Genomic DNA, 56672 nt, shown 5'->3' on the forward strand with positions numbered 1-56672 from the left:
TTAAATGCCACGGCCCGTTGTTTCTTACCATGTCCATCCCTTTATGACCACCATGTACCCATCCTCTGATGGCTACTTCCAGCAGGATAATGTACCATGTCACAAAGGTCGAATCATTTCAAATTGGTTTCTTGAACATGACAATGAGTTCACTGTACTAAACTGGCCCCCACAGTCACCAGATCTCAACCCAATAGAGCATCTTTGGGATGTGGTGTGTAGCGTTATGTTGGGTGTATTTGGATAAGAGTATTTGGGCTCTGAGCTGAAGCACGGATCTAAAGAAGACCTCTCCCCCCCAAAGTTATCAGATTTCCTTAGCTCATCAGCTTGGAACTGGTTTGCATCAAAGTGACAGTTTTGGGGAGGATGGCACCGAGAATAGGCCAAATAGTTTGTTATTCTGCTATGAGATGTCTGGAGAAAGGGGCCTGTGGGTGATAAAAACTCTTTGAAGTGGATGAGAGCCGAAATCCCGACATAGAGCTACGAACCCAGGCCAACCGGCATTTCCAAAAGATGGCATGGATTGACATCAGTCATAAATCCAAAGTCACAAAAGATTAAGTCTGTTTTAGTTACTTGTGATAAATTGTTGATATCCTAAGCGTTGGCATTAGAGTCATTAGGTGATTAATCGAGTACTGTTCTGTTGGGTTGTTACTGAATAGCCAAAACAATGATTACCCAAATGTCCCCATGTGAAGCATTGATTGTTAAGGTACCAGGAACAGAGATTCCTGAATTCCTTGGACGCCTAGGCAGTTTGGACTTTGAAGTAGAGTCGCGTCGAACTCAGTTGGTAAACGACACTACGACGCAACTCGAAAAAGAGTCGATAGAGGTGATGAAAGTTATGGCTAGCTTAGCACTTGCGAGCTCAAGGGTAGTGAACTGGATCATAAGCAAGTTTGAAAAACTGAAAAAGCTAGGAGAAAAGTATGCTAAAGCGAAAGAAGAAAGAGCCAAACGGCATGGAATGGTTTTAGAATTTGAAGGAAAGCTAGATACTTGTGGAAAACAAGTCATTGTGTTGAATGCTGAAAAAGAGGACTTAATTGAACAGAGAGAGCAATTAGGAAATGATTTAAGACAATGTCAAGTTGAATTGGAAACAACTCTGATCCAAGTAAAAGGTCTGCAAAATGACAGATGTAAAGCGGTTGAAAATGAAAGGATAGTTTTGAAGGACCGGGATGTTTTGGAAATGCGTCTTTGCAAAACAGTCAGGAAGAAAGATTTGGGCACTGTAAAAATGGAGATACTCGAAGGCGAGGTCATACATTTAAAAAGGGACAGTGAAGAAATGAGGAGAGTAAATCAGGTGCTTAGGGGAGAACTCAAATCAACTGAAGTTGAAAATGAGCGTCTCAAGCAACAAATAGGGGCCCTGAAAGCTGCCTCTTGGTGGGCTGCAAAGCTGACACCTGACAGCATAAAGGAACAGCCGGAACCGGCCAATGCACGGAGTCGCACACCGTCTCCACATTTAGGCCCCGGGTTGCCTCGTCCTGATCGTACCCCTCCCTGTAGTCTTTCTCCACCCAGGGTAAGAAGCTCGTCGCACAGACGAACTTCCTCTCCCGAGAGTCCAGACCGAAAGGTTAACATGCGCCAGTTGAGAGAACTGGCTAAAGATTGTGAAACCTTTAACCCAGCAGACAAGGAAGGAAATGTGGAAGCGTATATTAAGGACATTAAGTATGCTTTGAGTTTCTATCCTGAGGCTACGGAGAAGGAAAAGGTTCTCCTAATCCGCAAAACTACCTCTCGCCAAGTCCATTCTTGGATGGAGAGGCAAGGGTCCATGGTCTGCGATAGGTTTCAACGCTTGTGCAGAGCATTAGTTAGGGACTATTCCAGGTTCATTGATCCAGTGGCAGCAGTGACTGCCGCACACCAGATCAAACAGGGTAAGCATGAGTCCCCCCGTGATTACTATGAAAAGCTTAGGAAAACCTATTTTGCGGGTCAAGATCGACCCGGGGCCGAGGAAGAGGTGAGCTTTAAAGGGTTGTTTGTTGCTAATTTGTTCCCAACGATTAAGGAAATGATCATATTACATGCAGACGCAACGTATATGAACATAGCTGAAATTCAAAAAAATGGCACAGAAAGCTTGGGAAAGCAAGTACAATAGCACTTCTGATCGTAAAGATTCAAGCACCCAAGTACTGGCAAGGCGCTCTGAGAGCCCTATTTCTCCACTGGAGTTAGAGGGGACAGAGATTCAAAGAAGGAAAGAACCTCCCAAGGATGGAATCCAAGACACCCAGGCTTACAATAAAAAAAAGAAATCTGCTCCTAGCCTAGGTGGGTTAACTCAGTCTCTGAGCAATGTTGCAGTTTCTGAGCTACTGCTACGCTTAGCTCTGCTCCCTTTGCCCCCTCTTCCCAAACTGGAAGTTAGTAGCCAGGGTAAAGGGCCGGACTCGCCACCTAAGGAATGACTAGCTCTGGAACCACCCCCTGTCCCCGCCTCTGTGTTTTTGATTGGATGTGAGGAACAGCAGGGGGGTTTCTCTGACACATCAGCCCACTGGGACCTCCCAGTGGGGGAAGTTGCCTGCAGGCAAGCTGAACCTTTGGTGATGTTACTGGGTGATCTGACACAGAGAGGCAGAGCCAAGCAAGTTTACATAGAAGTGACCATTGAGAATGTGTGGGAGTGAGGAGCCTTGTTGGACACTGGGGCTGAAATTTGTTTAATGTCTGCCACCACAATGGGCAACCTGAAACAAATTATGGAAACCTCAGACCAACAACTGAAAGTGGAAGCTTGTAGTGTGAACATTACAAGTTACACAGAGACTAAGGCACAGCTCACTCAAAAGGCATTGTTAGAGTTCACCTTTGGGAAGATTAAGTTGGTTCATCCAGTTTATATTTCCAAATTTGAAACAGAGAAGTTGATCATTGGTCAGGACCTATTGAACAGGTTGTGGGCTCAAGTTGAATCACCAAAGCCTGTGGAATTGAATGACAGATATGATACAGCCACCAAGGTACAACTTCCCAATGAGACCATTTTTTGTGCATGTCCCTAAAGGGGGCACCGGCTTACCATGTAAGCCAACCATTCGAACCCAGGTCCCTACCAACTATTATAGACATAGTGAAGGTCAGGTGCCTGAATAACACCTGAATTCCCAGTCACCTCCCTCTGTTAATCAACTTCCACCTATTGGTTACCGTCAGTAACCATACTCAATACTGAGTAATACCAATTGTTTTTTTGTTTTAATGTACTTGTGTTATAATATGTAACCTGTATATGTGCTAGTATAGGATTGTCAATTTGATTGGAATACATTCTGCTTAAATAATGAACTATTAGTTTGTTTTCTTTGATTTCTCGGGGTCATGAATGGTGAAGTCCACTGTTGAATTCTGTTACATAACTTTGAGATAAATGCTTAACGTCTTATTTTGTCTTGAAGGGGATAACGCCCTAGTCGACCTCAGTCCCATTCAAGAAAGGGGGTATGTAGCGTTATGTTGGGTGTATTTGGATAAGAGTATTTGGGCTCTGAGCTGAAGCACGGATCTAAAGAAGACCTCTCCCCCCCAAAGTTATCAGATTTCCTTAGCTCATCAGCTTGGAACTGGTTTGCATCAAAGTGACAGTTTTGGGGAGGATGGCACCGAGAAGAGTCCAAATAGTTTGTTATTCTGCTATGAGATGTCTGGAGAAAGGGGCCTGTAGGTGATAAAAACTCTTTGAAGTGGATGAGAGCCGAAATCCCGACATAGAGCTACGAACCCAGGCCAACCGGCATTTCCAAAAGATGGCATGGATTGACATCAGTCATAAATCAAGCCCCCCTCCAATAGGACACTGGGGGCTGAAACCGAAATCCAATCTCAAGAACTCAGGAACCAATCACCTATTGATCTGATAGACTATAAAGGACAAACACGGCCTTTCTTTCTCTCTCTCTCTCACCTGAACCAGTAACTCGCTGCCACAGCTCAACCTGTAGCTCTGTTGCCCGAACCGGAACCAGAAACCAACCAAGTCTTTGCCGGCAACAGAAGAGTTAAACTGGGAGAAGGAGATTGAGCCGTACAAAGAATTCTTTTAAAGGACTTTATTAAATAAAGAACTTTACAGACTGCGCTGCCCGCCTGTGCCCACCTGATCAGTGGAGTTTTACAGCTGGACAAATGACTAAGTCGACTGAATACGAAAGTGTCAGTCATTTAAATAGCTATTTGAGTTTTAAGAAACTTGACCCTTGGAACAAACAGGGCCCTGCTTTCCTCAAAGACTTTGTCTTCAAGTAACTACGGGGGAAACCTGCTTACAAAGAAGATTTTGTGCACAACCTTGGAGCCTTCAAACCAGTGGAAAATCTGTTTGGAAACGACTCTACTTTCGCGAAACCCCAACTTCCAGGTGCATCGACTGAGTGGAAGTTCTTGGACAAAGCCGAACTGGACTGCCTTTGTTCCAAACCACACGGACCTTGTGCCGTGTGCTGTTATCTGAGCCCGAAGCCAGAGAGGCCTCTCTGCGACGAAGTTCAGATAAGTTTAACAGTTTGGAGTTCATGATTCATGACATTTGAGAAATCAATTAGAAATGTTAATCTGTGATTCATAACTCTAGAATGTGTAATATCATTTAGTTTTCTTAAATATAAATGTGTGTTGCATTAAACTGTTTTGTTGATAATTTTAGAAATAAAATCTGTCAACGCCGAGAAATATCTTCTCATTCCTGTTTAACTGTTTAGTCTGAAATTGACACAAGTTAATAGACACCAGATTATAGGTGGCCCTGCCTATCCTTAATCATTGAATAATAATCAGTTAAGGGAAATTGTGGTAACAAGTAATGATAGGGTCTTTCTCTCCACCTAAACGTTAATGAGACTGATATATATATAACGAGAAGTTACCTGACATAAATACTAACCTGCGTAGTTATTTAATGTCTGACTAATAATACTAACAAGAGACTCACCTTCATCTTACTAACTGGTATTGTAGTCAATGTGTTTATAACCTCTTTTGTTTAACGATTTGTGTTATCATATGCGATCCCATGGTCTTTGATTTGGTCACGGAAGTGATTTGTCTTTGATTTGTTGATATAGAGTTGAATTTTAATTAGTTTTTCCCTTTTGTATAATTAGTGTAGTGCTACATTTAGTCTTTGTTTTGAATAAATTTGACAATTTATATCTTTGGAATTGGTGTCTGTGTCCAATTATTACAGAAATTGAGTTCTACAAGATTCCAGGATTCGTGATAAGGTGATACTATAAATTCACTTCTTTAATTGAAATTTATAAGTGTACCTTACGCTACAGGTGGAACGGGAGCTTCGTGCCCTGGATGTGCATCCCACAAATCTCCATCAACTGCAAGATGCTATCCTATCAATATGGGCCAACATTTCTAAAGAATGCTTTCAGCACCTTGTTGAATCAATGCCACGTAGAATTAAGGCAGTTCTGAAGGCGAAAGGGGGTCAAACACAGTATTAGTATGGTGTTCCTAATAATCCTTTAGGTGAGTGTATATGGAAAAGGAACAATATGTGTACATCTCTGCATATGGTGCCCTAACAGATGTGCAAGTTACATGACAGACAGACACTCACACACACTTTCAAAGACAGACAGACAGACAGACACTCACACACACTTTCACACACTCACTTTCACAGACAGACAGACACAGACACAGACACACTCACTTTCACACAGAGACAGGCACATTTTCACACAGAGACAGACACACAAACACACACAAACAGACACAGACACATACTTTGACAGACAGACAGACAGACAGACACATGCATATTATGGGTCTTTGTTGGGTAGTGAAATGGGTAGCATCAGTCGCAGTGTGGGTAATGTCAGGGAGCCAATCATAGTTATTTGCATATCGTGGCGCAAAGCATTCTGGGAAAAGCAACTAAACACGTTTAGTCATGTATTTGTCCATAGTTTACACATGAGATGAACGAGACAGTATGACGTATTGAGCACCTAGGATTCCTCATGTGTATGTGAGGGGCAGAGGAACCGGATCCCAAGTGTGCGTCCCAGGTGCTATAGGTTTCAAAGCATGCAGGGGAATAGGCACCCCACCCTGACACGTATATAAGATTGGATAGGGAGATATAAATAGCAATGGGGAGACTCTTGTACTAGGTGTGGCTCTATCCATATAGTGGGGCCAGCAGCCACTTAGCAGGTGCAGCAATAGAAGCTCAGCCTGGGGAGACTGGATTTAGCATTTCCTCTCCATTTTGATAACTATCCAAAATCATTTCTGCAAAATACTTCTATGATACCTATGTATGTTTTTTACTTGTACTATATTATACTATCAAGTATCAGTGTATACATACAATGTGACCTGTTACATTAATACAGAGGCCACGGAAGGCCAGATCAGTAATAGCCACTGTCCCCTGATATTACACTTTTTTACAATCACTTTGGCACTCATTTCAGAACCTTGATGTCATTTTTCAAAACTCTAGACACTAAACTCACACCCGATGATCAAAATGCACATTTTTCAAAACTCTAACACTTTTTTACAATTGCTTGGATACAATACACATCAACCTCAGATCATTTGTTCATTGAACTAAAATGACACAACTTAACATCAAAGTATTACCATTTCAAAATGCAATTCACACATTACATCTGAGATCACTGTCTATTCATTTCATTACAAAGATCTAACTATCAATTGATACAGCTGCTCAAAATGATAAGTGACTGTTGCATTACTCTTAATGCATAGTTTTATGGAAACTGACAAACAGTATTCCATGTTTCGATCATGAAAGTTTCAGGATAATGAGATCCATTGACACCAATAACCGAGGAGCATGGTTTCTTAGGGTTACCATAGACTTGACTGTGTCTTCTTGTTTGTGAAGGAACAGGACTGTGTTTTCCTGTCTGGGTTCCCGCAGGCTTAAGTGGGTTTGACCTACTATTAGAAAAAAAAAAAAAAAGGAGCGCTAATTAATTGTTCAATATCTGATACGCCGGTGATAATATAAAATAACGTGTTTATAGTTTATAGAAGTTTATAGTGTTTATGGTAAATGAAGAAAAGTCATTAAGTTATATACAAGTTCTATAAATGCAAACATTGAAAAGCATGTTTGTTGTTATTCCTATATAGGATTTAGTATTATTTGTGTTTTCTTGTTTTTTGCTATGTTTTCTCCCCTGTCGTTTATTGTTATTTTGCGGGCTTGCACGCCTTGGTTGTTGTGTACAAAACGATACATAGAAAATGGGAAAACGTGTTACTGTGTGGGAACAGCTCTAGTAAGACGGGCGACCCGCCACTTAAAGGTACACATGTAAGGTACATGTATGATAACTATGGAGTGAAGCGGTGCGTTTGACTGGACAATAGGTGACAGAAAATTAAGGTTTCCAGAAGATGGGACTTTTGATTCAGATAGACTTGAGCACCTAAAAACGGTTTTGCAAAATAGGAATACAAAGCATTAAGAAATGAGAAACCAAAGCTAGCTATCTTAAAACATTTGTTAGAGAAAAGAAAGAAAAGACAACAGGCATAATTCAATCTGAATGCCCCGAAGACAAATTAAAAATATATATATATGTTTTTCAGTATAAATGACAGTCCTCAAGATACTGAAGGAAAATTACTAGATAAGTAATAAATAAGGGTAGTTTGAGACACTGCAGGTCAATATAACATGCCAACCAAAACCATGGTATCTGAATTTACTATGGATATAAATTAATATGTGTCTCTTTGTATGTTTGTACGTTTTCAGTTTGCGCAAGGTAAATGTCCATATTTTGACTTTTTCATGTACTGTATAGTCCAGAATATGACTAAGAGAGTCATAAGTCACAAATAGTTACAGAATGATAGCTAAAAAACGCCAGTTAAATATGTTGTAATAACAGACCTACAAGAAAGTCAGCATTTAACTGTACACAGAATGCTATTGCAAACAGAAATAATAATACAAAATTAAGTTATTTAAATAGGTCTTACGAATACAGAAGTTAAAAGTAACATGTTAGAAATGGAATTAGAGCCAAATTTAGAAATAGGAATCCGAGGCAACCACAAACATTCGGTGAAGGTTTCTTACATATTGATAAATAGATAACCAGATACTCCAGGAAATTAACGATGTGCTCATTTGGAAGCTATGAGTTCCACAATGAAGAGTTTTTAAATCCCTAGTAATAGATCCCTAAATACAATGTGTAGGTAAGAAATTAACTATTGATCAGTTCAATCTGGATTCGGGAACAGTTCTTCTGAACCTGTACTGGTGTAGATTGGACTTCAATAGGAGGAAGTGACACAATAAAGACATGAGCCACGCAGGAGGACAGTCTTAGTGCCCACGCAGGTTCTTAGTTGGGGAAATCATTGACTGGACACATTTTTTGAAAATGTGCTTTCCTGAAGTACCTGGACATCATTATTCAGATCAATGAAAAGGCTTATTTTCCAAAGATTAAATACATTCATTAACTACAATAATGTAGTGAAATGTATATAAATAGTAATAATACAAATCGATCAAATATAACTTGCATTTTCTTGTAAGAAATTACGAATAGGAGAAAGAACAGCTGTTGGGATGCAGTGCGATGTTATCCAAAATTGAAAGCGGTTGAGAAAGGAGAGTTTGTTCTGTGTGAGACAAATGTACTGCCACGAGAGACTCTGATGGTGATTGACTGGAATATGAGGGAAAATAATGAAGTTACTACAGGTATAACTAAAGGTGTAACATAACTAATTTAATGAAACATAGTCATGGCAAGTTATAAAACTGTTTGGAAATAGTCCTTTCACAAACAGAAATACCCTATCAATTAGGAAGAGGGGGGCAGGGGGCAAGGGCCGTATGTGCTCCTCTGCTCCCCCTGTTCGCCTGAGCAGACAAGCAGCCTGAGATGAGAGAGAGAGAGAGAGAGAGAGAGAGAGAGAGAGAGAGAGAGAAGTCAGAGACAAGGCAGAGACTGTAAGTACGTGTAAGGGTTCATAACTTATTACAAACAGAGCAAGAGTGTAATGAATGGTAATTTACACTGCTTGTATTAATAATGATAATAATATTGATGTTGATACAGACGAATACGTCACATACTAGATGACAACCGCATAAAACTAATAATAATGAAAATAGGAATAATAGGAGTATGGAAATAATTTCAAATTATGGTTTATTGGTAAAAAATGAATTGAGAAACAAAGATTAATAACTGCCATCATTTACCCAACTACTATTAACTATGGTGTTGAAGGAGCTGCTGTAATAGTTATTGTAATGGTCTCAGGTATTTAAGTTAGATAAAAGGACAAAGATAAGCACATTGTTTTGAAACTTTGACAACTCCACACAAAAAGAGTATCTACACTAGGAAGTAAAGCTGATTCAATAAACACAGGAGATATGATGCTGCTGACGACAGCTGAGTGCTGTACTGAAATAATTTGATAAATGAGATAAATTGGAATCAAGATTATTATTATTTTGAATTGTCCCTTTACTAGAAACCTTATAGATTGTGCGAATGTCAACTAATGTGATAGAGATGCCTTTTATAAGGACGATCTCTGATGTTGTGTGAACCACACATTGTGTCTTCAGACTGATTTATTCCACATGGCAGATATGCATATTATGAATCGTGTCCTGAAGGAACCGATGTCTGACCCATATGGAGAAGATGCTGGTGTTCTTGTTGAGACACAGTAGGCCAAGGGCGCGGCTTTAAAGACAGCCTCACAGCAACTTGAACAGACCAATGCTGAGGTCCACTACGCTGAAGTGATGCTTGACTCAGTGGAGAAATAAGTTAAAATACTATAATTAAAGGTTTTCCAGATTATAGGAATCTACAATATATTGTGAAACTGCTCAGATGACGTCCGCAGTAGCACATATTCTTCTATTGATAGTTTAATTTATAATGTACTATTAGTGGAGATGTCACATTATTCAAATGAATAGAATGACAGCCATGAAGTCAGAATCAATCCATTGCCCTTCACTTAAGATTTGTACAATGTATAATGTTTATAAATCAAAACGCAACAAATATATGTACAATACAGTTTACAAACTGAATTTGTAAAAAAGAATGTTTTGCTGACTTTTGTATTCTCTTTGAAGCAACAAAATGTATGTGTTATGTATGTCGTAACTAGGGTTTGACTTTTATGACCTGGGGCTGGATGAAATTTAATTTGAGATGCACTGTAAAAGCTCCAGGAAATTGCAACTGGCCACTGCACCTTCCATAAGAGAGCTCAAACATTTGCTAATGCATTGGTTGCCTCACAGGCACTCTTTCCCTGGTTTGCCCATGTGGCGCATGGTGTTGGCCACACGGGCAAAGGGGGGATGTGTGCATCAGTCTTTTAAATTGGTTTGCCCCAGGTTTTATAGTAACAGCTTAGCAATATTGTAGAACTTGCCACATTTGTCAAGCTCATAATCCTGCAATATGCAAATAGATTGTGTTCAAGAGCTTAAATGTTGTGGATATGAATATATACTTGTAATAATATATAGGTGTTCTAAATGGGTTGAAGCCTATCCCGTAGGAAGGCTGAAGTAGTAAAAGTAGCAAAAATACAGTTAAGGGATGTTATATGTAGATTTCGCATTCCAGGGAAATTTCCAGTGATAGGAACACTCACTTCACTGGGACAATAGTGCAGGAACTATGCAAAGCCCTGCGAGGTAAACAACATTTTCACTGCCCCATCAGGCTCAGTCAGCTGGAGCAGTGGAGAAACAAAATGGGATATTAAAGAATAAGCTGTCTAATATATGCAAACAAACAGGACTCAAACGTCCAGATCCCCTTCCTATAGTCCTAATGACAATGAAATCGTCAGCAAATTGAGAAAAACAGGTCTTTCTCCGTGTGAGATTATTATGGGATGACTTATGAGACTCTCCATCACTCCTCCATTGTCTGTAAGGGAAATGGACATCCACTTGATGGATGATGCTATGTTGTCTTTTTGTATGGGACTAACACGTGCTTTCGAAGCTGTCCATTCACAGATGAAAGCCGCCCAGACTGAACCATCCCAGCAGGTTTACCACCCCTTCCAGCAAGATGACTGTGTATATCAAAGCACACAAGAGAAAGTCCTCCCAACAGCCCAGGTGGACAGGGCCCTACCAGGTGCTCCTGACCACCCACACAGCTGTGAAGTGCCTAGGAACGACGACATGGATCCACTCCTCACACTGCAAACTTGCCAATCGAGGCGATCAGCACAACCCTGGTGGAGAACAGAGGGATAAAGGAATTGTTCTTCCACATCAGATTTGACATTACTGCATGTATGCAGGCCCTTGTAATTGCTTTTCCAATACTGCCAACTGGTTATTGATGATTGATTTCACATTGTGGTACGAGTATCGAGTGAAATGCGTGCTATCCACCTCAACAACACAGCGATAACATGGAGCCGGCAGGTGATCCAGGTCACAATAGAGGTCAAGCAGTGGGAGGAGGAAGACGTGGTGGTCAAAGGTGTAGCGTAAGGTACACTTATAAAATTCAATTAAAGAAGTGAATTTATAGTATCACCTTATCACGAATCCTGGAATCTTGTAGAACTCATTTTCTGTAATAATTGGATGCAGACACCAATTCCAAAGATATAAATTGTCAAATTTATTCAAAAACAAAGACTAAATGTAGCACTACACTAATTATACAAAAGGGAAAAACTAATTAAAATTCAACTCTAGATCAACAAATCAAAGACAAATCACTTCCGTGACCAAATCAAAGACCATGGGATCGCATATGATAACACACAAATCATTAAACAAAAAAGGTTATAAACACATTGACTACAATACCGGTTAGTAAGACGAAGGTGAGTCTCTCGTTAGTATTATTAGTCAGACATTAAATAACTACGCAGGTTAGTATTTATGTCAGGTAACTTCTCGTTATATATATATCAGTCTCATTTACGTTTAGGTGCCGAGAAAGATCCTATTTGTTACCACAATTTCCCTTAACTGATTATTATTCAATGATTAAGGATAGGCAGGGCCACCAATAATCTAATGTCTATTAACTTGTGTCAATTTCAGACTAAACAGTTAAACAGGAATGAGAAGATATTTCTCGGCGTTGACAGATTTTATTTCTAAAATTATCAACAAAACAGTTTAATGCAACTCACATTTATATTTAAGAAAACTAAATGATATTACACATTCTAGAGTTATGAATCACAGATTAACATTTCTAATTGATTTCTCAAATGTCATGAATCACAAACTCCAAACTGTTAAACTTATGTGAACTTCGTCGCAGAGAGGCCTCTCTGGCTTCGGGCTCAGATAACAGCACACGGCACGAGGTCCGTGTGGTTTGGAACAAAGGCAGTCCGGTTCGGCTTTGTCCAAGAACTTCCACTCAGTCGATGCACCTGGAAGTTGGGGTTTCGCGAATGTAGAGTCTTTTCCAAACAGATTTTCCATTGGTTTGAAGGCTCAAAGGTTGTGCACAAAATCTTCTTTGTAAGCATTGTTCCACCGTAGTTACTTGAAGACGAAGTCTTTGAGGAAAGCAGGGCCCTGTTTGTTCCAAGGGTCAAGTTTCTTAAGACTCAAATAGCTATTTAAGTGACTGACACTTTCGTATTCAGTCGACTTAGTCAATTGTCCAGCTGTAAAACTCCACTGATCAGGTGGGTCTGTGAAGTTATTTATTTAATAAAGTCCTTTAAAATAATTCTTCGCTCAATCTCCTTCTCCCAGTTTAACTCTTCTGTTGCCGGCAAAGACTTGGTTGGTTTCTGATTCCGGTTCTGGCAACAGAGCTACAGGTTGAGCTGTGGCAGCGAGTTTCTGGTTCAGGTGAGAGAGAGAGAGAGAGAAAGACTGTCCGCTGTTCCTTATAGTCTGTCAGATCAGTAGGTGATTGGTCCCTGAGTTCTTGAGATTGGATTTCGGTTTCAGCCCCCAGTGTCCTATTGGAGGGAGGCTTTATTTATGACTGATGTCAATCCATGCCATCTTTTGGAAATGCCGGTTGGCCTGGGTTCGTAGCTCTATGTCGGGATTTCGGCTCTCATCCACTTCAAAGAGTTTTTATCACCTACAGGCCCCTTTCTCCAGACATCTCATAGCAGAATTCCAAACTATTTGGCCTCTTCTCGGTGCCATCCTCCCCAAAACTGTCACTTTGATGCAAACCAGTTCCAAGCTGATGAGCTAAGGAAATCTGATAACTTTGGGGGGGGAGAGGTCTTCTTTAGATCAGTGCTTCAGCTCAGAGCCCAAATGCTCTTATCCAAATACACCCAACATAACGCTACATATGTATGTATGTATGTATATATGTGTAGAAGGAAAATTAGAAATTATTTTCTTACACCTGTTTTTCTCTCTTGTATACTTAAGAAAGATACGGTCAAGCTAGAAGGTCAGCCCAGACGATAGTTTGATTTCTGTTTGTTATTTACGATGAGAACCTTGGAGACATTGTCAAACGGTATGACCTACGTGCCTGTTCCCTAAAACCATGTGTTGACCTATGAACTCTGTTCTATAATGATATATGTTCTGCTTAGTTAGCCTTTAAGATAACATTGTAATGACTTTCTAGCATGTATGGATGTATGTATGTATGTATATATATATATATATATATATATATATATATATATATATATATATATATATATGTATGTATGTATGTCCAATTGCTTTGACAATACAAATGAATTGAATTGAGAGGAAGAGAGAGAGAGAGAGAGAGAGAAAGAGAGAGAGAGAGAGACAGACAGACAGACAGACAGACAGACAGCTCAGTGATGACATCACGAGCCTCTCTCAGCTGACTGCTATGACATCACAGAGCACGTACATTCCATTGCTTGTCGTCTGTCAACCACTCAGTCACTGCTAGCCAGACTGTCCCTAAGACAAAGTGTACAATACTTCAATTATATCTCCTCCAGACAGATAAAGAGTATTAAGAGCTACGATGAAGTTACCCAGGAGACGTAAAAAGCTTGCATCACCTGGTATTTCCTGGAGGTCACCCATCCAAGTACTAACCAGGCCCTGGCCCGTTTAGTTTCCAAGGTCTGACGAGATCGGGCACGTTCAGGACGGTGTGGCCGCAAGCCGAGATGCCTGGCTGCATGATGTCTCTTAAAGGCTGGCGGGTATTGACGGAATTTCCAGCAAAAAATAAAAAATAAAAAAATAAAAAAATGGAGGGAAAAATAACAGTGCAGGAAAGGGTGTTGAAAGTAGCCGGGAACGTGTACAATTCTTCAATTATATCTCCTCCAGACAGAAAGAGAGTATTAAGAGCTACGATGAAGTTACCCAGGAGACGTAAAAAGCTTGCAGCACCTGGTATTTCTAGGAGATCTCCCATCCAAGTACTGACCAGGCCAAGCCCCGTTTAGCTTCCGAGATCTGACGAGACGGGGTGGGTCCAGGACGGTGTAGCCGCAAGCCGAGAGGCCTGGCTGCATGATGTCTCTTAAAGGCTGACGGGTGTTGACGGAACTTCCAGCAAATAAAAAAAGAAAAATGGAGGGAAAAATATCAGTTCAGCAAAGGGTGTTGAAAGTAGCCGGGTACGTGTACATTTCTTCAATTATATCTCCTCCAGACAGAAAGAGAGTATTAAGATCTACGATGATGTTACCCAGGAGACGTATAAAGCTTGCAGTACCTGGTATTTCCAGGAGGTCACCCATCCAAGTACTGACCAGGCCCTGCCCTGTTTAGCTTCCGAGATCTGATGAGATCGGTCGTGTTCAGGACGGCATGGCCGCAAGCCGAGAGGCCTGGCAGCATGATGTCTCTTAAAGGCGGGCGGGTTTTGACGGACCTTCCAGCAAAAAAAAAAAGAAAAAAGAAAAATGGAGGGAAAAATATCAGTGCAGCAAAGGGTGTTGAAAGTTGCCGGGTACGTGTACATTTCTTCAATTGTATCTTCTCCTGACAGAAAGAGAGTATTAAGAGCTACGATGAAGTTACCCAGGAGACGTAAAAAGCTTGCAGTACCTAGTTTTTCCAGGAGGTCACCAATCCAAATACAGACCAGGTCCTGCCATGTTTTGCTTCCTAGATCTGACAAGATCGGGCGCGTTCAGGACGGTGTGGCCGCAAGCCAAAAAGCCTGGCTGCATGATGTCTCTTAAAGGCTGGAGGGTATTGACGGAACTTCCGGCAAAAAAAAAAGAAAAAAGAAAAATGGAGGGAAAAATATCAGTGCAGCAAAGGGTGTTGAAAGTAGCCGGGTACGGGTACAATTCTTCAATTATATCTCCTCCAGACTGAAAGAGAGTATTACGAGCTACGATGAAGTTACCCAAGAGACGTAAAAAGCTTGCAGAACCAGGTATTTCCAGGAGGTCCCACATTCAAGTAATGACCAGGCCCTGGCCCGTTTAGTTTCCAAGGTCTGACGAGATCGGGCGCGTTCAGGACGGTGTGGCCGCAAGCCAAGAGGCCTGGCTGCATGATGTCTCTAAATGGCTGGAGGGTATTGACAGAACTTCCAGCAAAAAAAAATGAAAAAAGAAAAATGTAGGGAAAAATATCAGTGCAGCAAAGGGTGTTAAAAGTAGCCGGGTACGTGTACAATACTTCAATTATATCTCCTCCAGACAGAAAGAGAGTATAAAGAGCTACGATGAAGTTACCCAGGAGACGTAAAAGCTTGCAGCACCAGGTTTTTCTAGGAGGTCTCACATTCAAGTACTGACCAGGTCCTGCCCCGTTTAGCTTCCGAGATCTGATGAGTTCGGGCGCGTTCAGGACAATGTGTCCGCATGCCAAGAGGCCTGGCTGCATGATGTCTCTTAAAGGCTGGAGGGTATTGACGGAACTTCCAGCAAAATAAAAAAGAAAAAAGAAAAATGGAGGGAAAAATACCACTGCAGCAAAGGGTGTTGAAAGTAGTCGGGTACGTGTACAATTCTTCAATTATATCTCCTCCAGACAGAAAAAGAGAATGAAGAGCTATGATAAAGTTACCCAGGAGACGTAAAAAGCTTGCAGCACCAGGTATTTCCACGAGTTCTCACATTCAAGTACTGACCAGGCCCTGCCCCGTTTAGCTTCCGAGATCTGATGAGATCGGGCACATTCAGGACAATGTGTCCGCATGCCAAGAGGCCTGGCTGCATGATGTCTCTTAAAGGCTGGAGGATATTGACGGAACTTCCAGCTAAATAATGAAGAAAAAAGAAAAATGGAGGGAAAAATATCAGTGCAGCAAAGGGTGTTGAAAGTAACCGGGTACGTGTACAATACTTCAATTATATCTCCTCCAGACTGAAAGAGAGTATCAAGAGCTACGATAAAGTTACCCAGCAGACGTAAAAAGCTGGCAGCACCTGGTATTTCCAGGAGTTCTCCCATCCAAGTACTGACCAGGTCCTGCCCCGTTTCGTTTCCGAGATCTGACGAGATCAAGCGCGTTCAGGTCTGTGTGTCCGCAAGCCGAGATGCCTGGTTGCATGATGTCTCTTAAAGGCTGGCGGATATTGATGGAACTTCCAGAAAAAATAAAAAATAAAAATAAAAATGGAGGGAGAAATATCAGTGCAGCAAAGGCTGTTGAAAGTAGCCGGGTACGTGTACAATTCTTCAATAATATCTCCTCCAGACTGAAAGAGAGTATTAAGAGCTACGATGAAGTTACCCAGGAGACGTAAAAAGCTTGCAGCACCAGGTATTTCCAGGAGGTCACCCAACCAAGTACTGGCCAGACCCTGCCCCGTTTAGTTTCCGAGATATGATGAGATCAGGCGCGTTCAGGACGGTGTGGCCGCAAGCCAAGAGACCTGGCTGCATGATGTCTCTTAAAGGCTGGCAAGTATTGACGGAACTTCCAGCAAAAAAAAAAAAAAAAAAAAATAGAAAAAGGGAGGGAAAAATATCAGTGCAGCAAAGGGTGTTGAAAGTAGCCGGGTACATGTACAATTCTTCAATTATATCTCCTCCAGACAGATAGAGAGTATTAAGAGCTACGATAAAGTTACCCAGGAGACGTAAAAGCTTGCAGCACGAGGTATTTCAAGGAGGTCTCACATTCATGTACTGACCAGGTCCTGCCCCGTTTAGCTTCCGAGATCTGACGAGATCGGGCGCGTTCAGGATGGTGTGGCCGCAAGCCGAGATGCCTGGCTGCATGATGTCTCTTAAAGGCTGGCGGGTATTGACGGAACTGCCAGCAAAAAAAAAAAAGAAAAATAGAGGGAAATATACCAGTGCAGCAAAGGGTGTTGAAAGTAGCCGGGTACGTGTACAATTCTTCAATTATATCTCCTGGAGACAGAAAGAGAGTTTTAAGAGCTACGATGAAGTTACCCAGGAGACGTAAAAAGCTTGCAGCACCTGGTATTTCCAGGAGGTCACACTTCCAAGTACTGACCAGGCCCTGCCCCGTTTAGCTTCCGAAACCTGATATGATCGGGCGCGTTCAGGACGGTGTGACTACAAGCCAAGAGGCCTGCCTGCATGATGTCTCTTAAAGGCTGGCGGATATTGACGGAACTTCCAGCAAAAAAATAAAATAAAAAGAAAAATGGAGGGAAAAATATCAGTGCAGCAAAGGGTGTTGAAAGTAGCCTAGTACGTGTACAATTCTTCAATTATATCTCCTGGAGACAGAAAGAGAGTATTAAGAGCTACGATGAAGTTACCCAGGAGACGTAAAAGGCTTGCAGCACCTGGTATTTCTAGGAGGTCTCCCATCCAAGTACTGACCAGGCCCTGCCCCGTTTAGCTTCCGAGATCTGACGAGATCGGGCGCATTCAGGACGGTGTGGCCGCAAGCCGAGAGGCCTGGCTGCATGATGTCTCTTAAAGGTTGGCGGGTATTGACGGAACTTCCAGCAAAAAAAAAAAAAAAAAAGAAAAATGGATGGAAAAATATCAGTGCAGCAAAGGGTGTTGAAAGTAGCCGGGTACGTGTACAATTCTTCAATTATATCTCCTGGAGACAGAAAGAGAGTATTAAGAGCTACGATGAAGTTACCCAGGAGACGTAAAAAGCTTGCAGCACCTGGCATTTCCAGGAGGTCACCCATCCAAGTACTGACCAGGCCCTGCCCCTTTTACCTTCCGAGATATGATGAGATCAGGCGCGTTCAGGACGGTGTGGCCGCAAGCCAAGAGACCTGGCTGCATGATGTCTCTTAAAGGCTGGCAAGTATTGACGGAACTTCCAGCAAAAAAAAAAAAAAAAAAAAATAGAAAAAGGGAGGGAAAAATATCAGTGCAGCAAAGGGTGTTGAAAGTAGCCGGGTACATGTACAATTCTTCAATTATATCTCCTCCAGACAGATAGAGAGTATTAAGAGCTACGATAAAGTTACCCAGGAGACGTAAAAGCTTGCAGCACTAGGTATTTCCAGGCGGTCTCACATTCATGTACTAACCAGGTCCTGCCCCGTTTAGCTTCCGAGATCTGACGAGATCGGGCGTGTTCAGTATGGTGTGGCCGCAAGCCGAGATGCCTGGCTGCATGATGTCTCTTAAAGGATGGCGGGTATTGACGGAATTTCCAGCAAAAATAAAAAATAAAAAAAATAGAAAAATGGAGGGAAAAATATCAGTGCAGCAAAGGGTGTTGGAAGTAGCCGGGTACGTGTACAATTCTTCAATTATATCTCCTCCAGACAGAAAGAGAGAATTAAGAGCTACGATAAAGTTACCCAGGAGACGTAAAACCTTGCAGCACCTGGTATTTCCAGGAGGTCTCCCATCCAAGTACTGACCAGGTCCTGCCCCGTTTAGTTTTCGAGACCTTACGAGATCGGGCGCGTTCAGGACGGTGTGGCCACAAGCCGAGAGGCCTGGCTGCATGATGTCTCTTAAAGGTTGGCGGGTATTGACGGAACTTCCAGCAAAAAAAAAAAAAAAAAGAAAAATGGATGGAAAAATATCAGTGCAGCAAAGGGTGTTGACAGTAGCCGGGTACGTGTACAATTCTTCAATTATATCTCCTCCAGACAGAAATAGAGTATTAAGAGCTACGATGAAGTTACCCAGGAGACGAAAAAGCTTGCAGCACCTGGTATTTCCAGGAGGTCACCCATCCAAGTACTGACGAGGCCCTGCACCGTTTAGCTTCCGAGATCTGATGAGATCGACCGCGTTCAGGACGGTGTGGCCGCAAGCCAAGCAGCCTGGCTGCATGATGTCTCTTAAAGGCTGGCGGGTATTGACGGAATTTCCAGCATAAAAAAAAAAAAAAAAACTAGAAAAATGGAGGGAAAAATATCAGTGCAGGAAAGGGTGTTGAAAGTAGCCGGGTACGTGTACAATTCTTCAATTATATCTCCTCCAGACTGAAAGAGAGTATTAAGAGCTACGATAAAGTTACCCAGGAGACGTAAAAGCTTGCAGCACCAGGTATTTCCAGGAGGTCTCACATTCAAGTACTGACCAGGTCCTGCCCCGTTTAGCTTCCGAGATCTGACGAGATCGGGCGCGTTCAGGATGGTGTGGCAGCAAGCCGAGATGCCTGGCTGCATGATGTCTCTTAAAGGCTGGCGGGTATTGACGGAATTTCCAGAAAAAAAAAAGAAAAAAAAAAAAAAAAGAAAAACGGAGGCAAAAATATCAGTGCAGCAAAGGGTGTTGAAAGTTGCCGGGTACGTGTACAATACTTCAATTATATCTCCTCCAGACAGAAAGAGTGTATTAAGAGCTACGATAAAGTTTCCCAGGAGAAGTAAAAAGCTAGCAGCACCTGGTATTTCCAGGAGGTCTCCCATCTAAGTACTGACCAGGCCCTGCCCCGTTTAGCTTCCGAGATCTGACGAGATCGGGCGCGTTCAGGACGGTGTGGCCGCAAACCTAGAGGCCTGGCTGCATGATGTCTCTAAAAGGCTGGCGGGTATTGACGGAACATCAAAGAAAAAAAAAAAAAAAAAAATAGAAAAATGGAGGGAAAAATATCAGTGCAGCAATGGGTGTTGAAAGTAGCCGGGTACGTGTACAATACTTCAATTATATCTCCTCCAGACAGAAAGAGAGTATTAAGAGCTACGATAAACTTACCCAGCAGACGTAAAAAGCTTGCAGCACCTGGTATTTCCAGGAGGTCTCCCATCCAAGTACTGACCAGGCCCTGCCCCACTCAGTTTCCGAGATCGTACGAGATCGGACGCGTTCAGGACGGTGTGGCCGCAAGCCGAGATGCCTGGCTGCATGATGTCTCTTAAAGGCTGGCGGGTATTGACGGAACTGCCAGCAATAAAAAAAAATAGAAATGGAGGGAGAAATACCAGTGCAGCAAAGGGTGTTGAAAGTAGCCGGGTACGTGTACAATACTTGAATTATATCTCCTCCAGACAGAAAGAGAGTATTAAGAGCTACGATGAAGTTACCCAGGAGACGTAAAAGCTTGCAGCACCAGGTATTTCCAGGAGGTCTCACATTCAAGTACTGACCAGGTCCTGCCCCGTTTAGTTTCCGAGATCTGACGAGATCGGGCGCGTTCAGGATGGTGTGGCCGCAAGCCGAGACGCCTGGCTGCATGATGTCTCTTAAAGGCTGGCGGGTATTGACGGAACTTCCAGCAAAAATAAAAAAAGAAAAAAGAAAAACGGAGGGAAAAAAATCAGTGCCGCAAAGGGTGTTGAAAGTAGCCAGGTACGTGTACAATTCTTCAATTAAATCTCCTCCAGACAGAAAGAGAGTATTAAAAGCTACGAAGAAGTTCCCCAGGTGACGAAAAAAGCTTGCAGCGCCTGGAATTTCCAGAAGGTCTCACATTCAAGTAATGACCAGGCCCTGCCCAGTTTAGCTTCCGAGAGCTGACGAGATGGGGCGCGTTCAGGACGGTGTGGCCGCAAGCCAAGACGCCTGGCTGCATGATGTCTCTTAAAGGTTGGCGGGTATTGACGGAACTTCCAGCAGAAAAAATAAATAATAATAAAATTAATAAAATTGATGGAAAAATATCAGTGCAGCAAAGGGTGTTGACAGTAGCTGGGTACGTGTACAATACTTCAATTATATCTCCTCCAGACAGAAAGAGAGTATTAAGAGCTACGATAAAGTTACCCAGGAGACGTAAAAGCTTGCAGCACCAGGTATTTCCAGGAGGTCTCACATTCAAGTACTGACCAGGTCTTGCCCCGTTTAGCTTCCGAGATCTGATGAGATCGGGCACGTTCAGGACGGTGTGGCCGCAAACCTAGAGGCCTGGCTGCATGATGTCTCTAAAAGGCTGGCGGGTATTGACGGAACATCCAAGAAAAAAAAATAAAAAAAAAATAGAAAAATGGAGGGAAAAATATCAGTGCAGCAATGGGTGTTGAAAGTAGCCGGGTACGTGTAAAATACTTCAATTATATCTCCTCCAGACAGAAAGAGAGTATTAAGAGCTACGATAAACTTACCCAGCAGACGTAAAAAGCTTGCAGCACCTGGTATTTCCAGGAGGTCTCCCATCCAAGTACTGACTAGGTCCTGCCCCGTTTAGCTTCCGAGATCTGACGAGATCGGGCGCGTTCAGGATGGTGTGGCCGCAAGCCGAGACGCCTGGCTGCATGATGTCTCTTAATGGCTGGCGGGTATTGACAGAACTTCCAGCAAAAAAAAAAAAAAAAAAAAGAAAAAGAAAAATGGAGGGAAAAATATCAGTGCAGTAATGGGTTTTGAAAGTAGCCGGGTACGTGTACAATTCTTCAATTATATCTCCTCCAGACAGAAAGAGAGTATTAAGAGCTACGATGAAGTTACCCAGGAGACGTAAAAAGCTTGCAGCACCTGGCATTTCCAGGAGGTCACCCATCCAAGTATTGACCAGGCCCTGCCCCGCTTAAATTCCAAGATCTGATGAGATCGGGGGCGTTCAGGACGGTGTGGCTGCAAGCCAAGAGGCCGGGCTGCATGATGTCTCTTAATGGTTGGCGGGTATTGACGGAACTTCCAGCAAAAAAAAAAAAAAAAAAATGGATGGAAAAATATCAGTGCAGCAAAGGGTGTTGACAGTAGCTGGGTACGTGTACAATACTTCAATTATGTCTCCTCCAGACAGAAAGAGAGTATTAAGAGCTACGATGAAGTTACCCAGGAGACAAAAAAGCTTGCAGCACCAGGTATTTCCAGGAGGTCACCCATCCAAGTACTGACCAGGCCCTGCCCCTTTTACCTTCCGAGATCTTACGAGATCGGGCGCATTCAGGACGGTGTGGCCACAAGCCGAGCGGCCTGGCTGCATGATGTCTCTTAAAGGTTGGCGGATATTGACGAACTTCCAGCAAAAAAAAAAAAGAAAAATGGAGGGAAAAATATCAGTGCAGCAAAGGCTGTTGAAAGTAGCCGTGTACGTGTACAATACTTCAATTATATCTCCTCCAGACAGAAAGAGAGTACTAAGAGCTACGATAAAGTTACCCAGGAGACAAAAAAGCTTGCAGCACCAGGTATTTCCAGGAGGTCACCCATCCAAGTACTGACCAGGCCCTGCCCCTTTTACCTTCCAAGATCTGACGATATCGGGCGCGTTCAGGATGGTGTGGCCGAAAGCCAAGAGGCCCGGCTGCATGATGTCTCTTTAGGCTGGTGGGTATTGACGGAACTTCCAGCAAAAAAAAAAAAAAAAAAAAAAAATGGAGGGAGAAATATCAGTGCAGCAAAGGCTGTTGAAAGTAGCCGGGTACGTGTACAATTCTTCAATAATATCTCCTCCAGACTGAAAGAGAGTATTAAGAGCTACGATGAAGTTACCCAGGAGACGTAAAAAGCTTGCAGCACCAGGTATTTCCAGGAGGTCACCCAACCAAGTACTGGCCAGACCCTGCCCCGTTTAGTTTCCGAGATATGATGAGATCAGGCGCGTTCAGGACGGTGTGGCCGCAAGCCAAGAGACCTGGCTGCATGATGTCTCTTAAAGGCTGGCAAGTATTGACGGAACTTCCAGCAAAAAAAAAAAAAAAAAAAAATAGAAAAAGGGAGGGAAAAATATCAGTGCAGCAAAGGGTGTTGAAAGTAGCCGGGTACATGTACAATTCTTCAATTATATCTCCTCCAGACAGATAGAGTGTATTAAGAGCTACGATAAAGTTACCCAGGAGACGTAAAAGCTTGCAGCACGAGGTATTTCAAGGAGGTCTCACATTCATGTACTGACCAGGTCCTGCCCCGTTTAGCTTCCGAGATCTGACGAGATCGGGCGCGTTCAGGATGGTGTGGCCGCAAGCCGAGATGCCTGGCTGCATGATGTCTCTTAAAGGCTGGCGGGTATTGACGGAACTGCCAGCAAAAAAAAAAAAGAAAAATAGAGGGAAATATACCAGTGCAGCAAAGGGTGTTGAAAGTAGCCGGGTACGTGTACAATTCTTCAATTATATCTCCTGGAGACAGAAAGAGAGTTTTAAGAGCTACGATGAAGTTACCCAGGAGACGTAAAAAGCTTGCAGCACCTGGTATTTCCAGGAGGTCACACTTCCAAGTACTGACCAGGCCCTGCCCCGTTTAGCTTCCGAAATCTGATATGATCGGGCGCGTTCAGGACGGTGTGACTACAAGCCAAGAGGCCTGCCTGCATGATGTCTCTTAAAGGCTGGCGGATATTGACGGAACTTCCAGCAAAAAAATAAAATAAAAAGAAAAATGGAGGGAAAAATATCAGTGCAGCAAAGGGTGTTGAAAGTAGCCTAGTACGTGTACAATTCTTCAATTATATCTCCTGGAGACAGAAAGAGAGTATTAAGAGCTACGATGAAGTTACCCAGGAGACGTAAAAGGCTTGCAGCACCTGGTATTTCTAGGAGGTCTCCCATTCAAGTACTGACCAGGCCCTGCCCCGTTTAGCTTCCGAGATCTGACGAGATCGGGCGCATTCAGGACGGTGTGGCCGCAAGCCGAGAGGTTTGGCTGCATGATGTCTCTTAAAGGTTGGCGGGTATTGACGGAACTTCCAGCAAAAAAAAAAAAAAAAAAAGAAAAATGGAGGGAGAAATATCAGTGCAGCAAAGGCTGTTGAAAGTAGCCGGGTACGTGTACAATTCTTCAATAATATCTCCTCCAGACTGAAAGAGAGTATTAAGAGCTACGATGAAGTTACCCAGGAGACGTAAAAAGCTTGCAGCACCTGGTATTTCCAGGAGGTCACCCATCCAAGTACTGACCAGGCCCTGCCCCTTTTACCTTCCGAGATATGATGAGATCAGGTGCGTTCAGGACGGTGTGGCCGCAAGCCAAGAGGCCTGGCTGCATGATGTCTCTTAAAGGATGGCGGGTATTGACGGAATTTCCAGCAAAAAAAAAAAAAAAAAAAATAGAAAAATGGAGGGAAAAATATCAGTGCAGCAAAGGGTGTTGGAAGTAGCCGGGTACGTGTACAATTCTTCAATTATATCTCCTGCAGACAGAAAGAGAGAATTAAGAGCTACGATAAAGTTACCCAGGAGACGTAAAACCTTGCAGCACCTGGTATTTCCAGGAGGTCTCCCATCCAAGTACTGACCAGGTCCTGCCCCGTTTAGTTTTCGAGATCTTACGAGATCGGGCGCGTTCAGGACGGTGTGGCCACAAGCCGAGAGGCCTGGCTGCATGATGTCTCTTAAAGGTTGGCGGGTATTGACGGAACTTCCAGCAAAAAAAAAAAAAAAATAGAAAAATGGAGGGAAAAATATCAGTGCAGGAAAGGGTGTTGAAAGTAGCCGGGTACGTGTACAATTCTTCAATTATATCTCCTGGAGACAGAAAGAGAGTATTAAGAGCTACGATGAAGTTACCCAGGAGACGTAAAAAGCTTGCAGCACCTGGCATTTCCTGGAGGTCACCCATCCAAGTACAGACCAGGTCCTGCCCCGTTTAGTTTTCGAGATCTTACGAGATCGGGCGCGTTCAGGACGGTGTGGCCACAAGCCGAGAGGCCTGGCTGCATGATGTCTCTTAAAGGTTGGCGGGTATTGACGGAACTTCCAGCAAAAAAAAAAAAAAAATAGAAAAATGGAGGGAGAAATACCAGTGCAGCAAAGGGTGTTGAAAGTAGCCGGGTACGTGTAAAATTCTTCAATTATATCTCCTGCAGACAGAAAGAGAGAATTAAGAGCTACGATAAAGTTACCCAGGAGACGTAAAAAGCTTGCAGCACCTGGCATTTCCTGGAGGTCACCCATCCAAGTACAGACCAGGCCCTGCCCCGTTTAAATTCCAAGATCTGATGAGATCGGGGGCGTTCAGGACGGTGTGGCTGCAAGCCAAGAGGCCGGGCTGCATGATGTCTCTTAATGATTGGCGGGTTTTGACGGAACATCCAGCAAAAAAAAAAAAGAGAAATGGAGGGAGAAATACCAGTGCAGCAAAGGGTGTTGAAAGTAGCCGGGTACGTGTACAATTCTTCAATTATATCTCCTGGAGACAGAAAGAGAGTATTAAGAGCTACGATGAAGTTACCCAGGAGACGTAAAAAGCTTGCAGCACCTGGTATTTCTAGGAGGTCTACCATCCAAGTACTGACCAGGCCCTGCCCCGTTTAGCTTCCGAGATCTGACGAGATCGGGCGCATTCAGGACGGTGTGGCCACAAGCCGAAAGGCCTGGCTGCATGATGTCTCTTAAAGGTTGGCGGGTATTGACGGAACTTCCAGCAAAAAAAAAAAAAAAAAAAGAAAAATGGATGGAAAAATATCAGTGCAGCAAAGGGTGTTGACAGTAGCTGGATACGTGTACAATACTTCAATTATATCTCCTCCAGACAGAGAGAGAGTATTAAGAGCTACGATAAAGTTACCCAGGAGACGTAAAAGCTTGCAGCACTAGGTATTTCCAGGAGGTCTCACTTTCATGTACTGACCAGGTCCTGCCGCGTTTAGCTTCCGAGATCTGACGAGATCGGGCGCGTTCAGGATGGTGTGGCCGCAAGCCGAGATGCCTGGCTGCATGATGTCTCTTAAAGGCTGGCGGGTATTGACGGAACTGCCAGCAAAAAAAAAAGAAAAAAAATAGAAAAATGGAGGGAAAAATATCAGTGCAGGAAAGGGTGTTGAAAGTAGCCGGGTACGTGTACAATTCTTCAATTATATCTCCTGGAGACAGAAAGAGAGTATTAAGAGCTACGATAAAGTTACCCAGGAGACGTAAATGCTTGCAGCACCAGGTATTTCCAGGTGGTCTCCCATCCAAGTACTGACCAGGTCCTGCCCCGTTTAGCTTCCGAGATCTGACGAGATCTTGCGTCTTCAGGACGGTGTGGCCGCAAGCCGAGATGCCTGGCTGCATGATGTCTCTTAAAGGTTGGCGGGTATTGACGGAACTTCCAGCAAAAAAAAAAAGAAAAAAGAGAAATGGAGGGAAAAATATCAGTGCAGCAAAGGGTTTTGAAAGTAGCCGGGTACGTGTACAATTCTTCAATAATATCTCCTACAGACTTAAAGAGAGTATTAAGAGCTATGATGAAGTTACCCAGGAGACGTAAAAAGCTTGCAGCACCTGGTATTTCTAGGAGGTCTCCCATCCAAGTACTGACCAGGCCCTGCCCCGTTAGCTTCCGAGATCTGACGAGATCGGGCGCGTTCAGGATGGTGTGGCCGCAAGCCGAGATGCCTGGCTGCATGACGTCTCTTAAAGGCTGGCGGGTATTGACGGAACTGCCAGCAAAAAAAAAAAAGAAAAATAGAGGGAAATATACCAGTGCAGCAAAGGGTGTTGAAAGTAGCCGGGTACGTGTACAATTCTTCAATTATATCTCCTGGAGACAGAAAGAGAGTATTAAGAGCTACGATGAAGTTACCCAGGAGACGTAAAAAGCTTGCAGCACCTGGTATTTCTAGGAGGTCTCCCATCCAAGTACTGACCAGGCCCTGCCCCGTTTAGCTTCCGAGATCTGACGAGATCGGGCGCATTCAGGACGGTGTGGCCACAAGCCGAAAGGCCTGGCTGCATGATGTCTCTTAAAGGTTGGCGGATATTGACGGAACTTCCAGCAAAAAAAAAAAAGAAAAAAAGAAAAAAGAAAAATGGATGGAAAAATATCAGTGCAGCAAAGGGTGTTGACAGTAGCTGGATATGTGTACAATACTTCAATTATATCTCCTCCAGACAGAGAGAGAGTATTAAGAGCTACGATAAAGTTACCCAGGAGACGTAAAAGCTTGCAGCACTAGGTATTTCCAGGAGGTCTCACTTTCATGTACCGACCAGGTCCTGCCGCGTTTAGCTTCCGAGATCTGACGAGATCGGGCGCGTTCAGGATGGTGTGGCCGCAAGCCGAGATGCCTGGCTGCATGATGTCTCTTAAAGGCTGGCGGGTATTTACGGAACTGCCAGCAAAAAAAAAAAGAAAAATAGAGGGAAATATACCAGTGCAGCAACGGGTGTTGAAAGTAGCCGGGTACGTGTACAATTCTTCAATTATATCTCCTGGAGACAGAAAGAGAGTATTAAGAGCTACGATGAAGTTACCCAGGAGACGTAAAAAGCTTGCAGCACCTGGTATTTCTAGGAGGTCTCCCATCTAAGTACTGACCAGGCCCTGCCCCGTTTAGCTTCCGACATCTGACGAGATCGGGCGCATTCAGGACGGTGTGGCCACAAGCCGAAAGGCCTGGCTGCATGATGTCTCTTAAAGGTTGGCGGGTATTGACGGAACTTCCAGCAAAAAAAAAAAGAAAAAAGAAAAATGGATGGAAAAATATCAGTGCAGCAAAGGGTGTTGACAGTAGCTGGATACGTGTACAATACTTCAATTATATCTCCTCCAGACAGAGAGAGAGTATTAAGAGCTACGATAAAGTTACCCAGGAGACGTAAAAGCTTGCAGAACTAGGTATTTCCAGGAGTTCTCCCATCCAAGTACTGACGAGGCCCTGCCCTGTTTAGCTTCCGAGATCTGACGAGATCGGGCGTGTTCAGGACGGTGTGGCCACAAGCCAAGAGGCCGGGCTGCATGATGTCTGTTAAAGGCTGGCGGGTATTGACAGAACTTCCAGCAAAAAATAAAAAATAAATAAATAGAAAAATGGAGGGAAAAATATCAGTGCAGGACAGGGTGTTGAAAGTAGCCGGGTACATGTACAATTCTTCAATTATATCTCCTCCAGACTGAATGAGAGTATTAAGAGCTACGCTGAAGTTACCCAGGAGATGTAAAAAGCTTTCAGCACCTGGTATTTCCAGGAGGTCACCCATCCAATTACTGACCAGGCCCTGCCCAGTTTTTCTTCCGAGATCTGACGAGATCTTGCGTCTTCAGGACGGTGTGGCCACAAGCCGAAAGGCCTGGCTGCATGATGTCTCTTAAAGGTTGGTGGGTATTGACGGAACTTCCAGCAAAAAAAAAAAAAAAAGAAAAATGGATGGAAAAATATCAGTGCAGCAAAGGGTGTTGACAGTAGCTGGGTACGTGTACAATTCTTCAATTATATCTCCTCCAGACAGAAAGAGAGAATTAAGAGCTAGGATAAAGTTACCCAGGAGACGTAAAAGCTTTCAGCACCAGGTATTTCCAGGAGGTCTCCCATCCAAGTACTGACCAGGTCCTGCCCCGTTTAGCTTCCGAGATCTTACGAGATCGGGCACGTTCAGGACGGTGTGGCCGCAAGCCGAGAGGCCTGGCTGCATGATGTCTCTTAAAGGTTGGCGGGTATTGACGGAACTTCCAGCAAAAAAAAAAAATTTAAAAAGAAAAAAGAAAAATGGATGGAAAAATATCAGTGCAGCAAAGGGTGTTGACAGTAGCTGGATACGTGTACAATACTTCAATTATATCTCCTCCAGACAGAGAGAGAGTATTAAGAGCTACGATAAAGTTACCCAGGAGACGTAAAAGCTTGCAGCACTAGGTATTTCCAGGAGGTCTCACATTCATGTACTGACCAGGTCCTGCCCCGTTTAGCTTCCGAGATCTGACGAGATCGGGCGCGTTCCGGATGGTGTGGCCGCAAGCCGAGATGCCTGGCTGCATGATGTCGCTTAAAGGTTGGCGGGTATTGACGGAACTTCCAGCAAAAAAAAAAAAAAAAGAAAAATGGATGGAAAAATATCAGTGCAGCAAAGGGTGTTGACAGTAGCTGGGTACGTGTACAATACTTCAATTATATCTCCTCCAGACAGATAGAGAGTATTAAGAGCTACGATAAAGTTACCGAGGAGACGTAAAAGCTAGCAGCACCAGGTATTTCCAGGAGGTCTCACATTCATGTACTGACCAGGTCCTGCCCCGTTTAGCTTCTGAGGTCTGACAGGATCGGGCGCGTTCAGGATGGTGTGGCCGCAAGCCGAGATGCCTGGCTGCATGATGTCTCTTAAAGGCTGGCGGGTATTGACGGAACTGCCAGCAAAAAAAAAAGAAAAATAGAGGGAAATATACCAGTGCAGCAAAGGGTGTTGAAAGTAGCCGGGTACGTGTACAATTCTTCAATTATATCTCCTGGAGACAGAAAGAGAGTATTAAGAGCTACGATGAAGTTACCCAGGAGACGTAAAAAGCTTGCAGCACCTGGTATTTCTAGGAGGTCTCCCATCAATGTACTGACCAGGCCCTGCCCCGTTTAGCTTCCGAGATCTGACGAGATCGGGCGCATTCAGGACAGTGTGGCCACAAGCCGAAAGGCCTGGCTGCATGATGTCTCTTAAAGGTTGGCGGGTATTGACGGAACTTCCAGCAAAAAAGAAAAAAAAAAAAAAATGGAAAACGGAGGGAAAAATATCAGTGCAGCAGAGGCTGTTGAAAGTAGCCGGGTACGTGTACAATACTTCAATTATATCTCCTCCAGACAGATAGAGAGTATTAAGAGCTACGATGAAGTTACCCAGGAGACGTAAAATGCTTGCAGCACCTGGTATTTCTAGGAGGTCTCCCATCCAAGTACTGACCAGGCCCTGCCCCGTTTAGCTTCCGAGATCTGATGAGATCGGGCGCATTCAGGACGGTGTGGCCGCAAGCCGAGAGGCCTGGCTGCATGATGTCTCTTAAAGGCTGGCGGATATTGACGGAACTTCCAGCAAAAAAAAAAAAATGGAGGGAAACATATCAGTGCAGCAAAGGGTGTTGTATGTAGCCGGGTACGTGTACAATACTTCAATTATATCTCCTCCAGACAGATAGAGAGAATGAAGAGCTACGATAAAGTTACCCAGGAGACGTTAAAAGCTTGCAGCACAAGGTATTTCCAGGAGTTCTCACATTCAAGTACTGACCAGGCCCTGGCCCGTTTAGCTTCCGAGATCTGATGAGATCGGGTGCGTTCAGGACAATGTGTCCGCAAGTCAAGAGGCATGGCTGCATAATGTCTTTTAAAGGCTGGACGGTATTGACGGAACTTCCAGCAAAAAAAAAAGAAAAAAGAAAAATGAAGGGAAAAATATCAGTGCAGCAAAGGGTGTTGAAAGTAGCCGGCTACGTGTACAATTCTTCAATTACATCTCTTCCAGACAGAAAGAGAGTATTAAGAGCTATGGTGAAGTTACTCAGGAGACGTAAGATGCTTGCAGCACCTTTTATTTCCAGCAGGTCTCCCATGCAAGTACTGAACAGGCCCTGCCCCGTTCAGCTTCCGAGGTCTGACGAGATTGGGGGTGTTCAGGGTGGTGTGGCCGCAAGCCGAGAGGCCTGGCTGCATGATGTGTCTTAATGGTTGGCAGGTATTGACGGAACTTCCAGCAAAAAAAAAAAAAAAAAGAAAAATGGAGGGAAAAATATCAGTGCAGCAATGGGTGTTGAAAGTAGCCGGGTACGTGTACAATACTTCAATTATATCTCCTCCAGACAGAAAGAGAGTATTAAGAGCTACGATAAACTTACCCAGCAGATGTAAAAAGCTTGCAGCACCTGGTATTTCCAGGAGGTCTCCCATCCAAGTACTGACCAGGCCCTGCCCCGTTTAGCTTCCGAGATCTGACGAGATCGGGCGCGTTCAGGATGGTGTGGCCGCAAGCCAAGACGCCTGGCTGCATGATGTCTCTTAAAGGCTGGCGGGTATTGACGGAACTGCCAGCAAAAAAAAAAAAAAAAATAGAGGGAAAAATACCAGTGCAGCAAAGGCTGATGAAAGTAGCCGGGTACGTGTACAATTCCTCAATTATAACACCTCCAGACAGATAGAGAGTATTAAGAGCTACGATGAAGTTTCCCAGGAGACGTAAAAAGCTTGCAGCACCAGGTATTTCCTGGAGGTCTCCCATCCAAGTACTGACGAGGCCCTGCCCCGTTTAAATTCCGAGATCTGACGAGATCGGGCGCGTTCAGGACGGTGTGGCTGCAAGCCAAGAGGCCGGGCTGCATGATGTCTCTTAAAGGTTGGCGGGTTTTGACGGAACATCCAGCAAAAAAAAAAAAGAAAAATGGAGGGAAAAATATCAGTGCAGCAAAGGCTGTTGAAAGTAGCCATGTACGTGTACAATACTTCAATTATATCTCCTCCAGACAGAAAGAGAGTACTAAGAGCTGCGATGAAGATACCCAGGAGACGTAAAAAGCTTGCAGCACCTGGTATTTCCAGGAGGTCTCCCATCTAAGTACTGACCAGGCCCTGCCCCGTTTAGCTTCAGAGATCTGACGATATCGTGCGCGTTCAGGACGGTGTGGCCAAAAGCCAAGAGGGCCGGCTGCATGATGTCTCTGTAGGCTGGTGGGTATTGACGGAACTTCCAGCAAAAAAAAAAAAAAAAAAAAGAAAAATGGAGGGAATAATATCAGTGCAGCAAAGGCTGTTGAAAGTAGCAGGGTACGTGTACAATTCTTCAATAATATCTCCTCCAGACTGAAAGAGAGTATTAAGAGCTGCGATGAAGTTACCCAGGAGACGTTAAAAGCTTGCAGCACCTGGTATTTCCAGGAGGTCACCCATCCAAGTACTGACCAGACCCTGCCCCGTTTAGCTTCCGAGATATGATGAGATCAGGCGCGTTCAGGACGGTGTGGCCACAAGCCAAGAGACCTGGCTGCATGATGTCTCTTAAAGGCTGGCAAGTATTGACGGAACTTCCAGCAAAAAAAAAAATAGAAAAAGGGAGGGAAAAATATCAGTGCAGCAAAGGGTGTTGAAAGTAGCCGGGTACATGTACAATTCTTCAATTATATCTCCTTTAGACAGAAAGAGAGTATTAAGAGCTACGATGAAGTTACCCAGGAGACGTAAAAAGCTTGCAGCACCTGGTATTTCTAGGAGGTCTCCCATCCAAGTACTGACCAGGCCCTGCCCCGTTTAGCTTCCGAGATCTGACGAGATCGGGCGCGTTCAGGATGGTGTGGCCGCAAGCCGAGATGCCTGGCTGCATGATGTCTCTTAAAGGCTGGCGGGTATTGACGGAACAGCCAGCAAAAAAAAAAAAGAAAAATAGAGGGAAAAATACCAGTGCAGCAAAGGGTGTTGAAAGTAGCCGGGTACGTGTACAATTCTTCAATTATATCTTCTCCAGACAGAAAGAGAGTATTAAGAGCTACGGTGAAGTTCCCCAGGAGACGTAAAAAGCTTGCAGCACCTGGTATTTCCAGGAGGTCTCACATTTAAGTACTGACCAGGTCCTACCCCGTTTAGCTTCCGAGATCTGACAAGATCGGGCGCGTTCAGGACGGTGTGGCCGCAAGCCGAGATGTCTGGCTGCATGATGTCTCTTAAAGGCTAGCGGGTATTGACGGAATTTCCACCAAAAAAAAAAAAAAAAAAAAAGAAAAATGGAGGGAAATATACCAGTGCAGCAAAGGGTGTTGAAAGTAGCCGGGTACGTGTACAATTCTTCAATTATATCTCCTGGAGACAGAAAGAGAGTTTTAAGAGCTACGATGAAGTTACCCAGGAGACGTAAAAAGCTTGCAGCACCTGGTATTTCCAGGAGGTCACCCATCCAATTACTGACCAGGCCCTGCCCAGTTTTTATTCCGAGATCTGACGAAATCTTGCGTCTTCAGGACGGTGTGGCCTCAAGCCAAGAGGCCTGGCTGCATGATGTCTCTTAAAGGCTGGAGGGTATTGATGGAACTTCCAGCAAAAAACAAAAGAAAAAAGAAAAATGGAGGGAAAAATATCAGTGCAGCAAAGCGTGTTGAAGGTAGCCGGGTACGTGTACAATCCTTCAATTATATCTCCTCCAGACAGATAGAGAGTATTAAGAGCTACGATAAAGTTACCCAGGAGACGTAAAAGCTTGCAGCACCAGGTATTTCCAGGAGGTCTCACATTCAAGTACTGACCAGGTCCTGCCCCGTTTAGCTTCCGAGATCTGACGAGATCGGGCTCGTTCAGGACTTTGTGTCCGCAAGCCGAGAGGCCTGGCTGCATGATGTCTCTTAAAGGTTGGCGGGTATTGACGGAACTTCCAGCAAAAAAAAAAAAAAGAAAAATGGATGGAAAAATATCAGTGCAGCAAAGGGTGTTGAAAGTAGCCGGGTACATGTACAATTCTTCAATTATATCTCCTGCAGACTGAAAGAGAGTATTAAGAGCTACGATGAAGTTACCCAGGAGACGTAAAAAGCTTGCAGCACCTGGTATTTCTAGGAGGTCTCCCATCAAAGTACTGACCAGGCCCTGCCCCGTTTAGCTTCCGAGATCAGACGAGATCGGGCGCATTCAGGACAGTGTGGCCACAAGCCGAGAAGCCTGGCTGCATGATGTCTCTTAAAGGTTGGCGGGTATTGACGGTAATTCCAGCAAAAAAAAAAAAAAAAAAAAAAAAAAAGAAAAATGGATGGAATAATATCAGTGCAGCAAAGGGTGTTGACAGTAGCTGGGTACGTGTACAATACTTCAATTATATCTCCTCCAGACAGAAAGAGAGTATTAAGAGCTACGATGAAGTTACCCAGGAGACGAAAAAGCTAGCAGCACCTGGTATTTCCAGGAGGTCACCCATCCAAGTACTGACCAGGACCTGCCCCGTTTTGCTTTCGAGATCTGACGAGATCGGGCGCGTTCAGGCCGGTGTGGCCTCAAGCCAAGAGGCCTGGCTACATGATGTCTCTTAAAGGCTGGAGGGTATTGACGGAACTTCCAGCAAAATAAAAAAAAAAAGAAAAAAAAATGGAGGGAAAAATATCAGTGCAGCAAAGGGTGTTGAAAGTAGCCGAGTATGTGTACAATTCTTCAATTATATCTCCTCCAGACAGAAAGAGAGTATTTAGAGCTACGATAAAGTTACCCAGGAGACGAAATAACTTGCAGCACCTGATATCTCCAGGAGGTCACCCATCCAAGTACTGACCAGGACCTGCCCCGTTTTGCTTTCGAGATCTGACGAGATCGGGCGCGTTCAGGACGGTGTGGCTGCAAGCCAAAAAGCCTGGCTGCATGATGTCTCTTAAAGGCTGGTGGGTATTGACGGAACTTCCAGCAAAAAAAAAAAAAAAAAGAAAAAAAAATGGAGGGAACAATATCAGTGCAGCAAAGGGTGTTGAAAGTAGCCGGGTATGTGTACAATTCTTCAATTATATCTCCTCCAGACAGAAAGAGAGTATTTAGAGCTACGATAAAGTTACCCAGGAGACGAAATAACTTGCAGCACCTGATATCTCCAGGAGGTCACCCATCCAAGTACTGACGAACCCTTGCCCCGTTTAGCTTCCGAGATCTGATGAGATTGGGCGCGTTCAGGACTGTGTGGCCGCAAGCCAAGAGGCCTGGCTGCATGATGTCTCTTAAAGGCTGACGGGTATTGACGGAACTTCCAGCAAAAAAAAAATGGATAAAGAAAAATGGAGGGAAAAATATCAGTGCAGCAATGGGTGTTGAAAGTAGCCGGGTACGTGTACAATACTTCAATTATATCTCCTCCAGACAGAAAGAGAGTATTAAGAGCTACGATGAACTCACCTAAAGGATTATTAGGAACACCATACTAATACTGTGTTTGACCCCCTTTCGCCTTTAGAACTGCTTTAATTCTACGTGGCATTGATTCAACAAGGTGCTGAATGCATTCTTTAGAAATGTTGGCCCATATTGATAGGATAGCATCTTGCAGTTGATGGAGATTTGTGTGATGCACATCCAGGGCACGAAGCTCCCGTTCCACCACATCCCAAAGATGCTCTATTGGGTTGAGATCTGGTGACTGTGGGGGCCAGTTTAGTACAGTGAACTCATTGTCATGTTCAAGAAACCAATTTGAAATGATTCGACCTTTGTGACATGGTGCATTATCCTGCTGGAAGTAGCCATCAGAGGATGGGTACATGGTGGTCAAAAAGGGATGGACATGGTCAGAAACAATGCTCAGGTAGGCCGTAGCATTTAAACGATGCCCAATTGGCACTAAGGGGCCTAAAGTGTGCCAAGAAGACATCCCCCACACCATTACACCACCACCACCAGCCTGCACAGTGGTAACAAGACATGATGGATCCATGTTCTCATTCTGTTTACGCCAAATTCTGACTCTACCATCTGAATGTCTCACCTCTTTTTCCTATTTGTAGTGGAGATGAGTGGTACCCGGTGGGGTCTTCTGCTGTTGTAGCCCATCCGCCTCAAGGTTGTACGTGTTGTGGCTTCACAAATGCTTTGCTGCATACCTCGTTTGTAACGAGTGGTTATTTCAGTCAAAGTTGCTCTTCTATCAGCTTGAATCAGTCGGCCCATTCTCCTCTGACCTCTAGCATCAACAAGGCATTTTCGCCCACAGGACTGCCGCATACTGGATGTTTTTCCCTTTTCACACCATTCTTTGTAAACCCTAGAAATGGTTGTGCGTGAAAATCCCAGTAACTGAGCAGATTGTGAAATACTCAGACCGGCCCGTCTGGCACCAACAACCATGCCACGCTCAAAATTGCTTAAATCACCTTTCATTCCCATTCAGACATTCAGTTTGGAGTTCAGGAGATTGTCTTGACCAGGACCACACCCCTAAATGCATTGAAGCAACTGCCATGTGATTGGTTGATTAGATAATTGCATTAATGAGAAATTGAACAGGTGTTCCTAATAATCCTTTAGGTGAGTGTATATGTATGTATGTGTATGTATGTCCAATTGCTTTGACAATACAAATGAAATGAATTGAGAGAGAGAGAGAGAGAAAGAGAGAGAGAGAGGAATATGAGCTCCTAAAAAACATTTGTTTTTATACATAAGCGGATTTAATTTGTGATTTACAAATGAATATATAGCACTATAAACATACACAGAAGACATGGAATAGAAATTCAGAAGATAAAGTATTCAAAAAATAATAATTTTAAGAGAAACACAAAAAGAAGAAAGCAGAGAGACAGTTCAGGAAGAAAAGTCAGAAAAGAAAAGCTGAAGACAAGAATTGGAGGTAAGAGACAAATAATTAAACAAAAAAATATGTATTAATAAAATAAATAAGCATTCTCAGTAGTTGACTCAGCCAATGAAAATGCAGAGCTCCGATTTGAATAGAGTGACAGTAGGAGAGAGCCCAACTGCCACTGAGACTGATACAAATCTATCGAACAGCAGTCTGACTGCAGAGCTGCCTTTTGAAATCCGATACCCTGAAGACATTCGCTCTGCACAGGCTAAGAAGGACTACAAACAAGCTGTGATGAGAGCATCTCCTGAGACCCTCATCCTAGACTACACCGGTAAAGGAGAAAACAGGGTCAAGAACAATCTACTGTTCTACACCGCCTTTCACAAAACCCTGTGCCAGACATACCCCAATAACAACAAGAGGGGCATTAGCAGAGGCAGGCAGATCTCAGTGCTGGTAGAGAAAGACACAGACAGTGTGATGCTCACTTTTAATGTATACCACAACGGGACCATCATGGTGCAGGGCAGCGAGAGCAGCCTGGACCAATTATCTCTCGGCTTCCACACCTCAAAGCAGCAGACTGAGGTAGAGAAACACGAGCCAGAGCCGGCCACCCTGCAGTCTGCCCCCAGCCACACGGAGCCAGACAGTGCCCCATCTCCCACAGACTGCCCCCCTGTCTCCCCAAAACTCTCCAGCAACATTAAAACACTAAAGGAATGCCTATCAGTGCTGGAGCTGGAGTTTGCGGAGTTCAGGGAGCAGACCTTGAGCACCCTGGCCCAGACCTCCTTGTGTGATCAGCTCCGGGATGAGATGCACAGACTAAAGATGCAGCACAAGGCTGAGATCCATGAGCTGAGAGCAGCAGTGAGAGACCTGGAGGAGCAGAGCCAAACCCTGAGGACGGAGCTGCGCAGAGCGAGGGAGGAGCTGACCAGGACACCCCAGCACAGCCAGCTAAGGAGCCTGCAGAGCCAGCTGGAGGAGCTAAGAGAGGAGCTACACATCACTGGAGCACAGAGACTGCACTGCACTGACCCCACAACACCTACAACCCCTGACGCACCCACTGATCCACCCACACTCCCCACCACTCCTGACACACCCACTATCACCAGACCTGCCACTAATACACAACCCCCTGAAACGCCACTCCCCCAAAATACACCCGCTGCCCCCACCACTCCCGACGCAAACCCGGAGTGGCAGGTCAACGCAGAGGTGGTCATTCTGAGCGAATCCAATGGGAAGTTCCTGGTTGAGAGGCGCCTCTTCCCTGGGCGAAAAGTGAAAAAGCTTTGGTGCTCCACAGCACAGAGAGCCCTGGAGCTGCTCTCCAAGAGGAGGCTTTGCCAAGTCAAACACATCCTCATCCACACCGGCACTAACGACCTGAGTGCCCGCAGGGGCGATGTGGCCTCAGCCCTGAGACAGGTAGCAACGAAAGCCACAGAGGAATTCCCAACTGCCAAAATCACCATCTCCACACTGCTGCCCCGCACAGACGTGCCCCTGCACATCATCCAGGCCATCAACGCAGAAGTGTCCCGAAGATGTGCCCTCCTCCCCAACGTCCACCTGGCACACCACTGAGACATCCAGCCACATCACCTGTATGACCACGTCCACCTCAACAAGACGGGTGTGAGGAAGGTCCGTTTTTAGTGTTTCTCTGAACACATCCAAGCTTACCTAGGCGCTACATATTATTTTCAATTACCCGTAATTCTGATCTGTATTTTGGCTTGTTAATAGAAGTTATTGAAGTTGGACTCCTAATTCAAAATAACCAATATGTATCTCAACGTAATTTACTGACAGACATCACTCTTTATCACTTTCACTTTTGAAGGAACTGCTTTGTATTCTGTGTATTGTTTTATTGTAGTGCTGCTTCCTTTCTTGGCCAGGTTTTACTTGCAAAAGTGATTTTATTCTCAATGTAAGCTCAAAGTCAAATAGTTTAAATAAGAAAACAATGTATTGAAATGAGAACATCATGAACCTGTGTAATTGTGCTGAAGGACAAGCACTGAAAGCAGAGAGAATTTTGTGTTTGGCATTGAATAGCCTTAAAGAAAACTATGCCGTTTTTGGAAACTTTCATATTTAAGTTGAATGTAGGCAAAAACATTCCAGTCACTCTGAAGAGAGAATACAGTTTACTGTTCGAATAAGTAGCCCCTGAATTGAAGATAAAAATCAAAAGTGCTGTTCGTAATTAGTTTACACTTTTACATCAGATGTCTTGTTTTTGCGTTCCAAATTGAGGAGTTGTGGCATATAATGTAAATGAAGTTACTTCACTAGTAGTGCGATTTCTACGTTGTGTATGTGTGTTTGTATATATGAACTCATACATTTTTTAAAGATTGTATTTGGAAAACAAATTCAGGTATAGCACGTGTCCCCCTTTTGAATGGGTTCTATATATAACATTTTAAAACGAATGGTTCTGTATAGAACGCTATGTTTGGGGGTTCTTCATGTAACCCCTTTGAAGGGGTTCTACATAGAACCATAAAGGGATCCACCAGAGCGATTACTCGAGGAACCCTTTATGGTTCTGTGCAGAACAATTTCTTCTAAGAGTGTGGAGTGTCGCCACACAATTTCTCTCAGAGGGCTTTTGACCAATGGCAATCCAATCCTGAATGACGTCACCACTATCCTGTTGTACTTTATGCGAGAGATGTATTAAGTAGTTTATAATGAGAAGAATAACAATAATCACCTGTTTTTCATAGGTTTTGTATCCATGGTCTCCTTCATATTAGGAAAGGAAGTTGATCCATAGCCTACTCAGAGACAACTGAGAGTTGGTCTCTGAGCAGCAGCACAAAGGGGTCGAGTCTCTCAATGTCCGTGTGTTGGAGATATTCCACCATATTGGTCCCAGCCTTTAAAACAATGTTAAAGAAGATGTTAAAGATATTGTAGAAATATATTGCAGAAGAGCAGAACTACAATCACACTTTTTCAATGCTATTGCTGTTTTCTACCTCCCTGGTGAGGTACCAATGCGGGAAGTTTGAGAGAGTATTTCTAAAATGTGTATGATCCAATACACACAGTTATTTAAAAAGCTGACGTCTTGTACATGCTCACCAGAACCAAGCCTAATTAAATAACACATTTAATATTAAATAAGTACATGTGCAGTAGCAACTTGGACAATTACAGATCCCCAGGTCAAAACACAACAGAAAGACATGGAAGATCGTATTTTCAAATCACATCTGTGGCCCCCATAACTGTAATTTGGTATTAGTGGGTCAAAGGATTTATTTGGTTCAAGTGATAATAAGATCATATTTTGAAAACAAACACTACAGGATGTCATATTTAAAATGACTGTGAGTACCTTTCTTTAGTGACGGTTCTGAGGGGGGCAGGGATTAGTTGAGTGTGCTAATTGGAGCTGTGAAGTGTGCAGAGAAAATACAAATGTTTTCTTTTAATATGAAAACAAAGAACTTTTTTTTAACACCGACCTGGGATTGTGTTTCTTTCCAAGTTTCCTTATTGTTTCTGAGAAGAGACTGTTCACTTGCAAAGTGAACTGGACCCGTGTGACTCGCAGGTAAGGAGAGCCCGTGTTGAACTAAGATGGCTACAGTGAGTTTTCCTGGACAAAGCTCGGGCAAAGGATAGCGCAGAGTGCACCTGCACCTGAGATTGTGTTGAGAAGCTTTGTGATAAGAGCAGGTAAAGAGGGAAAAGAAACACAAGTATTTTCTTTGTTTGAAGAACACATTTTGTTTTAACTGAAACGGGACTACAACTTTTGAAAGGGAAATAGTTGCTAGTGCACTGTATTTTTATTGAGTTTATTAGAAGAAAAAAGCTTATATTTTGGACAGAACGAACTCGTTTGGCATGCAACTAGCAGCAAACGATGTGAAGCAAACAAAACAGTTAGCAAGTTAGCAAGTTACAGTCTGTCCTAGGTCCGGGGGTGCTTATGGTTGTTTATGGGTTCCCTTACCTTAGCCAGTGTCATGTACGGGTGTCCGTACCTTACTGGAGTGTTTGTTTTTATTATAATATATATACATAATATAATATATAATAATGTAATATTTCAGATAAATCGTCACAGTGAGTGACACCAGCATTATTGGTTTTTTGAGAAATAAAAAAACAGAATGTAGAGAAGAAAATGTTGGAAGGAAGTTGGGAGAAAGACTGGTCTCCGAAGGAGCACCGGGACTGGTGGAAGCAACAACAACCAGATAAGACAGAGAAAGGAATTGTGATATTGTGTCAGGTTGGTGAGAATCAAGAAAAGAAAATAACAGAAATGGAAGATCATCATAAACAGTAATGTGAATTGAGAGAAGAAGTTGTGAAAAATACGATAGAATTAATAGAACTACAAGGCAAATTAGAAGGGCAAGAAAAGTGGTCAGAAAAGGTGAAGGTGTAGGTGCGCGATGTGCTGCCGTGTTAGGAGCGCGTCGCGACACAGATCACTCCGAGGACGACAGGCCCGATTGGGATGATTTAGATCGCAAAGCATGGGAATATGAAAAAGGAGGTTTTGCTAGCGCTCCTCCCCCATATAATCCGGAATATAAATCAATCACTGATTTTGGTTATAATAATACATTGTATCCAGATCTGACCGCTCTGAAAACGGTCCCAGCTGCACCCATGCAAGTCAAAACTAGACAGAGTAAAGAGGAAGGTCAATCAATAGTCTATACGACTAAAACCCATGTCCCCTTCTCCCCAGGAGAAAAAGAAATGATATGGGCGTCCCTCCCAAAATTAAAACCAAACCAGGGTAACACAACTTTTTGGGATATTCTAGATGAAAAGATGGTTATTCACCTCCTTCACCCGCACGATGTACACATCATCGTGAAGGCTAAATGTCCGCCCAACATTTGGATACAGTTACTACGAGAATATCAGACCGGGGAGTGGGCTAATGTAGCCTCTACAGATGAGGAGGAAATAACAGAACTTTTTCACAATGGATCAAGAAAACTGAGATAGTGAAATAATGAAATAATCGAGTGGGATTATTTGACATTTTATTCTAAATAATCATAAGCTTAAATAATAAGTTATAAGGGCTGTTTGAGACACTGCAGGGTCAATAAAACATGCCACAGATCGGATATCTGAATTATCTTTAGATATCAATGTGTATGTGCTTTGTGTGTTTATGAATATGTATAGTTTGAAGGTGATATAAGGTAAATGTCTATGTTTTGGCAATCATTTTAGAATTATATTTAAAAATGTAACAACAGATTTATCATATTCATGAGGATCTTTGGCTCTATACAGAGTGCCTCAAGCATCAGAAATCAGAAAGAAAGACTATTATAAGAAAAGTAATCCAAAATATACATTGAATAAACAGATGGATAATAATAGTAATACATAAATAGTCATGGTGTCTCCACAAGAAGAACCAGAATTTGTTTGTTAAACATCATGTTATGGACAAGCTCTGTCAAAAGTCAAATTCAAGGAAACGAAAGGCTAGAAGAGAGCCTGGTGCAGCCCTGACAGCCTGTGAAAGCAGGAGAATGTAAACAGTCTGGTGACATGTTACAGTCTTTCAGAAAATGTTTGGTTATTGGTGCCTAGCATATAATACCTGAAATGAAAGTCAAAGTAGACCATGGTTTTAAGATGAGTGATGTAGGAAAAGGGTAAGATACCGCAGAAGTATAAGATTACAACTATAGAATAAGTAAGCTCAAGTAATATAAAATGCTTTACAGGAGAAAAGTAAGAATGGAAAGGAAGAGTAAAAGAGAAGGTGTCCTAGGATTATGGGAATCATTATTGAGATCAATGGCCTATTGGCTAATATATTGTTAGGTACATATATGACTTCAATAAACGAATAATGGAGTGACATCTGTATAAATATAAATAAAACATATTGATAAAAAAACCTGAATACATTTCTTGTAAGAAATTAAGAATAGGAGAAAGAATAGCTGTTAGAATGCAGAGCAATGTTAACCAAAGTTGAAGAGGGTTTGAGTAAGTTGACGAGGGTCTGAGTAAGTTGATAAGGCTTGGGAAGCAGGAAAAGGCGAGTTTGATGTGTGTGAGACAAATGTGCTGCCACTTTTAGCACAGAGAGCTTCTGATGGTGATTGAATGAAACGTGGGAAAATAAATAAACTTGATGTAGGATAAATTAATAAATAATTGAATGAGATATGAGCCGCAGAGACCTCCCACATTGGAAAGTGGACTATAGCAGATAATCCTCTCCTCTCCCAGGGCAGGGTGATTAAGTGGGGACGCGTGTGAAGAGTGCAGGTGGACCCAGGTGAGTTGTGAAAGAAAGAAGAAACAAAAATAATAAGGCACGCGTGCAAACAATCAAAATAATACTAAGTGAATAACAAATTAAACAATAAAGTGAAAGATAATCAACACACAAAATAATGGCAATATAGAACCAAACAAAATACACAAGCCATATTGCATAAAGTGAAGTGAAATATAAATATAATAAGTAATGGTGATTAAGGAGCTAATTAACACCGTCCGTGACATTTACATTGGTTGGGTGTGTGGATACCAGTAATAATTTTTGTTTTATTGAAATACAAAATAATTCTATTTTTCCGAAGTGCTGAACTTTAATACAGTCTAGAAAGATTAATATTTTTTGTCTTGGGCTATATTATTATTACCATAGTTTTTCTATTGTATAAGTATCTTGGAGTAGAGGCATAGGTGGGCATGTGGGCAGAGGAGTAGGAAGGCCGGTCAAGCAAATAAGCTTGCTAAGGTACGCAGCAGCAGCAAGCAGCCCCCACATCCAGCCAGCCAGCCAGTCTGGCTGGCAGTGACTGAGTGGTTGACAGACGGCAAGCAACGGAATGTACGTGCTCTGTGATGTCATAGCAGTCAGCTGAGAGAGGCTCGTGATGTCATCGCTGAGCTGGCTGGCTGGCTGGCTGGCTGGCGGACTGGCTGGCTCTGTGTGTGTGTGTGTTTGTGTGTGTGTCTGTTTTTCTGTTTGTCAGTCTGTCTGTCTGTCTCTCTCTCCCTCTCAATTCATTTGTATTGTCAAAAGCAATTGGACATACATACATTCATACATATATATATATATATATATATATACATACATACATACATGCTAGAAAGTCATTACTATGTTATCTTAAAGGCTAACTAAGCAGAACATATATCATTATCGAACAGAGTTCATAGGTCTATACATGGTATTAGGGAACAGGCACGTAGGTCATTCTGTTTGACATTGTCTCCAAGGTTCTCATTGTAAATAACAAAGAGAAATCAAACTACCTTATGGCCTCCTGACCTTCTAGCTTGACCTTATCTTTCTTAAGTATACAAGAGAGAAAAACAGTTGTGAGAAAAGAATTTCTAACTTTCCTTCCACACATACATATATACATACATACATACATACATACATACAAACCAGAGGCATGCAAAAAAATATAAAGAGGAAGAAAATGTTGTATAGCACATACAAAAGGGATGGTGATGAAACAAAATACATAGAATATGTTGAGCTGCAAAGAGATCTTAAGAAAGGGATCAGGAAAGCAAAGAGGGAAATAGAAAGAAACATAGCTCTTGGAGCTACAACCAATGCAATGAGCTTCAAAATTACAACAGCAAGCGGTCAATTAAGGAGGAGGTGAAACAGATAAAGGGCAAAAATGGAGGTATCTTGGAAAACGAACAAGATGTGGCAAATATTCTAAATGAGTATTTCACAGAGGTTTGTACAAAAGAAAAAACAGATGACATGCCACAGGTTGACAATCAATCCAGTCAAACCCTAAGAGAGATCAGGATAAATGAGGAGGAGGTACTAAAGGGACTAGCAGAATTAAAATCAAACAAATCACCTGGGCCAGATGGGATATTTCCAACAGTACTTAAAGAAATGAGGGAAATTATGTATAGGCCGTTAACTCGATTATTTCTAATGACACTTAGAACAGGGGATGTTCCCACTGACTGGAAGACAGCAAATTTCATACCAATCCACAAGAAAGGGGACAAAACTGAGCCAGGAAATTACAGACCAATCAGTCTCACCTGCATCACCTGTAAAATGTTGGAAAAAATGATTAGACAGAAAATAGAGGAGCATCTCAATGAAAACCATATTCTTGGAGATAGTCAACATGGGTTTAGACGAGGCAGATCATGTCTTACTAACTTAATACATTTTTTTGAACATGCAACTGCAGCTGTAGATCACGTGAAAGCATATGATATGATATACTTAGATTTCCAAAAAGCTTTTGATAAGGTTCCACACCAAAGACTGATCCTCAAATTGGAAGCTGTAGGCATTCAGGGTCATGTAAGTAGATGGATTATGAACTGGTTGATGTATAGGAAACAGATTAGAGGAGTCACTTCTAACTGGAGTGAGGTTGTTAGTGGAGTTCCACAGGGATCAGTACTAGGGCCTTTGCTTTTTCTAATCTATATTAATGATCTGGACTCTGGGATACTTAGCAACCTTGTCAAATTTGCAGATGATACTAAAATAGGTGGCTTAGCAGATACAATCTTGGCAGCACATGCTATTCAGAGGAACTTAGATAAATTCAGTTGTGGGCTGACACCTGGCAAATGAAATTCAATGTGGACAAGTGCAAGGTAATACATGCAGTAAAACAAAAATGTCCACTATAATTACACTATGGGAGGTACAGATCTAGATGAAGTAATGCATGAGAAAGACCTAGGAATCTATGTGGATTCACTTTCTCCATCCAAACAATGTGGGGAAGCAATACAAAAGGCATACAGAATGCTAGGGTATATCGTCAAAAGTGTAGAATTTAAGTAATGTTAAGACTGTACAATGCGCTAGACCTCATCTGGAATACTGTGTACAGTTCTGGGCACCACACTTCAAGAAGGATATTGCTGCTTTAGAGACAGTTCAGAGGAGAGCAACCAGACTTATTCCAGGTCTGAAGGGAAAGTCCTACTCGGAGAGACTGAGGGAACTGAACCTTTTCACCCTGGAACAGAGGAGATTACGTGGGGACTTGATCCAAGTCTTCAAAATCATGAAAGGTTCCTCAAACCAGAGGAGCTTTTCCAGATCAGCAGGGACACACGCACCAGGGGACAACAAATGGAAATTGGGCTTCAAGGCATTCAAGATGGAAAGTGGTAGAAGCTGAAAGTTTGGGAACATTTAAAAATAGACTGGATAGGATCCATGGATCACTTAGATATTAATGGACACCAAACGAGCATGATGGGTCGAATGGCCTCCTCTCGTGTGTAAACTTTCTTATGTTCTTATGTTCTTATGAATGTTCCCTAAGCATGTTTCAAATGTTCCCTAATTTATGTTACAAATGTGCCTTAGCACCTCTCTCTCTCTCTCTCTCTCTCTCTCTCTCTCTCTCTGTCTCAATTCAGTGCATTTGTATTGTCAAAGCAATTGGACATGCATACATACATACATACATATATATGGAAAATAAACAATATGTGTACATCTCTGCATTAATGGTGCCCTAACAGATGTGCAAGTTACATGACAGACAGACAGACAGACACTCACACACACTTTCACACACACACACACACACACACTTTCACAGACAGACAGATAGACAGACAGACACACACACACACACACACACACACTTGTATACCTGACACGTATAGAAGACTGGATAGGGAGATATAAATAGCAATGGGGAGACTCTTGTACTTGGTGTGGCTCTATCCATATAGTGGGGCCAGCAGCCACTTAGCAGGTGTAGCAATAGAAGCTCAGCCTGGGGAGACTGGATTTAGCATTTCCTCTCCATTTTGATAACTATCCATAATCATTTCTGCAAAATACTTCTATGATACCTATGTATGTTTTTTACTTGTACTATATTATACTATCAAGTATCAGTGTACACATACAATGTGACCTGTTACATTAATACAGAGGCCACGGAAGGCCAGATCAGTAATAGCCACTGTCCCCTGATATTACACTTTTTTACAATCACTTTGGCTCTCATTTCAGAACCTTGATGTCATTTTTCAAAACTCTAGACACAAAACTCACACCCGATGATCAAAATGCACATTTTTCAATTGCTTGGATACAATACACATCAACCTCAGATCATTTGTTCATTGAACTAAAATGATACAACTTAACGTCAAAGTATTACCATTTCAAAATGCAATTCACACATTACATCTGAGATCACTGTCTATTCATTTCATTACAAAGATCTAACTATCAATTGATACAGCTGCTCAAAATGATAAGTGACTGTTGCATTACTCTTAATTCATAGTTTTATGGAAACTGACGAACAGTATTCCATGTTTCGATCATGACAGTTTCAGGATAATGAGATCCATTGACACCAATAACCGAGGAGCATGAACCAGTTGGACTACATTATCTATGGATGTAATATTTCATCATCATTCATCATCATGTAGCACTTTTCCACACCATGTTTTCAGTGTGGAAGGAAAGTTAGAAATTCTTTCTCTAATACCTGTTTTTCTCTCTTGTATACTTAAGAAAGATAAGGTCAAGCTAGAAGGTCAGGCCAGAAGGTAGTTTGATTTCTGTTTGTTATTTACGATGAGAATCTTGGAGACAATGTCAAACAGTATGATTGAAGTGCCTGCTCCCTAATCCATGTGTTGATCTATGAACTCTGTCCTATAATGATATAAATTCTGCTTAGCTAACTTTTAAGATAACATAGTAATGACTTTCTGATTATAACCAGCTCTTTGATTTTTGTGTATAAAAGCTCTGACTGTTAAAATGAAGGCAGAGCGACTTTGGGATCTTCTTGAGTCACTGTTCCTCTCCACGCTGCGTGTATTAAAGGCATTGCAACTAACGCTCCAACCTGGTTGAAGATGATTGTTCTTCCACATCAGATTTGACATTACTGTATGTATGCAGGCCCTTGTAATTGCTTTTCCAATACTGCCAACTGGTTATTGATGATTGATTTCACATTGTGGTACGAGTATCGAGTGAAATGAGTGCTATCCACCCGAGCAACACAGTGATAACATGGAGCCGGCAGGTGATCCAGGTCACAATAGAGGTCAAGCAGTGGGAGGAGGAAGACGTGGTGGTCAAAGGAATGGAAGGGGACATGCACCCCTTCTGAGAGGTGGTCGTGGGCCTCGTCATAGAGGAGGGCTTAGGCCTCACCAGAGAGGCAGCCATGGGCCTCATTTGAGAGGTGTTGGGGGAACGTGGTAGAGGACAAGGCCACGGACCAGACAGCGGCAGCAACAGCAAATAGTGTCCAGTGAAATCCGAGAAATAGTTGTAGAACATGTTGTAAATCATGGCATGACCATGACTGAGGCAGCTACAAAGATTCAATCAAACCTCAGAATCAACTCAGGATCAACTGTGGCCTCAATCATCAGAAATGTCCGTACTGAGAAGCGGCAAGTCTTCAGCATGCACTAAACATTAGGCTACTCTCAATTGTCAAATGACTGTATACTGCATACCAATGTGTAGCACAGAGTATAGTGTGCCTTTTGAAAGAAATGCAGACAGAGTGAAGCAGCTGATGACTGAGTATGTTCAGGTATGTTCAGTTTCAAGATGCCTCTTGTGAAAAATGGTTGTGAGAACCTGAACCTGAACACAGGGCTGATGGAAATTTAGAAGTACAGTAATCAATCCTTTGTTTTGCTTTTTACACTAAGCCAGGTGAGGAACACTGCAGTTGACATTTTACTGTAGTTTTGTTCTTTTTTGTAGCTAATTATTGTTGCATGGATTCAAAGAAACCTATGGTGTGATTTGATTGTATTGCATCAATACATTTCAGATTTTGTTCAATGATTCCACTGTGTCTGTAGTATTCTCTCTACTAGTCCTTTTACAGTGATGTATTTATGTGTAGTACCATAATGAAACATGTATCACATATTTTGTACTACAATATTTAATGATTGTACGAACAACTACACAGTGAAACTATCGGTATCTTCTGTGTTACTATGTTACTATGGTATTTCATGATAAATGAGTTATTTGAACCAACAAGTCTGCAAGTGCAAGGTTTCTTTAAAGATATGAATGCACAATGCAATGTTTTGAACATTGGACAGCCTGTGTTACAAGTGATGACCGTTTTGAGTTTTGTGTCTAGAGTTTTGAAAAATGACATCAAGGTTCTGAAATTAGTGACAAAGTGATTGTAAAAAACTGTATATTCGTCCTATTTAATGTGCTCTTTTAAAATGTACTTTTCTTTTTTATGTTGCCATTTCTGTTCTACCAATGTTTCAGTTGTTAGCCAAAGATTGACAGAGTACATCTCATACACACAGGCCAGACAGCAAAGATTTCTTTTTGAAATTCAATTACAAATGCTGCATGAACTCATCAATACGATTAGAGCTCCTGAAAGCAATATAACTAACTCACTCTACAGCATCTCATTAGCAGTGAAAAGAAACCAAGAAAGTTGGGACAGTCGACTGTTTACCACTATGTAACATCACCTTTTCTTTTAATAACACTTATTAAGCACTTGGGCACTGAAGACACCACTTGGTTAAGTTTAGCAAGCGGGATTTTCCCCCATTCATCCATTATGCATTTCCTCAGCTGCGCAACTGCACAGGGCCTTCGTTGTCTTAATTTGCACTTCATAGTGCGCCACACATTCTCAATTCGGAGACAGGTCAGGACTGCAGGCAGGCCATGCTAGCACCCGCACTCTCTGCCTACGCAACCATGCGCTTGAAATCTGGGCAGAATGTGGTTTGGCGTTATCCTGCTGAAAAATGCAGGTACGTCCCTGGAAAAGACGATGTCTGGATGGCAGCATATGTTGCTCCAAAATGTGTACATCTCTTTCTGCAAAAATGGTGCCCTTACAGATGTGCGAGTTACATGACAGACACTCATACACACTGTCACACCCATACACACACAAACACACACTTTCACAGACAGACACACGCACACACACACACACACACACACACTTTCACAGACAGACAGACAGACACACACACTTTCACACACAATCACTTTCACAGACAGACACACACACACACTTTCACACAGAGACAGACACACACACACTTACATACATACATACATACATACATACAGTGAGGGAAAAAAGTATTTGATCCCCTGCTGATTTTGTACGTTTGCCCACTGACAAAGAAATGATCAGTCTATAATTTTAATGGTAGGTGTATTTTAGCAGTGAGAGACAGAATAACAACAAGAAAATCCAGAAAAACGCATTTCAAAAAAGTTATAAATTGATTTGCATGTTAATGAGGGAAATAAGTATTTGATCCCCTATCAATCAGCAAGATTTCTGGCTCCCAGGTGTCTTTCATACAGGTAACAAGCTGAGATTAGGAGCACTCTCTTAAAGGGAGTGCTCCTAATCTCAGCTCGTTACCTGTATAAAAGACACTTGTCCACAGAAGCAATCAATCAATCAGATTCCAAACTCTCCACCATGGCCAAAGAGCTGTCCAAGGATGTCAGGGACAAGATTGTAGACCTACACAAGGCTGGAATGGGCTACAAGACCATCACCAAGCAGCTTGGTGAGAAGGTGACAACAGTTGGTGCGATTATTCGCAAATGGAAGAAACACAAAATAACTGTCAGTCTCCCTCAGTCTGGGGCTCCATGCAAGATCTCACCTCGTGGAGTTTCAATGATCATGAGAACGGTGAGGAATCAGCCCAGAACTACATGGGAGGATCTTGTTAATGATCTCAAGGTAGCTGGGACCATAGTCACCAAGAAAACAATTGGTAACACACTATGCCGTGAAGGACTGAAATCCTGCAGCGCCCGCAAGGTCCCCCTGCTCAAGAAAGCACATGTACAGACCCGTCTGAAGTTTGCCAATGAACATCTGAATGATTCAGAGGAGAACTGGGTGAAAGTGGTCTCAGATGAGACCAAAATCAAGCTCTTTGCCATCAACTCAACTCGCCGTGTTTGGAGGAGGAGGAATGACCCCAAGAACACCATTCCCACCATCAAACATGGAGGTGGAAACATTATGCTTTGGGGCTGTTTTTCTGCTAAGGGGACAGGACAACTGCACCGCATCAAAGGGACGATGGACGGGGCCATGTACCGTCAAATCATGGGTGAGAACCCTAAGCCAGGGCATTGAAAATGGGTCAAATACTTATTTCCCTCATTAACATGCAAATCAATTTATAACTTTTTTGAAATGCATTTTTCTGGATTTTCTTGTTGTTATTCTGTCTCTCACTGCTAAAATACACCTACCATTAAAATTATAGACTGATCATTTCTTTGTCAGTGGGCAAATGTACAAAATCAGCAGGGGATCAATTACTTTTTTCCCCCACTGTACATACATATATATGGAAAAGAAACATTACAAGTATAAATCACAATAAGATGTAATAAAGTACAGATAAACAAAGTGTAATAAAATGTGATCTGTTTGAAAATGCAGGGACGTCACTGGAAAAGATGATGTCTGGATGGCAGCATATGTTGCTCCAAAATGTGTACATCTCTTCTGCAAAAATGGTGCCCTCACAGATGTGCGAGTTACATGACAGACAGACAGACAGACACTCACACACACTGTCACACCCACACACACACTTTCACAGAGAGACATATACACACACACACACACACACACACACACACTTTCACACAGAGACAGGCACACACACGTACAGACACACACAATAACTTTCACGCAGAGACAGACACACACACACACACACACACACACACATACATACATACATATGGAAAAGAAACAATACTTTTATAAATCACAATAAGATGTAATAAAGTACAGAAAAACTAAATGTAAGAAAATGTGATCTTTAATACACACAAATATGTATGGCTGGTCGGATGCGTCTTGGACTCGGGTTCCTCTTCATTACGTATAACGCTTTTGCCTTTTGCTAAAGCTTTCCGTGGAGGGGATCGTGGGTGAGTTTGTACCATTCTTGGGGGGCTCTGCCTTGTTGGGGCGGAGCTGTGATCCAGGTGAACAGCAGATCGGGCATAGGTGGGCATGTGGGCAGAGGAGTAGGAAGGCCGGTCAAGCAAATAAGCTTGCTAAGGTACGCAGCAGCAGCAAGCAGCCCCCCCATCCAGCCAGCCAGCCAGTCTGGCTGGCAGTGACTGAGTGGTTGACAGACGGCAAGCAACGGAATGTACGTGCTCTGTGATGTCATAGCAGTCAGCTGAGAGAGGCTCGTGATGTCATCGCTGAGCTGGCTGGCTGGCTGGCTGGCTCTGTGTGTGTGTGTGTCTGTGTCTGTCTGTTTTTCTGTTTGTCAGTCTGTCTGTCTGTCTCTCTCTCTCTCTCTCTCTCTCTCTCTCTCTCTCTCCCTCTCAATTCAATTCATTTGTATTGTCAAAGCAATTGGACATACATACATACATACATACATACATATATGTAGCGTAAGGTACACTTATACATTTCAATTAAAGAAGTGAATTCATAGTATCACCTTATCACGAATCCTGGAGTCTTGTAGAACTCAATTTCTGTAATAATTGGACGCAGACACCAATTCCAAAGATATAAATTGTCAAATTTATTTAAAAACAAAGACTAAATGTAGCACTACACTAATTATACAAAAGGGAAAAACTAATTAAAATTCAACTCTAGATCAACAAATCAAAGACAAATCACTTCCGTGACCAAATCAAAGACCATGGGATCCCATAGGATAACACACAAATCGTTAAACAAAAAAGGTTATAAACACATTGACTACAATACCGGTTAGTAATTCTAGGAATCACTAAGAAACAGTTGAAAGTGCTAAATTGCAGTTTCAGAAGATGAAAAAAAACTGTAACTGATGGGATATGTAGTACTTTATACTCGAGTGGTCTATGCGATTACACCCTGTTGGTGTTATTAAGAACGCCAAGTACCAGAATGCAGAGCGGGACTGTTTTTTGTGCCGTGACTTGTCGGGGGAAAAAGGCGCAGAAAAAACGGACGAGAAGGTGAAGGTAGTATGGCGGTGATGCACGCGTTGGTGAAGTGGGAAAGCGGGGTCGACAAAGACTCTTACAGCGTGATTCCCACTGCTTGCTTTCGCAATTTTGATTTATTCAGCATTGCTGATGATGACGAAGAGACGACTCGAAACTTCAGAGCAGAGTGGAGAGACACGAACAAACCTCCAAAAGGTGGATGGCCTGTCCATGAAGCGCAGATCATTATGACTGGTAACAATGTTTATTTAAAAAAAAAACATTAAAGTCTTTACATGCTATTTGATATATACAATCACAGTATATTTGAAATGAATGTTTAAGTTATTAATGTGTTGTACTTCTAACATACTCTTATAACATGGTAGGTGGTGGTGAGGGCGCTAAAAACTCGTCATACTTGACTGGCATTTGTAAGAACGATTTATTGTGTGTTGTGCTTTACAATAAAATCCCCCAAATCACAAAATAAATTAAACCAGATATAATTTAACTTCAGTTTTGATTCAGTGTTGGCTGTTCATCTTAATTTGTATGGTCAAAGCACAGTATTTTTATGACACATAAATATAATCCCCAAATATCTGTGGACATAATGCAGGGTTTTATTTATTTTATTTTTATTTTAGGAAAAGAAGGCGAACTAAGAAGAAAACTTAATGACCTAACAAAAATGCCCTGTCCTAAAATGAAGAGAGTACCTAAACCAAACAAAAAACTTCAAATTTCAGATGATAGTGACCTTGATGAACCACAGTTACCGGTGAGATAATTACTGCACATATTAAATAAATGTATTGCAGGATTGTTTTTTTTAAATCATATTCATATATATATATATTCATTTTAAACTCTTTTCCTCTCTGAATACAGCACAAAATAAGAAAGAAAACCGATGGAGCTTCAAGAATTAGATCCCGTCATATTCTACAGACATTTAAAGAGTCCAGTGAAGTTGAGCTACAGCAAAAAGTTAAGCAGCTCGAAAAGGAAAACACAAGACTTAAAAATGAAAACCAATGTCTTCGAAACCGTATGGTTGATGGTAAGTTTTTTTATTTATAGCAAATAATTCCTTACCTTGATAAATGTTATTCTTCAGTAATTTAGATTCCAGAGTAATGTATTATAGTTGATCATACTGAAGTAATCTAGAACCACAATACAGACTCTTAATGTGCACTGTCTAATAGTTTAATAATACTGATTATTAAATAAAGTTTTTCAACATAACTTCATAATCCTACATTAATGACTATATGCATTACATTAGACCTGGTAATTCTTGTATTTTATCTTTTTTATTTTTTTCGTAGCTAATGTTAATGACCCACAAAAAGATCAGTTTGCCAATAACATAGAGCAAGTCTCTCAAGTATAATTGCAGGCATTGATGGTTTTGTTTTCACTTTGTATTAAATATATTACTAGAAATGATTATCATTTAATACTAAGGTTTTTTTCTCCAGAGATTCCAGACCTTTTGGACAATCTGAAAAAAATTGTAACAAAAGCCACATTTATCAGCAATGAAGACAAAAGTGTGTCACCATCAAGTGGTTCTGACAGCCCCACAGCAAATTGTTCTGAATCTGACAAAGAATCACCAAAACAGGTATAACACTCTTGGTCTACAATATTACAAAGACAAGGTAAAAATATATATATTGAAAACAAATATTGGTTGTAAACAATCTAATGATGCTACATTATCAGTTATATTCATAGTTATAGTTGATAATAAGAATGTAATTGAATTATGGGTGTCACAGATTCACTGACTTTATTATGTCTGTAAATTAATAAACTTAGAATTGAGACATACTGTGGTCTTTAATAACACATTTCTGTAACAAAATCACAGCCTTACTGATAATGTATTCCACTTAACATAATATAAGAATAGTTTGGGGATAAACTTGTTTTTTATTTACCATTGTCTTTTAGGTGGAAATATTCCCAGGCACTGGAGTTTACATTGACAAACTGTCCTGGATCCTTGCAGAGAGGTGCAGCACGAATACGTCATATGCAAGAACCCTGACGGTTGCTGTCTTTGACTTTCCAACATTATTAAAGAGCAATCTTCGTGGTGGTGGCAGCAAGAGAGATCCAACTTCGGAGAAAAAGACACCTCTGGATCGCTTAAAGGTGGAAGCCATATATGGTATGTAAATGCTGTTGTACAAAATTTCTAACTCTCCTTTTTAACTGTATAGAACACAAAGGGTTAGCATTTGAAATGTTCCTTTGGCCTTTGTTTTAGTTTCAGAGACTAGAGTTAATTTATTAATAAATAATAATACCTTACATGTAGCAGCTGGAAAGATCCCAAAGTGCTCTACAGACTCACTTCACCCACCACCCTCTGGGGTGCAGCCATTTTGTACCAGCAGATTACTACACAGCAGTAAAGGTGGAGTCATAACAAATTTGTTAGACCTGATTGAGGGAAGCCTGACTTAGAATTCAGCCACGTCACTCTTTCAACAACACCTTGTAAATCACCTTGGATTAATGCTTCAGACATATTAATACATAATAATAATGAATAGTGCCATGGGATCCTTGACAATATAAACTTTCATGTCTCATTTAAATTTGACTTTTGAGCAAATACTTCACATTTCAGTCCAGTTGTGCCACATCAATGTAATGCTTAAGCAAGGTATTAATGGAGAAAAGACTGCCTTTGCATAGCTGCTTCGCCAAGTACAGATTTTACTATGAACTAGTGTAAGACAAGTTTAAGAGCATACACCAAAATGTTTAAATACACCCACACACAAAAATGTTGATTTACTGTGGCAATATGTAACTAATGAACCCTTCTCAAAGATATGTGGTATGTTTATTAAAAGATTTTTATATATCTATGTGCAAGTCATTAAATCTATGTGATACATGTTTTTTAGGGGCTACCTTGAAAAAATTGCCCAGTACCCCAAAGAGTGTAATTGGTGGTGCAATTAACAGCAAGATAAATGAACTACGACACAGAATGAAACCAGAGTGAAGATTTGAAGAACCAGATCTGTATTTTTTGTTTTGTTTTCAACAGGGTTGGGGTCAATTCCAATTCAATTTTTAATTCCCTTTTCAATTCAATTCCAATAAAGAATATTCTGTGAATGCAAAAAGTAATTGCAATTTTGAATTGATTTGTAGGAGGAATTGGAATTGAAAAACAGGAATTGACCCCAACCATGGTTTTCAGTGAGTGTTGTACAAATTGATAGGTCAGGGTTTCTGTAAAAACTTAATAGAGGCCAGCAGGCGTGCACGATCTGGGAAAAACTGCTCCACTACAACAGACCTCTTTCCCTTCGTTTTCTCTAAAAACCTCCTGATATCCTTCACTGCAGCTCTGACTCACCGAGGACGAGGAGGCGAGAGAGGAATCCGTGAAGCCGCCCTCACTGTCACTCCGAGCCCGAGGCGTCCCCGGTGGCTGCCGCGATGCTCCAGCGTGTAGCCGGACCTTTCCCCACCAAGCCGCTCGCTACCCCAGCTTCACTACTGTGCCACCACTTCTTTTACTGACACTATTTACCAACACCGTCCGTGCTCCCTCCCAGCACCTTCTTAGTGCGTTTTTTCCACCCGGCGCCTCGGCTTGTACCGCCGAGCCTGGCCCTGCCTCCTCCTCGGCTACACCCTGTGTGTCTGTCCGCCCGTCTGCTGGCTGCTGAGGTTGTTCCTCGTCACTAACCAGCGCCCCGTGCACCGCCTCAACACCATCTCCCCCCGGCGTCTCGGTCGTCACTATCCCCCGCTGCCTCGACCCCGTCCCCCAGCTGTGCGTCATCGCCTCCGGGCAGCTCTTCCCCCGTCACGGCATCAGTGGTACCATCGGTCCGACCGGCGACTGTCTCCTCCGCCGGGGCTCGATCTCTGTCTGCCCGCTGCATCTGTGGCTGCGGGCCGGTGTCTCTATTCCTCCCCGCGTCACCCCGCTCCTCCTCCCGCTCCCTGTCCTGCTCGGGACAGTTCCTCACGACATGCCCCTCGCTCCCACACCTGAAACACTTCATGGACTCCGAAGTAGCGAACACGACGTAGTCGGTATTGTCGATCTTAAATTTAAAAATGACATTAAGATCCTCATTGATGTTATTGAGGATCATATACAGCTGCCTTCGGAAGGACATGACGTGTTTCAGTTGCGGGGCTTTGCAGCCCAGCGGGACCCTCTTAATGCCGGACATCAGCTGCCCGAGCCGGTGCGGATGAACGGAGGGACGTTAGACAGCGTTACCTTCCGGGCAGGAGCAGCGAGCGGCAACACCGGGGTGAAAGTGTCGTCTAACACTGTGCCATTAGCCACTAGCTGATTGAGCAGATCAGTGGTTTTTAAGAAGATAACAATGGCAGCAGACTTGATATTTTCACACCCTGCTACCTCCCCAACCGCTAACACACACTGCTCTAGGGGGCAGAACTGCACCGGAGCGAT

The 56672-nt window shown here is 42.6% G+C and overlaps 12 non-coding genes and 50 pseudogenes across 12 annotated transcripts; 1 reads left to right on the forward strand and 61 right to left on the reverse strand.

Annotated features, from left to right (window-relative positions):
• Positions 1-14052: 14052 nt before the first annotated feature.
• On the reverse strand, positions 14053-14171 carry LOC136729589 (uncharacterized; annotated as a pseudogene).
• A 221-nt stretch (positions 14172-14392) lies between these two features.
• LOC136729087 (uncharacterized) lies at positions 14393-14511 on the reverse strand (annotated as a pseudogene).
• A 209-nt stretch (positions 14512-14720) lies between these two features.
• On the reverse strand, positions 14721-14839 carry LOC136729286 (5S ribosomal RNA). Its single transcript, XR_010808897.1, has one exon. It is a non-coding gene; the product is annotated as a 5S ribosomal RNA (ribosomal RNA).
• A 216-nt stretch (positions 14840-15055) lies between these two features.
• On the reverse strand, positions 15056-15174 carry LOC136729208 (uncharacterized; annotated as a pseudogene).
• A 215-nt stretch (positions 15175-15389) lies between these two features.
• LOC136729188 (uncharacterized) lies at positions 15390-15508 on the reverse strand (annotated as a pseudogene).
• A 214-nt stretch (positions 15509-15722) lies between these two features.
• Positions 15723-15841, reverse strand: LOC136729170 (uncharacterized; annotated as a pseudogene).
• Positions 15842-16057: 216 nt separating this feature from the next.
• LOC136728927 (uncharacterized) lies at positions 16058-16176 on the reverse strand (annotated as a pseudogene).
• A 551-nt stretch (positions 16177-16727) lies between these two features.
• LOC136728874 (uncharacterized) lies at positions 16728-16846 on the reverse strand (annotated as a pseudogene).
• A 220-nt stretch (positions 16847-17066) lies between these two features.
• Positions 17067-17185, reverse strand: LOC136729044 (uncharacterized; annotated as a pseudogene).
• Positions 17186-17395: 210 nt separating this feature from the next.
• On the reverse strand, positions 17396-17514 carry LOC136729032 (uncharacterized; annotated as a pseudogene).
• A 216-nt stretch (positions 17515-17730) lies between these two features.
• On the reverse strand, positions 17731-17849 carry LOC136729371 (5S ribosomal RNA). Its single transcript, XR_010808974.1, has one exon. It is a non-coding gene; the product is annotated as a 5S ribosomal RNA (ribosomal RNA).
• Positions 17850-18065: 216 nt separating this feature from the next.
• On the reverse strand, positions 18066-18184 carry LOC136728809 (uncharacterized; annotated as a pseudogene).
• A 220-nt stretch (positions 18185-18404) lies between these two features.
• LOC136729036 (uncharacterized) lies at positions 18405-18523 on the reverse strand (annotated as a pseudogene).
• Positions 18524-18743: 220 nt separating this feature from the next.
• LOC136728977 (uncharacterized) lies at positions 18744-18862 on the reverse strand (annotated as a pseudogene).
• Positions 18863-19076: 214 nt separating this feature from the next.
• On the reverse strand, positions 19077-19195 carry LOC136729748 (uncharacterized; annotated as a pseudogene).
• A 219-nt stretch (positions 19196-19414) lies between these two features.
• Positions 19415-19533, reverse strand: LOC136729629 (uncharacterized; annotated as a pseudogene).
• A 224-nt stretch (positions 19534-19757) lies between these two features.
• Positions 19758-19876, reverse strand: LOC136729322 (5S ribosomal RNA). Its single transcript, XR_010808930.1, has one exon. It is a non-coding gene; the product is annotated as a 5S ribosomal RNA (ribosomal RNA).
• Positions 19877-20095: 219 nt separating this feature from the next.
• Positions 20096-20214, reverse strand: LOC136729732 (uncharacterized; annotated as a pseudogene).
• A 209-nt stretch (positions 20215-20423) lies between these two features.
• On the reverse strand, positions 20424-20542 carry LOC136729690 (uncharacterized; annotated as a pseudogene).
• Positions 20543-20760: 218 nt separating this feature from the next.
• On the reverse strand, positions 20761-20879 carry LOC136729203 (uncharacterized; annotated as a pseudogene).
• Positions 20880-21102: 223 nt separating this feature from the next.
• Positions 21103-21221, reverse strand: LOC136728835 (uncharacterized; annotated as a pseudogene).
• A 220-nt stretch (positions 21222-21441) lies between these two features.
• On the reverse strand, positions 21442-21560 carry LOC136729335 (5S ribosomal RNA). Its single transcript, XR_010808942.1, has one exon. It is a non-coding gene; the product is annotated as a 5S ribosomal RNA (ribosomal RNA).
• Positions 21561-21784: 224 nt separating this feature from the next.
• On the reverse strand, positions 21785-21903 carry LOC136729534 (uncharacterized; annotated as a pseudogene).
• A 210-nt stretch (positions 21904-22113) lies between these two features.
• Positions 22114-22232, reverse strand: LOC136729461 (uncharacterized; annotated as a pseudogene).
• A 208-nt stretch (positions 22233-22440) lies between these two features.
• Positions 22441-22559, reverse strand: LOC136729043 (uncharacterized; annotated as a pseudogene).
• Positions 22560-22774: 215 nt separating this feature from the next.
• On the reverse strand, positions 22775-22893 carry LOC136728875 (uncharacterized; annotated as a pseudogene).
• A 220-nt stretch (positions 22894-23113) lies between these two features.
• Positions 23114-23232, reverse strand: LOC136729045 (uncharacterized; annotated as a pseudogene).
• A 210-nt stretch (positions 23233-23442) lies between these two features.
• Positions 23443-23561, reverse strand: LOC136728921 (uncharacterized; annotated as a pseudogene).
• Positions 23562-23777: 216 nt separating this feature from the next.
• On the reverse strand, positions 23778-23896 carry LOC136728930 (5S ribosomal RNA). The gene has a single exon (XR_010808829.1). It is a non-coding gene; the product is annotated as a 5S ribosomal RNA (ribosomal RNA).
• Positions 23897-24113: 217 nt separating this feature from the next.
• On the reverse strand, positions 24114-24232 carry LOC136729612 (uncharacterized; annotated as a pseudogene).
• A 219-nt stretch (positions 24233-24451) lies between these two features.
• LOC136728858 (uncharacterized) lies at positions 24452-24570 on the reverse strand (annotated as a pseudogene).
• A 216-nt stretch (positions 24571-24786) lies between these two features.
• On the reverse strand, positions 24787-24905 carry LOC136728931 (uncharacterized; annotated as a pseudogene).
• A 216-nt stretch (positions 24906-25121) lies between these two features.
• On the reverse strand, positions 25122-25240 carry LOC136729645 (uncharacterized; annotated as a pseudogene).
• A 210-nt stretch (positions 25241-25450) lies between these two features.
• On the reverse strand, positions 25451-25569 carry LOC136729357 (5S ribosomal RNA). The gene has a single exon (XR_010808962.1). It is a non-coding gene; the product is annotated as a 5S ribosomal RNA (ribosomal RNA).
• A 216-nt stretch (positions 25570-25785) lies between these two features.
• LOC136729130 (uncharacterized) lies at positions 25786-25904 on the reverse strand (annotated as a pseudogene).
• A 218-nt stretch (positions 25905-26122) lies between these two features.
• Positions 26123-26241, reverse strand: LOC136729682 (uncharacterized; annotated as a pseudogene).
• Positions 26242-26457: 216 nt separating this feature from the next.
• Positions 26458-26575, reverse strand: LOC136729433 (uncharacterized; annotated as a pseudogene).
• Positions 26576-26785: 210 nt separating this feature from the next.
• LOC136729211 (5S ribosomal RNA) lies at positions 26786-26904 on the reverse strand. Its single transcript, XR_010808854.1, has one exon. It is a non-coding gene; the product is annotated as a 5S ribosomal RNA (ribosomal RNA).
• Positions 26905-27128: 224 nt separating this feature from the next.
• Positions 27129-27247, reverse strand: LOC136729168 (uncharacterized; annotated as a pseudogene).
• A 209-nt stretch (positions 27248-27456) lies between these two features.
• Positions 27457-27575, reverse strand: LOC136729510 (uncharacterized; annotated as a pseudogene).
• Positions 27576-27790: 215 nt separating this feature from the next.
• Positions 27791-27909, reverse strand: LOC136729067 (uncharacterized; annotated as a pseudogene).
• Positions 27910-28130: 221 nt separating this feature from the next.
• Positions 28131-28249, reverse strand: LOC136729112 (uncharacterized; annotated as a pseudogene).
• Positions 28250-28462: 213 nt separating this feature from the next.
• On the reverse strand, positions 28463-28581 carry LOC136729625 (uncharacterized; annotated as a pseudogene).
• Positions 28582-28805: 224 nt separating this feature from the next.
• LOC136728992 (uncharacterized) lies at positions 28806-28924 on the reverse strand (annotated as a pseudogene).
• Positions 28925-29137: 213 nt separating this feature from the next.
• LOC136729119 (uncharacterized) lies at positions 29138-29256 on the reverse strand (annotated as a pseudogene).
• Positions 29257-29464: 208 nt separating this feature from the next.
• On the reverse strand, positions 29465-29583 carry LOC136729527 (uncharacterized; annotated as a pseudogene).
• Positions 29584-29804: 221 nt separating this feature from the next.
• On the reverse strand, positions 29805-29923 carry LOC136729384 (5S ribosomal RNA). The gene has a single exon (XR_010808985.1). It is a non-coding gene; the product is annotated as a 5S ribosomal RNA (ribosomal RNA).
• A 205-nt stretch (positions 29924-30128) lies between these two features.
• LOC136728996 (uncharacterized) lies at positions 30129-30247 on the reverse strand (annotated as a pseudogene).
• A 215-nt stretch (positions 30248-30462) lies between these two features.
• On the reverse strand, positions 30463-30581 carry LOC136729086 (uncharacterized; annotated as a pseudogene).
• A 215-nt stretch (positions 30582-30796) lies between these two features.
• On the reverse strand, positions 30797-30915 carry LOC136729591 (5S ribosomal RNA). The gene has a single exon (XR_010809042.1). It is a non-coding gene; the product is annotated as a 5S ribosomal RNA (ribosomal RNA).
• Positions 30916-31124: 209 nt separating this feature from the next.
• LOC136729656 (uncharacterized) lies at positions 31125-31243 on the reverse strand (annotated as a pseudogene).
• A 210-nt stretch (positions 31244-31453) lies between these two features.
• LOC136729115 (uncharacterized) lies at positions 31454-31572 on the reverse strand (annotated as a pseudogene).
• A 217-nt stretch (positions 31573-31789) lies between these two features.
• Positions 31790-31908, reverse strand: LOC136729604 (uncharacterized; annotated as a pseudogene).
• Positions 31909-32119: 211 nt separating this feature from the next.
• On the reverse strand, positions 32120-32238 carry LOC136729666 (5S ribosomal RNA). Its single transcript, XR_010809049.1, has one exon. It is a non-coding gene; the product is annotated as a 5S ribosomal RNA (ribosomal RNA).
• A 210-nt stretch (positions 32239-32448) lies between these two features.
• LOC136729687 (uncharacterized) lies at positions 32449-32567 on the reverse strand (annotated as a pseudogene).
• A 219-nt stretch (positions 32568-32786) lies between these two features.
• Positions 32787-32905, reverse strand: LOC136729217 (uncharacterized; annotated as a pseudogene).
• A 215-nt stretch (positions 32906-33120) lies between these two features.
• LOC136729222 (uncharacterized) lies at positions 33121-33239 on the reverse strand (annotated as a pseudogene).
• A 212-nt stretch (positions 33240-33451) lies between these two features.
• LOC136729387 (5S ribosomal RNA) lies at positions 33452-33570 on the reverse strand. Its single transcript, XR_010808988.1, has one exon. It is a non-coding gene; the product is annotated as a 5S ribosomal RNA (ribosomal RNA).
• Positions 33571-33794: 224 nt separating this feature from the next.
• On the reverse strand, positions 33795-33913 carry LOC136728959 (uncharacterized; annotated as a pseudogene).
• A 217-nt stretch (positions 33914-34130) lies between these two features.
• Positions 34131-34249, reverse strand: LOC136728844 (uncharacterized; annotated as a pseudogene).
• Positions 34250-34467: 218 nt separating this feature from the next.
• LOC136729237 (uncharacterized) lies at positions 34468-34586 on the reverse strand (annotated as a pseudogene).
• A 16526-nt stretch (positions 34587-51112) lies between these two features.
• LOC136729264 (U5 spliceosomal RNA) lies at positions 51113-51227 on the forward strand. The gene has a single exon (XR_010808877.1). It is a non-coding gene; the product is annotated as a U5 spliceosomal RNA (small nuclear RNA).
• Positions 51228-56672: the final 5445 nt, after the last annotated feature.

Source organism: Amia ocellicauda, unplaced genomic scaffold, assembly GCF_036373705.1.
Source record: "Amia ocellicauda isolate fAmiCal2 unplaced genomic scaffold, fAmiCal2.hap1 HAP1_SCAFFOLD_30, whole genome shotgun sequence".
Taxonomy (NCBI): Eukaryota; Metazoa; Chordata; class Actinopteri; order Amiiformes; family Amiidae; genus Amia; species Amia ocellicauda.